The 72,089-nt window shown below is 39.7% G+C and overlaps 3 long non-coding RNA genes across 16 annotated transcripts; all 3 read right to left on the bottom strand.

The window, feature by feature from the left end:
- Positions 1-27,357: 27,357 nt before the first annotated feature.
- On the bottom strand, positions 27,358-62,396 carry LOC111946752. 13 transcript variants are annotated; one of them, XR_002872500.1, is made up of 10 exons: positions 62,182-62,396; positions 61,133-61,239; positions 60,921-61,038; positions 58,728-58,815; positions 58,116-58,612; positions 57,951-58,033; positions 57,752-57,836; positions 57,558-57,674; positions 57,359-57,476; positions 57,102-57,261 (listed from the first exon to the last, which is right to left on the bottom strand). It is a non-coding gene; the product is annotated as an uncharacterized LOC111946752 (long non-coding RNA). The 13 variants fall into 13 exon arrangements; XR_002872498.1 differs by lacking the exon at positions 62,182-62,396 and adding an exon at positions 61,761-61,929; XR_002872501.1 differs by lacking the exon at positions 62,182-62,396 and adding an exon at positions 58,893-59,068 and having other exon boundaries at positions 61,133-61,494.
- LOC111946753 lies at positions 51,624-55,309 on the bottom strand. 2 transcript variants are annotated; one of them, XR_002872510.1, is made up of 4 exons: positions 55,233-55,309; positions 53,851-53,988; positions 53,303-53,432; positions 51,624-51,664 (listed from the first exon to the last, which is right to left on the bottom strand). It is a non-coding gene; the product is annotated as an uncharacterized LOC111946753 (long non-coding RNA). The 2 variants fall into 2 exon arrangements; XR_002872509.1 differs by lacking the exon at positions 55,233-55,309 and adding an exon at positions 55,072-55,184.
- Positions 62,397-63,820: 1,424 nt separating the features above from the next.
- LOC105356735 lies at positions 63,821-64,951 on the bottom strand. Its single transcript, XR_002872565.1, has 2 exons — positions 64,714-64,951; positions 63,821-64,634 (listed from the first exon to the last, which is right to left on the bottom strand). It is a non-coding gene; the product is annotated as an uncharacterized LOC105356735 (long non-coding RNA).
- Between the last annotated feature and the right edge of the window lie 7,138 nt (positions 64,952-72,089).

Below are 72,089 nucleotides of genomic sequence, written 5' to 3'. Positions count from 1 at the left end.
TTATAGACTGGGCAGGAAAATTACACTTGATCCAAATGAAATAACATTACTTTTAAAGAATTTTTCAAGAAATGAGTCATCAAAGATTGACATGTAACTCTAGAACAATCTTATTTTCAATAATATAAATCTAACTAGGTTAAATAAGGATTGAGGCCCAAACTTTGATACACCAACGACAGTGTCAGGTTTAGCTTTTTGCTTAAATTTGGTATCTGTTTGTCCATTGGAGTAAACCTTTATTTACTGCTGTGAGATGATCACTTCATTTGTTTTGTTGTAAATGCTCTTCTGTACGTGCAATGATAAATTATTTTTGCCTTGACACCCCAGATGGGGGCACACTGGGCTTATTTCATTTTTTATTTTTATTTTTTACTTTTCCTGTCCAACAGCTAGGCAGGCAGATGAAAGCTGAGGGCCTCTTGTGTTGGACATATTTTACTTTAACAAGAGGGGTTATTAATCTTCAGACAAACCAAAGGTATGACTGAATAAACCCCTTTTGTAATTTAGGCCAAACTTTATTCATTTCAACCATGTTTGAAAATCTTTGGTGTTGGACCGGACGGAAAAGGAAAGAAGGGAAGAAGAGGGAGGGATGTCGGGGGGGGGGGGGGGGGGGGGTGTGATAGTGAGAGGGGGGTAAGACCATGAAGCAGCATAGAGCAGACAGGTTTACTGGTTGTTTATCATTACGGTACGGTTCAAATGTAGTACAAAAAGGGCGGGGCCTGTTCACACACTCAAATGTTATCAACACACCTGCTAGCTGCAAAAAATGTTCACATGTCAACATGTACACAAAACAGATAGTGTCCACGAACGCATACCTATGCCTTTAAACCAACTAGTGTGAAATCTTTCATTCATTCAATCATGCAAACTATTAGTGCAAAGGTGAGCTAACCCCTGTGCTCAGGTGAGTGTTTATGTTCTTCTAAAATGGATGGTGGAATGTGAAAAGAAGAAGGAGGAGCGCCCAGCCACCCCCACACCCAGACCCCGCCGCAGCAGCAGCGGCAGCCGGAATTCCCCCAACGCCACACGGGAACAGGCAGGGAACAACCGCCCCCCCGGCGACCAAGACCGCCACCCAGGCCAGGACGCAGGACCGCCGCGAGGCCCCCAGAGCCAGAGAGCAGGGAGGCGCGGAGGGAAAGAGAGCGCCGCCCCAGCCCAGCCAGGAAAGCAGCCCCCCCGCCGCGCCGGAAGAGCCCAACGCAGGGCCCCACCGGAGAAGGACGCCCACAGCCCCAGACGAGCACCCCACCACCACCCAGGATTTCCGGGCATCCCCCCGCCCCAACCCCAGGTACGAGCCAGGACCGCCCAAGGGAGACCCGCTCCGCACTCCAGGCAGCCACCCACCCGGCCCACGGTTGGTCCAGGGAGGAGCAAGGCAGGGGCCCGCCGCCCCCGCCCAGGAGGGGGAAACCCCGGGGAAAAAAGGGTGGCCCACAAGGGGTGTTATAAATATGGCCCGACCAGGCTCGGCCATGTTGGAAGTTTGGCGGGGCCCAGCGCTCAGGGGCAAGGACCAGGACCCATCCCCCAGGGACACGAACACCCCCGGCTCAGGTGTAATATGAACCCCCCCACCGTGCGGAGAGAGCACCGCCGGGCCCAGGAAGCCGGCACCCAAGGGGCCCGCACCCCCCACCAGGGAGGGGGTAGGGGACAGATGGACCCAGGTCCCACCTTCCTTGCAAAATGTGTGTGCGTGTATGTGTGTTTGAGAGGGTGTGTGTGTGAATGTGTGTTTGAGAGGGTGTGTGTGTGTGCATGTGTGTGTGTTTATGTTGGAATGTATATATTGAAGGGGGAGGGGTGTGTGTACTAAGGGGGGTGCAGTTAAAATTGGCGAGTAGGGCACTAAGGGGACATCTCCTGATTACTCACAGTGATGTCCCCTCACCCTCCCCACCAAGGGGCCCTAAATGTCTGAGGTGCGGTTAAAATTGGCGGGTAGGGTGCCAGGAGGACATCTGCTGCTTGCTTGCAGTGATGTCCAAGCACCCCCCCTACCAAGGACCCTACATGTCTAAGGTGCAAATAAAACCGAAAGAGGGGGGACCCACTCCATACGGCAACCATAGGAGGGGGGCCACTGCCAAGTAGCCCCCCCCCCCCCCAAGGCGCATCGCAGGCTAGACCCCCCACCCCCTCACCCTAATATGAGGTTATATGAGGAAGGGGGTAAGTTGGGGACAGCTGGTAAACTGTCCCCCCGTGGTCAAACAGCTGTCCCCCAGCCCCCCCCAGCAAAGGGGCCAGGGCCACCCAGCCCAGGGGCCCCACCCCCGATGGCGCCGACACCCTAGGCCCGGCACCACCCACCCCACACAGAGAGAGAGGAGCCAAAAAGCGAAGATCTTTTTGGGGGTGGGGGCCTGGAGCAAGCCCAGGCCCCCACCCCCAGACGCCGGCCCTAGAGGAGCTCTGGTCAGGCCTTGACGGGACCGAGGAGGCCAACCGGCCGAGGCAACCACTGATTGCCTCAGCGGAGACCCCGACCCGTTAGCGTTCAAATATTTGAACTTTGGTGAGGTCGCTGCATCGCGTCATCCAATCAAGGACTCAGCTTTGGGCATGTGACGTTTTTAGTAACTCAATAAGGTGGTAGAATACAGTTTGGTGGATCAGTCCGACAGTTCTTGCGGCCGACGCGAATTTGACTCGCGAATCGCTTTCAGGGGAACGCAGCACTAGTCATATGCACCCGTCAACATATTAGGGTGTTGCAGGTTTTTGGGTTGTCCAGGCCCGTGGGGGGACATAGACAGGAGTGGCTGCATCCTTAAAGGGATCTCTGCGTGAAAGAGGAATGTGCCATTATTGTGCGTGTGGTAAGTGTATCGTGAAGTCATTGTAAGTTTAAGTTACACCATTTATGACATACAGGCGCTGCTGTGGTACGGTGCCCACATGCGCTCTACTCATTTAAGGTGGAAGTACTGGTTCCTTATTGACTAATACGCAAATGCTGCACCCGTAGAATGTCCACAGATACTACGCTCCGATTGTGTCATTTCCTCGATTCTAACAATCAGGCTGCAAGCATGGAGCAAGCACGCACAAATACCAACATGAACAGCCCCTTGCATAGAATTTGAAGGGGGCTGAACTAAGGGGGCTACTTCACCCTTACCTATCCTTACTTGTTGGTTGGGTGTTTGCTTTGGCCTGTCCCCCACTGCATGCCTGTAGAAAAATAGTGTGCATGAACAATCTTGCTCTACGGCCTCACAATCCTAAAATGTTCGGGTCACCTGCGTGCCCTGTAAAGGTTTGTCCATTTTTTGCCTGCAGACACCCCGTGAGGGCAGAGTGACTAAAGCATTATTATGTAGTCGTAACATGCAAGGTGTTTGTGAGTCTGCAGAAACTTGTATAGTCAACTGTTTCATGTGTGCTGATTTGTTTTCACTTGGGTATGTGTGTGTGCTTTGCATAAATAGGAGCTCTTTGGCTATTATTGATGTATAATAGCATTAATAAAAAGAAATGTTTGCATGTTAAAGTGTTGTTTCCTTTACTATTCCCAATCCTTTTCTTGTGTTCATTTGTAATCACCCCCATTACAATCTGTTTAGCGGCTTGGAATTAAAGTATATGGATATTTTTTTACAATATTCAATATTTTAGATGTTCCAATTCTTGAAACAAGAGTCAAAAAGAAGTCTTCTTCAATTTGTACACACAGGACTTGTGTTCCATTGTGTTGCCTATGGTAATTAATCATGCAAAAGCCTGGGTTTTTAATGCAGGCTATTGATCTGTGATGAGAGGAATACTTTTCCCCGCTTCCCAGCAGGAACTGCAGCTCAGTTAAAGGTGAAACAGAAAATCAGGGTTAAACCCAAAGTTAGCCTCGCTACCCTCTAAACCCGCTTCTCTTGCAGGCCTCTGGAGGGGCTGCAAAGTAGAAGGCCACATGTGGAGAACTGCTGCAGAGGGGAAAAAAAAGAAGCAACAAGCGATAAATAAATAAAAAACAACAGACCCTCACGCTGGGAAAAAGATGGAATGAAATGCAAATTTGAGATGAGAATAGTATTTAAGTTTACAGATGCATAGGAGGGTTTTAGATGAAAACAGAGCGTTATTATAATATTATGCTATGCGGCTAGAGAACAATACTGAACCTCAGGATCAGCCTCTTACATCTAGTTCTATTGATCAAAATCTTAACTCATTAAAATGCTCTTTACAACGGTGCTTTAAAACCAAATGCAAGAAGCTTCGGTGGAAAATATATTATAACTCAATATGTTCCCGGGCCTGTCGAAATAAGGGATGAAAAAGATAACATGACACTGAGACTTCACACCCTGCTGAATGCCTCAGAGCAGCAGATCACATTTTCTGCCAAAAGATTTCAAATGGAAAAAAAAAATGTGAATGGAAAGAAGCAACTGCTCTGTTCCTGCCAAACATTACTGCAGCTAATGTTATATGTGAGACAGAGTTTAAATCACTGCTACCGAGGCATCCCTCTGGGTATTGATGAAAGGAGTTGATCTTCTAAATAGTTGCCAGAGGTGGTGTTGTTTTGATCTTAACTCAGTTTTGATAAGGCGTTAATTTTCCATGAGCAGAAGCTGCTTCCTTGCCTGATATCTGATCCCTTGAGCCTATCTGCTGTTTTATTAGCCAATTGCTTAAGTAGATGTATGAGATACATTTGCAAATCTGTACTGTAAGGTAAGACAGGTGTTAAGAAGGTTTTGATGTTATTTTTATTTTTTTTATTTTAAATCAAGATACTGTATTTTTCAGACCACAGGTCAATCTGAAGTAGAGGTCGCAGACGCCAAAAGAAAGCATAAGAAAAGAGAAAAGCTAATATTTAGGTTGAGCGGAGGTTAAAGGTCGCACTTTTGGAGGAAATGTATTAAACAAAATATGGTAAACAAGAATGATTCAAAAGGCAAACTATATTAATGGAATAGATAAAGAAAGACACACACTTCATTTCTGTAACAGTATTTAGTTTCATGAAACATAGGACTTGAATAAAGCTACTTACACGCCTGGCATGTGATGCATGTTCAAGAACCCGTGTTCAGCAAGTTCTTTAAGGATATGGTGTTCAAACTGGACTGTCACTACCTGCTTGTAGCGCATGTACAAAAGTTAGAAGAGGCTTCCATTCCGATTTATGAAAGACTTGGTGTCATCTAAATCCGGCACAAACTGTAATTATTAATTTTCTAACTATTAATTTTCTAATGCTTGGTACGTCCAAGTTTTGAAAAGGACCCTGCCCATAATTCACTACCAAATCCGAGTCCCTGATTGGTCAAACTTCAACTGGTTTAACTTTGCAATCGCTGCGCGTTTTGCACCTAGAGCCTGAAAATGGTCGTAGAACTTGCATAGCGATACGTGAATGTGAGAGTTTTCAACGCAGAAGCCCGATATGTGCAAATGCGTGTATTTACGTACTATTTATTGAAAACAGTTGCTTGAATGTAGGTTTTCAAGCCTGGTGTGAAAGTACCTTAAGTGTTTATATTAGCGCAACATGTGAACAATTATTCAGATGCATAGCATAAAGAACATCCTAACAAGTCGACTAAACTTTTTATATTGCTCTAAATCACTAAATATATTGAATTTTTATCGTCTGTGTTGCTTTTGATCAACGAGGCCGGCTCTTGTTCTTCTGCATTGCTGTATGTTGCAAACACTAACACACACACCTGCAGTGCCCTCTAGGGTTTGCTAGTGGGAAATTACAAACATACTTTTTTTTTTTGTTTTTTTTTTTTTTACACATAGCAATATAATTGGCCCTCTGGCCAAACTATGCAAAAAAACCCTATTTGTGCAAAAAATACAGTATGTGTTTTCAAGGTTAAACCTCTTATGATCATCTACAATTTACAGCTCTATCCATACTCTTGTCTATTGATGTTGAGTTCAACATGTCATAAATCTCTACCACATTTACACAAACCACTGTGTCAGACATATTTGGGTCAAATATCAAATTTATGCTTTTAAGTATTAAGTATTATATTTAAACTCCTACCATGCTCTCAGGCAATTCTTAACTATCTAGTCCATGGGTTTTAGGTGTCCTTATTTTATTTTGCTTCTCCTTCCTAATCGTTTACAAAAGCTCACATTAAAGTGGATTTACCCCAGAAAGTTTTCCTCGTATGACAAAAGATATCAGATCAGAAATACAGACAGGCCTCTTTCAGATGAGTTTTCATGCAAGTAAACTAGCAAGTTTAACTTTTTTGATCTTGTGAATTCAAATAAATGGACAAGTAAATGTTGTTGCTGTTTTTTTTTATAGTTAATGTATTACAAACCAGGTTTTTTTATGGAACAATTTCATTTGTTTAATGACTTAGTTTGAAAAGCTTGAATGTTTATGTAAAGTCCGGTCAGCCTAAAAACGCAGATTTTGCTTTTTTTTTACAAGGGAATCCTGATGCTGTCTGACAACAGTATGAATGCAGATGAACCACACCACAGGCTAAGGAATGAAGCCACACTAATGCTACGTTCACACCAAACATGTGACACATGTTCAAAATCAGGCTAAAAAGCATCTAGCATGTGGTGTTCACACTGGACTGTGGCTACTGGACGCCAGCGCATGCACCTACAGTTGGAAGAGGCTTGGTGTGAAAATCTGAAGCGGTCCAAATCTTGCTCCAGGCTTTTTGGTTTTACAGCTCTGTTCTAATCAATTAAATACTTGCTGTCATGAAATACCATCCGGGCAAAAACCGTAATTATTAATATCTCCTCAATGATCAATTTTCAAATGGTTGGCACTTCCGTATATTAAAAGGGATGTCATCCATACGTTACTACAAAATCCTCGTCCCTGATTGGTTAAAGTTGCCCAGATTCAATTTTTGAGCGTCGTTCAAAGGCCGTGCGTTTTGTACACACTGTCTCTAAACATGCATAGCGGTGTGTGAATGAATGTGTTTCAAACGAGGAAGCCTCAAATGTGCATGTACGCTCGTTTGCATTGACTAGTCAGTGAAAGTGGTTGCTTGAACGCTTGAAAGGAAGATACGCCAAAGGAATAGTGCGTTTTGGATAAAAAACGATATATGGTCCTGTCCTTCTGTGGCTCTCCTTTGGTAAATCTGCTATTGCTGGTTTCTGTTTTGTCTCCACAGGTGTGCAGGATTACTGGTGGGGACTCCTGACACACCTGCAACCCATCTGCACTCACCCTGGCAGTAAGACCCGTTTTTGGCAGCTTTTACCCACCAGTCTGTCAACTAACCTCTTGTGGTGTTAAAAGATTCGTTCTGGCTGTGACCATATTTTTTAGAATCTTCATCAATTAGTAACACAGACTACTTTTCACACCACTGCTGCATACCTCCACCACAAGTGTTTTTCTTTTTACCTGGCAGCTTCCTTCTCCTTTTATCATGACAGAAAATCTTAAAGAAATGCTGTTAACTGTAGTATCAGGTGAAGTGAAGGCACTGAAAGCAATAGAACTATAAATTACCACCCCTTTATCTATTATAACTTAATGATGTTTACAGGTGGTTAAGTCCACTCTCAACTATGCGGTATTGGAGCAAACCCAGAAAAGGTTTCAAATATTTCTGTTTCTTCTGTCTGCTCATTTAGGTAAATACCACAAAAAACACTGTTTATATCATTTACCATAGATTTACCCTTTGAGCATTTAAAAGAAAAGCACAGAATATAAGGCGACTGCATCGTCTGATAATCATCTAATGACTTTCTTTTTTAATGTATGTGTTTGCTAGTGGCAATTAAATATATAAATTAATTAAAAATAATAATATACAGACTCCTCAATTTGTCGCTTTCAACCCAAAAAGATGTTTATTAGACCACAATCAAAATGTAGTCAAAGAGGAGGAGAAAGACGTCTTGAATACAATGTTGCTGTTTTTTTTTGCAAATTAAATTCTAATGGCGTTACACGTACTGTAAATACATTTCCCTTTAAATACAAAAGAAAGGGCAACTGGGGTTAGAATGGCAATCTTTCATTTCTCAGCTGATGATGGAAACTGATTTACATTCTGTGCATAGAGTAAAAGATGGAAAGCCTGAGGAAATAAGAGACAACAGAAGATGAAAAACAGCAGCTATGGAAAGTTCTAATTAGATACTCTTGCAAACCGTGTTCTAAACGTAGAAGTATAGGGTATTAAATACCTTTTTAGCGCATGGAAAACCAGGGTTTCTTTCCCAGGGGGCACAATAAGCTTCATCCAGTGTGGGTCCCTGGGCAAGATCCTTCATGCTACTTACTGCCTAACTACGGCTACGTTCACACCGCAGGGCTTAATCCTCAATTCCGATTTTTTTTGCAAGACCGTTCACATTTCCAATTAAATTCGGACTTTTATGATCTCCTGTGTGATCTCCTGTGTGACGGTGAAATGACCCAGAAGTGACCCGCATGCGCAGAAGACTACTCAATGGTGAACTACGTCACTCGTTGTTTTGCGGAAGTAGCTAACGTTAACTATTGACGTCAACAACAGTCTTGTCAACAGCGGAGCTCTTTTTGCATTATTACATTTATTTTCACAAAGGAGCCAGCACAATTACAATCTTCTCATTTTAAGAAAAAAGAAGGAAAGCAAGGTTTTTGGCCATGGTGTTTTGTGGAGCAGTGTTAGGCAAGTCGGTACAGAGAAACGTGTGGGTGCGGAGTCACAGCCAGGAGTGGTGGGATACTGATGTGAGGGGCCAGGATTGTCTGTACCCATTTCGCTGGAAATTTTTTCAAAAACCGCCCGGTTGCGATAAGAGCCCTTGAGTTTGGCCTGAATAGAGCTGTCACCCCAAATATGAATCCAATCGGTGACCTCGCTTCCCTTCCACTGACTGGTCTCAGCAGCATCGTCCGCCATGGTTGATGTTTATGTCCTCATTCCTGCCTACTTCAATGCCGAATTATTAAGTTTGTCGCGTATCGATGACGTACAGGTCGGATTCATGTGGCCTGGCCGTTCAGACGGAGGTCGCATTTCAAAAGATCGGATAACGAACGGATTCAGGACCACATACCCAAGTGGCCTGGGTCACATTTGAAAAGATCGGATCTGTGTCGTTCAGACTGTCATGAAAAGATCAGATACATGTCGCATAGGGGCAAAAAAAAAAAAAAATCGGAAATGGGTCGTTTCAACCAGCAGTGTGAATGTAGCCTATGTAGCCACAAGGAAGACAAAGTCTGGGTCCCCCTGTGCCGGTCCCCAGCCCGGATAAAATACAAGGTTCTGTTGGGAGGCTAAATAATAATGATAAAAAGGATGTATTTTGATATTTTCTGGTAAAATAAATTAATAAATAAATCAACTTCAAATATACCACACTGAATAAATCAACGATGTTTTGAGCACTGCAGCCTCCCCGGTTATTATTATTGATAATCCCAAGAAAAGAATTTGGAACAGACAGTAGAACATTTGACCTCACTATATTAATGGGGCCATCATACACCATCAGTTACCGCCATCCAGTTTTTTTTCTTTCAGAAGAAAAATAGTTTATAAATGTACTTTCTGTATACCAGTCAAAACTCTAAAAAATTGATGTTCTAGTACTTGCAGACTTCATAAAAACTCAGTTGTTGTTTTACTTTGTTCCAGGCTTTGCTTTGAATTGTTTAAAGCAGGATTTATACATTTTTTTTCTTTATTTACTGTAATGTCCTTTGCTAGCATCTGTTGTGGTTTTTATTCAAAATTTAAATCCATTTTGGATTTCTGGTATTTTCTTTGCAGTGGTGGTATCTATCAAAGTATTTTCTAGCACAAATATGTCGAAGTCTAATTTGCAACATTTGCATAAGCAGAAGCTTTGAAGTGCCACCTTCCTCCTTAACTTTGATATTATAATATTTTTTTTAGCTTGAGAATCAAATCAGCATCCGAGAAACTTGACTCTTTAAAGTTCTACCGTGTATTTGAAGCATTGAAAAAACAAGCTCCACATGTAATTAAAACACTCTTTTCTTATTGTCAGAACCGTTTATTTAATGTACTTCACATTAAGGTATCTCTGATTTTTGGTTAGAAGTTTGTTTTGACCTTCACAAATATTTCACTAAACCATTTTAATATTCATATTGATAAAAGATGGTTATTTGAAGCTTCACTCAAATCTTTTTACTTAATTTAAATAGTAAATAAACCTTTTGGTGCCACACATAAAAACTTGTTTTAACATTAAACTTGTGATTCTAAAGATACTAAATAATTCATAAAAACTAATCTAGAAGGCTTTTGTCCTTTTTAAATAATAATTATATTTAGAATGATACTGTCAGATTAGTCCATAACGTTAAGTTATTGGTACACTTGTTTTCTTTAACAATAAGCCCTCCCAAAAAGGCAACACAGTGTAATCCTGGCATTCTGTACATATTATCCTGAATTACCCATGTGACTTTTTACATCTTTATTAAAATAAGAACATTTATGATTAAAATGCCAAACTTCGTAGCAGACAAATGTACATGTATACGTTTCTCGGATTAGCAGCAGAATAGCAAACTCGTATTTTGGCCCTCATAATATAGATGTCCCTATCTTGCATTTTGTAGATTAACAGAAAAAAAATCTCAGCTTTGTTATCATTAATTTCAGAGTTATTTCCAAACTTGAAATATTAAAAGAGGCGCACAAAAAATACTACCAGTTTTAATGCACAAGTCCAAGTGATTAAACGACACAAGAGTGATTCCTTAACATCTTCTACCTCCTCAGCCCTTCATGCCTTTCTGAAATGTCACAGCTCTCAATTGCAGCCTTGAAAACAGCATTTCTACCGCCTTACCTTTGCTGAAAAAGCTCCTGATAACCTCGCTGACCAGATCTTCGAATGAAAGGAGCTTTCTTCTGTACTTAAAAGAATCAAAATCTTTTTGAAGGAACACAATGTCACAGTTCTGACGAAAAGTAAGCAAGTATACTGTGTGTGAAGGCGAGACAAAGCTCAAAAAAGTCTTTGGAATGTGTTTTTAGCAGATGGACGTAGAGACAGGTGGGTAGTTCTTCGGCGGGAGGCACGGCCTGCAGTCAGGACGTGATTCTAAAGAGGTCTAAGATGTTCACGATGGTTAAACAGGTCTGTCTGAACTAAAGTAAAAAAATAAAACTGAAACCAAACGTATCTAAAATCACTTTACACATACAAGTTGTGAAGTCTAAAAAGCTCCGAAGAGCAAAAAGAAAAAGAAAAAAATCTTCTGCATCATCCGATTCAGTCACTTTCTGAACCCCCCTAATCCCTTTCAAGGTCATGGGGATGCTGGAGCTTCTCCAAGCTACTGGTGGTCAAAAGGTGGGGTGCAGCCTGGACAGGAGTCTGTCGCAGGACCACACAATTACACACCCTCACATTCACACCAAGGGACAATTTCAAACTAGCATTTAAAGTCCCATTCCTATCACCTTTCGATCTATTTTAAAAGTGTTCCCAGACAAGGGTCAAAGTCCCATTAGCCGTCACACACCTAGGTGTGTGTTCTCCGCATTCGACCCTTCCCCTGGGGGAGCTGCAGACACAGCTGTGCTTGGGAACCATTTGGTGGTTTAACCCCCCCAATCCAATCCCTTAATGATGAGGGTCAAGCAGGGAGGCATTGGGTCCCGTTTTTATAGTCCATCCTATGACTCTGGCGTAGATTTGAACTCACGACCTTCCTTAAATACGCAAAAAGCTAGCTGGGTGCAAAAACATGACCTACCAAGAACCCCTTGTTCAAGAAAAGAATTGAAGTCACTAAAACATGTTTTCTTAACCCTTGTGCTATCCTAGGCACTTTAACAATGGGAGTTTGGTCATCTAGACCCACTAGACAGTGCTCTGTACCTTTTTTCTTCAATGATTTGTGATCTTCACTGGTGTCCATGGATTACATGAAATCTTTCCACCTTTATCCACCTTTGTCATGGTAGGGAGACCACGTCAAAGTAAGAGTGGGGTCATCTAAGATAGCACAAGGGTTACACTAAGATATTTTGCTTTCTTGATAAGATTATGTTTCTTGCAAGACAGAAAATAAGACATTATCTTTTGAAATTAGAGTCTTTTTTTACTTTCTTTCAGTGTAATTAAATCCAGCACAAAGCTGCAAAATATAAATACAAAACAATATTCTTTTTAGGTTTTCCGGCACACATATTTGTCATTTTCCCTTCTTTTTAAAATACAAAAAAACCAAACTTATGAATCCAGTTTTGCTTGCGTAAACAAATGAGCAACCTCAAATCAATGAAATAGATTGGGTCAAGGTTGCTGTCATAATTAAACTCTTTCTGCACCAAGAAGGTGTGTTCTACGCAACATTTGCATCGCCCGTGTCAATGAACATTTCAAACACAATTACTGCCCTTGTCCACCCACCATTGTGACAGTTTGAAGTTAAGCCTTGATAAGTTGTCTGGCGATGCAGACAGTTTTCCTCTGCAGAGTGACATTTATTGAACTTCTGGAAAAGAAATGGGAGTGGAGGGGGCCTAGATGGGAAAAAACTAATTGCCTGACCTTTATCAACTCCTTCAGAGGAGGAACAGGCCGATGTGCACCAACCCACGTTACATCCGCATAATTAACGGCAATCGATCGGACTCCCCTTTTCCTCTCCCCTGATGCAGACTTATGTGGCAAATAGGAGAGTGACAGCTGTCCTGCAAAGTGACACAAGGCAGATTCATTACCCAATGAATCAATGGTCCAGCTGAAAGGGGGGGGGGGGGGGGGGCAAGACAAGGGAAATCTATTGAAACTTGCAGTAAGACCTGACATCTTAACCTAAAGCATTATTAACTATCTTGATTTAGAGATCAATAACTTTTCCCAACGATTGATTTAGTTTGTATCCTTTGTAATTCAAATGCTACATCATCTTATTCTGCAGATTAAGAATATATATAAATGAAAACATAAGAGTTTGTTTTACTTTTATAAATGCATATGTATAACAGAGTTTTGGGGCCACCAGAAAAATAATAACTTAAAAAGAATAAAGTCGTTAAGTTATAAGAAAGTAGTAATAATTTCACGAGATTAAAGTTGCAGAATTATGAAGAAAAAAGTTATAATTTTTAATAGAGCCACCATAAAAATCAATTTACAAGAATAAAGTCATTAAATTATAAGAAAAAAGGCAGAATTGTACAAGAATTAAATTGTAAAATTTTTGAGAATGAAGTCTTAGATTAATGGGAAAAAGTTGGTAATTTACCAGAATAAAGTTGTAGCATTACAAGGGAAAAAGTCGTAATTTTACAAAAATAAAGTTGTAAATTGATAAGAAAATAGTCATAAAAATACGAGAAAAGAGTTGTAATTTTTTTAGAAAAAAAAAATATTTTAAAAGAATATATTTATAAAATTATGAGAATCAAGTCATAAATCTAATAAAAGTACAAGAATAGTGTTGTAAATTTGTTGAAAATCAAAAATTTGTGAGAGGTGTACAAAAGGAACACTTGTTGGTTTGTTAGGTGCTGACTAATCCATCAATGCAGCTATTTATGGTGATGCCATAAGGCTTTAGTTTATCATAGGCATCCGTGCCCCATAATGCATTTGGACCTATGCAGCCAAACTGCCAGCGTCATAAATGGCGTTTTCCACTCCTCGTGGGTCTTGAGTCTCCGTCTGAAGAGGCCCAGTTTTCAATGTCCTGAAACTTACACAATGTTGAATCACTAAAAGACTTTTTCCTTATTTGTGATCCAAATGCAGAAGAAGTAACTGCTTACTATGCGAGCTACGCCTCTCCTACTAAAACACAATATATATTTATATATATAATTGTTTAGTAAACTTTTGACTCATAAGTGTATGACTTTAATTTCATAAATTTTCAATTTATAATGTATGAATTTCTAACTTTCTAAGAATAAAATCCTTCTTTTTTAATTATAATGATACAAGTTTGTGTAAAATTGTAACCTTTTTCCACATAATATTACGACGTTATTCTTTAAAAAATGTTTATTTTATTAATTCTTAAAGCTTTTTTTATGGTGGCCGTAGTACTCCATCATACATATGAGTTAATAAATGGAAATAAAATATAAAAAAAAGGTTTCTGTTGCACTCCATACAAGTTTGACCATTTTAAAGCAGCGATCAGTCAACTGTTCCCTTCTCAAATGAATCATTTGGTTAAAAAAATAGGAGAAAAGTTTCTTCGTTTAAAGCTACTTGAAGTGCAGCATTAAACATTTAATCATAATAGGGATAAAATAAAGTGCAACATGTGCCTGGAGCACTTATGCCGCTGCAGCATTAAAATTGGTTATCTTGTTTAAAAGCCCAAGCCAAAGTTAATCCTGCATTTCACCACCTGAAGGGTAGAACAGCTTTATTTCCTCCCATGAGCCCCTCTCCTTCTTCACTGCCAACTGGCGCTTCATTTGCATACGCAGTCAAGAGGTCACAGACTCAGCAGCACAGTCTGACATTTTAATTCTGCAAAGACAGCCAGAGTGTGCCCCGGTCTGTCCCTAACTCTGACTTAGGGGAAGTGTTGAAACATTTGATGTGGTTTCATTTGGGTGTAAAACTAAGCGGAAAAAAGGAAGAACAATTACTGCATGTAGTGACAAACATGATGAAAGAAGAGCAATTTAACATCCTGATTCGTTTATGATTCCGGTCATTTACTAATCAAATCAATGTCAGATGTTGGTTTAATATTCTTAATGACTAATAGCTAGTGGAAGGCATTCAAATCATGTTTTTTTAAGTCTTGACTGCTCAAAACGCTTTTCAAGTGACATTTTTCCATTCATTGGTCCGTGTACCGGTTTTCCCCGTTGAAAACTCTTTTGTTTGTCTGTTTTGCAGCTTTTACATTAACTATGGACTGCAGTGTTTTGCCAAACAGGACTATAACCTGTGGGTTGTTTTTCGGCAAGGAATCCCACCAACATCCTTCTTAAACGTCCTTTATTTTTGACTTCACTATTGAGTATGAAGAAGTATGCAGACAGTTTTTAACTCGGAGGTTCTTTTACAAAAAAACGAGAATAGCTACAGATAAACGTCTACACAAAACCTAAAGACAGGGACATACAATAAAACCTTTGTCAACTCAATACTTATTGTCTAACAATTTCAAATCAACAGTTATGATTTAAAAAAATCATTAATCATTTTAATTTGAGAGATTTCAAACTGAAGCTGACTCATATTCCGCGACTGTAGATGTGGAACTTGACTCAAAGGGTTAATTTGTTTTGTTTTTTGCAGCTCTCGCTGGTGGAAAAAGCCAACATTTTTCTTATTAGCCTGTTTGTGGTAATTACCATCTAATACTTTTCTAAACAGTACTGAAAGAAAAATAATTGTGCTTTCAGTGAATGAAATGAAAAGTAAGTTGAGTTGAGTGTTCACAAACCAGTGAGGAGGTTTGGTGATGAGAGCATCTGTCAAACAAGGCCAACCAGAGGTCCGCTTGTCTTCACCCAAAGTACGGCATTCCTGCTGAAGGTACCGCTTTTCAAGGAAATGTTTGAACTTTATGTGAGTTTGTGAATTTTGTGTGTAAAACAACACGGCTGAAGTGCATTGCTTATAAGCCTTTGATAATGTAAAGTTAAAATTTTCTGGCCATAATACCTTCTTCCTTATTTTATTGTATAGTGTTACGAAACACCCACCTATGTAGCATTTCACTATCGTCTCTGCAAACTTCCAAAGTTTTTACATTTAACTGTAGATGGGACCACACATTGAATCAGGACATTTTATTCCTTTTTTAAATGACACATTTTTTAACCTTCATATAAAACATATTGAAATTCACACTAAAGCTTTCGGAACAAAAAGCCAACAGTTTCTGTCTGGGATCTACTGATGCCTTCTGAGTGCTTATTAGATTTTTTTTCCATTCATGAGCACACAGAGGTACCACTGTTGCATAATATGAAAGAAAACAAGAGCACAAAATGATGGAATTAGCCTAAATGAATGCTAATGAAAAACACTTCTTCATTTTTGGAACCACACTCCAAGGATGTTTTACTGCTCAGCAGGTTTAAATATTTTTTGCTGACTTGAATATTTTATCACAGAATTACCTAGTGCTAACTGACTTTCCCCAATAAATGAAAAAAATGTATTTCTTCTTGTGTTCTTTAAGTGTGTGTAGAACAAGCACATAGATTATTATGTTGTGGTTTCAATTTTTTGAGTTCCAATTTGTCTTAATTATGCCTGAAAACAACATCAACTTCACCTTAATCCTGTTTCTTAAATGTCGTTATTACTTCTTCTTAAGTTTGAAATAAAATAATCCAGATGTTATTAGAAAAGTGTTTCAGTTAGAAAGATGACTTGGACCAAACTCTGGGATGTTTGGCTGTTAAGAAACACAAACCTTGAAGGAGAACTAAACTGTTGACCTCTGATTTTATCAGGAAGATTTAAAAACTGTTGGATGTGTGTTTGTTGTGGTTTAAGACATTTAACAGGGAATGCTCAGACGCTGTCACTTTAACCCAATGCATCATGGGAGATGTAGTGCAAACAGCTGCCGACCGCAGACAGACTCGCGTCTCTGAGCTTCATTGTTTTGTTCACTTGTTCCACGGTCTGACACCGGATGCTGTGGAAAGCTACACCGCTAAAGACGAGCTTTAGCTGGTATTTTTGTTGGAACTGAGAGACTTTATGAGCAGAATCGGAACAAGGAAGTGAAGACTTTAACCACTTCTGATTGGTCAGACTGATGACGTATGATTAAGCCTCCAAGAATGATTGGCAGAAGCAGTTGAAGGGGCGGGACTTTTCCGAAAACAGGGCTGAAGTTGCGGCCAAACCGTGGTACCGTCATTCTTATCAAAATGTCTTTCATAGAATCAAATAAACACAAAGAAAAAAGTATTTTATGATCTTTCATATTCCTAACTATTCAGTGTTTTATCAGAGCCTGTTTGGATGAACAAAGAGCTGTTATCCTGGAGATGGGAAATGTTTTTAGATCAGTGAAAATGGGTAGTTTCCTGCGGCACTAACACTGGTTGAAAAGCACTGCTTTAAGAAATGAAGGTCAGTCAGCCCAAAAAATTGGGAAAACTTTGAAAGTGTCCCAAGTGCAGTCACAAAAACCATCAAGCGCTACATAGAAATTGGCTCACATGCGGACCGCCCCAGGAAAGGAAGACCAAGAGTCACCTCTGCTGCAGAGGATAAATTCATCCGAGTCAGCAGCCTCAGAAAGTGCAGGTTAACAGCAGCTCAGATTAGAGAGCAGCTCAATGGCACACAGAGTTCTAGCAGCAGACACATCTCTACAACAACTGTTCAAAGGAGACTGCGTGAATCAGGCCTTCATGGTGGAATATCTGCTAGGAAACCACTGCTAAAGAAAGGCAACAAGCAGAAGAGACTTGTTTGGGCTAAAGAACACAAGGAATGGACATTAGACCAGTGGAAATCTCTGCTTTGGTCTGATGAGTCCAAATGTGAGATTTTTGGTTCCAACCACCGTGTCTTTGTGCGACGCAGAAAAGGTGAACGGATGGACTCTACATGCCTAGTTCCCACCGTGAAGCATGGAGGAGGAGGTGTGATGGTGTGGGGGTGCTTTGCCGGTGACACTGCTGGGGATTTATTCCAGATTGATGGCATACTGAACCAGCGTGGCTACCACAGCATCTTGGCATGCTATTCCATCCGGTTTGCTTTTAGTTGGACCATCATTTCTTTTTCAACAGGACAATGACCCCGAACACACCTCCAGGCTGTGTAAGGGCTATTTGACCAAGAAGGAGAGTGAGGGGGGCTGCGCCAGATGATCTGGCCTCCACAGTCACCGGACCTGAACCCAATGGAGATGGTTTAGGGTGAGCTGGACCGCAGAGTGAAGTGCTGAGCATCTCTGGGAACTCCTTCAAGACTGTTGGAAGACCATTTCAGGTGACTACCTCTTGAAGCTCATCAAGAGAAGCCAAGAGTGTGCAGAGCAGTAATCAAAGCAAAAGGTGGCTACTTTGAAGAACCAACAATATGACATATTTTCTGCTGTTTCACACTTTTTTGTTATGTATATAATTCTACATGTGTTACTTTACAGTTTTGATGCCTTCAGTGTGAATCTACAATCTTCATAGTCATGAAAATAAAGAAAACTCTTTGAATGAAAAGGTGTGTCCACACTTTTGGTTTGTACTGTGTATTTATTTTTTTATTTCACCCCATAGTTGGCTGGATGTAGGACTGGCACATGGGAAACCAGAGTTTGTTTTCCAGGGGATGTGATGAGTTTCCAGTGTTGGTCCTTGGGTAGGACCCTCCACACTATTGCCTAACTATACAAGGGGCCCAAGTCTGGGTTCCCCCTGTGCCAGTCCCCAGCCCGGATAAAAAACAGATATGTGTCAAAAAGGGCATCTGGTGTAAAACTCTTTGCCAAAACCAATGCCGAAAGCTGACTAACAACAAGTTATCATGAAAAGAAAACAAAGCAAAATCATTAAAAATGTTTGTGACACCAGGCTGTAAATTACTATCTATCTATCTATCTATCTATCTATCTATCTATCTATCTATCTATCTATCTCTCTATCTCTCTCTCTCTCTCTCTCTCTCTCTCTCTCTCTCTCTCTCTCTCTCTCTCTCTCTCTCTCTCTCTCTCTCTCTCTCTCTCTCTCTCTCTCTCTCTCTCTCTCTCTCTATGCAATTTTAAAACCTGCATCATTTTAGGAACTGCACAATTTGGTTCATTTAGTCAAATCTTATTACTTCCTTTTTTAAAGGAGGGGAAAAGGACAAGTTACTCAATAACATTTAGAGATGCCAAGCTGGTCTCAGGCATATTTCACAATCACAGGGAAAGGCCTGCCAAGCCTGCGGGAGCCAACTCAAGAGTCACTAAAATGTCCCGCAAGTCAGGCTCAAAGATAAACCCTTTCTTCTGTGTAATATAAAGACGTATAATCGTTTTAAACAAGACGCATAATGTAAAGTAATCAACAAAATGTCATCTTATCTCATAGAGTAAAAGAGAAAAAACAAAGAGTGAAAATTAATAATAGACCCCTTGACTACTGTCTACATTCTTCTGGCACAGTGATGGTAAAGTGAAGTTTAACTCAACCCTTGTTGGCATACTGGTTAGTTTGGTCAGTAGGATTCAGATATGTTTTTTTCTGTGAACTTGTTCTTTTTGCAATGATTCATCTATTGAAACAGTGTTAGAATATTTCTGTGTTGAAATCAAGCATGTTGCTGACAAAGTGAGCAGAGGAAAGGATAAGTTTGGTCACTTGTTCCCAACACTGCGGCTGACCTGTCACTCATGTTGGTTCTGCTGTACTTTTGGCTCATGTTTACAGGCTAAAGATCCAAAAGAACCTCCTGAGACTCTAAAGCACAAATCGGTGCTGACTCAGCCTCAAACATCAAACACTCCAAGTGCAGAAGAACAAAACCAATCTGCAGTGTCTGCAGGCAGCACTTACAAACTACAAAACAGACTACTTTTGCAAAAGAAACTAACTTGAAACTGCAAGTTTTTTTAAACATAAAATACAATATTTCTTTTTAAATATATATGAATATTTCTTTGAACACAAATAACAAACTGAATTTGTTGCTTTTAAATGTTTTTATTTGCTTTTACATCAAATTTAATTTATTTTTATAAAAAAATATATATATATAAAAGTTCAGTTGATGTTTGACCTCGGGGAAAAAAAATGACCTTTACCAAATACAAACTATCACTCTTAGGAAATTCAATCTATTTAATGACTTTTAACAACGATTTTTATACTATTTAATGTTGTCTTATATTTTTAGGGAGAAAAAATATTGCTAACTCCTGATTTTGTAAATCACTTGAGTCAATCTAGAGACTTGGCTGTGGGAGCAGTTGGGCCCCAAATCAAATTTTCTTTAGGACCCATAAAACCTTGAACCTGCTCAGTTGGAGTGTCTTTGAAGACCTGTTTGATGCAGAGCCTGCAGGCCCTAATAGAAATCTGCTGAAGAAGGCACAGAGGGGACACTTTTTCACAGCGTCCTAAGGTGACTTTTCCTGTGCATGATAAATAAGATTCTAACCTATAGTGTGGTTTTCTAGCTGCACCACAATAGGAGACTCCTCATGCCCACACATCAGCTGCTCCTCTCTTGTTTCAGGGCAGCCACTAAGGCATCCACACAAGAAAAACACAACTGGGAAAGGACATTTTAAATCTAGTGTTGTGAAGATACTTTAGATTTAACTTTGAAATTATCCTCTGACCTGAAGCGCCTGTAAAGTTAACTGTCTCTGGATCTCGGGGGGTAAAGGAATCAAAGGGTCTTAAAGCACAAAACTTTAAAAACAGACAAATCTTTCATTAAGACTGGCTAATTTCATCTGAAGCGACTGAGCCATAACACAATTCAATTCAATTTGCCATTAGATCCTAATTATTGTCAGAGAAATGGTGAGTATAGGACTCTGTTAATTGGATTGTTAAACTCGTTCTGAGCAGAAAAAACACACATTAAGAAGCAAAATCCTGGCGGGTTAATCATCGTAAACAAAGCAGCTTCGGCTCACTATCTTCAAGCCTAATAATGTCTAGAGTCATATTTAAGGTCTGGAGGGGGTGTTCATGTGTTCTGCTTACTAAGCTTTTAGTATGAACCACAGTCATTGCCATTAGTTAAAAAATGATACCTTCTTAATTGTTTTGTTCTCGTAATAGTTGATGTTTTTGGGGGGAAAAAACGTAGGTATCTCTTCAGTTACACAATCGCCCATGAATAGGTATTTTACTTTTGTCTCTACGAAAGTTTGGGTCTTAGCTCTGATCTGATTCTGCTGCAGTCAGCTGCGACTCCTTAACTGAAATAATACAGCAGATCAACAAAGGAACTTTTAGGATCACACAGCCCCTTCCAGGGTAAAGGTTGGGATGGTGTCCTTTTGTCTCAAGCCTCAAGCTATGTTCACATCACCCTCAGCAATGCATGTTCAAGTGGCCACTTCCAATGAAAAGCCTATCTATATATATAGTACATATATGTGCGCTTCTGGCTTCCATGTTTAAAAACTCTTATGTTCTTGCATCGCTATGCAGGTTTTTTTAGACCGTTTTCTGGCTCTACGAACAAAACACGAAGCCGTGCAACTCATGTTGCAAGTTAAACCAGGTTGAGTTTTGGCCAATCAGGAACTTGGCTTTGGTAATGATGTATGGATGACGTTCATTTTAACTTATGCCAACTGTTTGAAAATTGATCGTTGAAGATAAATGAATACATGCGGTTTGTGCCCGGCTGGAATGATAGGATACCAAGTCTGTCATATATCGGAATAGAGCCGTGAAAGGAAAAACCTGGAGAAAGATTTGCACCATTTTGCACCATGCCTCTTCTATCTATAGGTGGCGCACATCCGCTGGTAAACAGTAGAAAATGAAGAAGGAGCCCCTCCCTGCTTGTCCAGTGTGAACCTCATGGGCTGACGCGCATTCTTAAATATGCTCAGTGTAACGTAGAATCAGTCACAAGCATCCGAATGGATGCTGTGGGTTTTTGGGTTTGTCCAGGCCAGTGGAGGGTCATAAACAGAACCGGCTGCATCTTAAGAGACGTGCAGGTTTGTCTTGAAGTTCCCTTGAGGCTCATGCCTCCACCTCCTAAAGGTGTCGTGAAAACGGAACGTACCATTGTGGTGCATGTGGTAAGTTGCATGTACTCATAAGTACGGGTGATACTGTTATTCGGTGTCCTTACCCCACATTCTGAGAATGCACATGCACAGGGTGTGCATGTAATACATAAAATTTTCACACAAACTGCGCTCTGTTTGTCTAACATTCAGTCTGCACGGATCCTATAAGGAGCGTTCACTTATCATGTGAACAACACTAACGTTTAAAAAAAAAAGTGTGCATGACGTCCCTGTCACCTATGTCACTCTTATTTACCCTTGCATGTTGTTGAAGTGTTGTCTTCCACCTCTCTTTTACAGAATGCTCGTAAAAAACGTGGACAAACATTTTTGCTTTAAGGACTTGCCTTGCTTCTACATTTTCACCTGCAAACGGTCCGTAGCACCCCTAAGGTTTAAAATGTTTGACCTCTGCGTTTGCTAATTTTCCAAACATCTGCTAAGAGTTAACGTACATGAGTTTTATTAGTAAAACCATGCAGGTTCAAACAGTTTGGTTTCCAGAATGTCATGTGCAGTAACTCAAACTCAAACTTTATTTATTTATATAACGCCTTTCATTTTGGTTAAAAACACAAAGCGCTTAACATAAAAACAGATAAAACAGTCATAAAAAGTAAAAGTTGTTCAAAACAGAAAACAAAGGACAATCACACAAAGAAGGTAGCCCTCCCTCCCCCCCCCCCCCCCCCCCGCCCCCACCCCCACCCACCCAGTTACCCCAGTAGAACCGTGAACATGGCCGGGCCCAGGAAGCCGGGGTGCCGGCTTCCTGGGCCCGGCGGTGCTCTCTCCGCGCGGTGGGGGGGTTCACATTACATCTGAGCCGGGGGTGTTCGTGTCCCTGGGGGGTGGGTTCTGGTCCTTGCTCCTGAGTGCTGGGCCCCGCCAAATTTCCAACTGTGGCCGAGCCTGGTCGGGCCATATTTACAACACCCCTTGTGGGCCCTCTTTTTTCCCCGGGGTTCCCCCCTTCTGGGCGGGGGCGGCGGGCCCCTGCCTCGCTCCTCCCTGGACCAACCGTGGGCCGGGCGGATGGCTGCCTGGAGTGCGGAGTGGGTCTCCCTTGGGGGGTCCTGGCTCGTACCTGGGGTTGGGGCGGGGGGATGCCCGGAACTCCTGGGTGGTGGTGGGGTGCTCGTCTGGGGCTGTGGGCGTCCTTCTCCGGTGGGGCCCTGCGTTGGGTTCTCCCGGCGCGGCGGGGGGGCTGCTCTCCTGGTTGGGCTGGGGCGGCGCTCTCTCTCCCTCCGTGCCTCCCTGCTCTCTGGCTCTGGGGGCCTTGCGGCGGTCCTGCTGGCCCTGGCCTGGGTGGCGGGCTTGGTCGCCCGGGCGGCGGTTGTTCCCTGCCGGTTCCCGTGTGGCGTTGGGGGGATTCCGGCTGCCGCTGCTGCTGCGGTGGGGGTCTTGGGGTGGGGATGGCTGGGCACTCTCCCTCCTTCTTTCCACGTTCCACCATCCATTTTAGAAGAACATAAACACTCACCTGAGCACAGGTGTTAGCTCAACAGACTGAATGACTGAAATATTTCACACTAGTTGGTTTTAAGGCATAAGTATGCGTGTGAACACTATCTGTTTTGTGTACATGTCGACAGGTGGACATTTTTGCAACTAACAGGTGTGTTTATAACATTTGAGTGTGTGTGTGGACAGGCTCCGCCCTTTTTTTTGTTTTTTTTTACATTTGAACCTTACCATAATGATTAACAACCAGTAAACTTGCTGCTTTATGCTGCTTCATGGTCTTATCCCCCTTCCCCTCCTATTATCACCCCCTACCCCCCCTCTCTCTAACGTCCCTCTCTCTTCTTCCCCTCTTTCCTTTTCCGTCCGGTCCAACACCAAAGATTTTCAGACATGTTTGAAATTAATAAAGTTTGGCCTCAATTACAAAAGGGGTTTATTCAGACATACCTTTGGTTTGTCTGAAGATTAATAACCCCTCTTGTTAAAGTAAAATATGTCCAACCCAAGAGGCCCTCAGCTCTCATCTGTCTGCCTAGCTGTTGGACAGGACAAGTTAAAGAAAAAAAAAAAAAAAAAAAAAAAAAAAGAACCGTGAACAGAAAAAGAACTGCAGTTGAAGAAGGTCTGGCTTGGTACTGCTGCGAGGAAACGATATCATGGGGATCCATTCATTCCAAGGCCCAGCCGGACCACAGGGGTCATTACCGCAGCGCCCGCCCAACACAGGGCAGCCCAGGGCCCCATCCATGGCTATTAGACCACAGAGTGGGACCCCAGCCCGCCCAACCAGAACGGGCACCACAGCAACGGCACGCCCTACAGGTCAAGCTGGTGGTGCCCAAGAACGATGGATCCCCAAGAGGAAACACTGGAGTAAAAAACATCAGAATAAAAAATAAAAATGATCATAAAATAACAACAATAAAAATAGAAAAATATAAAATAAAATAAAATAAGATATAAGAATGTTAGTAATTAAAAAATAAAAAAAATAAAAAACGTCAGTGATTAAAACATAACCTAAGAATCATTGGTAAAATAACAATAAAAAGAGGTCTTAGTAGAGGTATTGCCCACTACTGGAACAGTGGATCTCCACGCCGAAACATACAGTTAAACGTGTGTGTGTTGCATGTTTTGTGCATAAAAACAAGGGGGTCAATTTTCATTGACTTTGCCTATATTCACCAAAATTGGTACGTGTGGTCAATTCATTTTTAAGGAACAACATACATTGAGTTTAACGCATGGACATGTAGGTCATTTGTTTTCTGAAATATGTATTCGACAAACTGCATATTTGAATGATTTTGTTGCACTGTTTTAAAAGTGTTCATACCTTTTGCTGAAAGCATGGATGAAGCAGGAGGGTTCCTTTATGGAAGCCTGTGTTTGTTGTTCCTAATTATCATTAAAAACAAGCCCGGCTCCTTTACAAGGACATGTGGAAGGAGAGCAGAAAGATGCGTTCACGGTCCACAGCAGGGCTCCAACATGCCAACAGGAAAAAAAATAGAAGAAGAATCCCAGCAGGAGTCCAAATCGGCATCATCCACAGTGTCTGGCTGCATCGTTAGTGGTTATTAAATCATTATTTAAGCCCAGCCTCTGCACTTTGTTAAGGAATTTCTTCACTGCCCTCAACTCAACGCCGTACTTGAACCTGTGTTTGCTTTGCTGTATTAAGACCGTGAAAGTCATGTCTTAAGAACTCTTTTGCTTCTAGTAACTTTATTTGAGACGTCAGCTCAAGGTAACCTCTCTGTTCATTTGCATTTTATTCTGAAAACGATGATCACGCTATAGGCGTATTTGAGGTCTAAATAATGTAAGAAGAAATCATAATTTCGGATAAGAAACTGATGAATAAACAATTTCAAGTATTTTATTTAAGTTGATTTGTGAACGAAGCTCATTATTTTTGTTTTCCATCGAAAAAAAGCTAGGATGGATTTTATATTTTAAGATTTTAGAGGACATAAAACATTTTTTGCAAAGAAAAACTTTTGAGAGGTTGTCTGAAAGAAAACTTCATTTCCAGGAAATGGCTTTTTCATTTTTCTGACCTCAATCTGGTTTAAATTTTCCCGTGCCCTAGAGAAAGCCGTTCAGCTTTAAAGGGCAGTTTTCTTTTTTCCCAGAGGAGTGAGAGAAAATCCGAGATGATGTGCGACAAACCCATAAATACCTCAGTGAGACGTGCAACAAAACGGCTGCAAGAAAAAGATCCAAAAGCTAATTCAGTTTCATTCCAGAACTAAAAAACAAGAAAAACATAAAAAAACAAGAAATTGGGTGACTTGAATGAATCCTTTTTTTCATGTTTTGGGTGAAAGACGAATCTTTTGATGTTTTTGTGGCATTTGTCACATTATGGATGTCATAAATGAAGAAAATGAGGCTTAAAATTACGTTTCTGAGTAATTCTTTGTTCAAATCGTTGTGAATCAGAAGGAGACGAAAAATTGCTGTAGGAAAAAGTTGCCATGGTGCTCCTACGGCAAGCGACAAGCTCCCTGCTCCGTAATGTTGGGGTGGGGTTGTGAGGCGCTGTGAGACAGCAGGAGCGTTTTTAAATAAAGGCATTATGGGAAAAAAGAGAAGGATTACTCTGCCAACAGTCCCCCACACAAGTCAGAGGGGAATTTTTGATCAATTCCTGCCGCTCTGCAGAAACTATGTCCTAGAAAACAACTCGGAGTTTTTGATTTTTGCTGAAAGCGGCATAATCAAAAGACAATTGGGAACGGTTTGTGAGACTTTAATGTAGTGGGGTCTGCTGTACGCTATGCACTGGAAACACAAAAAAGCACAAGGAAAGCCTCAACCTCACAGTATCAGTGGGCTACAATCAACTTTATGATTTCTACATTTAGTTTTCAAACCAAGAAAACTGATATAAAAGGTACATTTTTGCAGTCTTATTTTACATTTAATTGTTACATGCATTTGCCTTTTTGTTTTTTCTTTAAGTACCCTTTTTTATGGCAGCTCTCAAATTTTAAGGCCTCAAATATGAAGACAAAATTTCACATTGCAATAAGAGATAATGCAGACAAGCCAGACCACATGAACACGGTCACTTCATTGATTTTCTGCTTTTTGTTAACAAAAATTGAAGTTGATTGCAAGGGGCAAAAGTGACTGGGTTCCATCATAAAGCAATTTAACTTAGTTTTGGTCTCAAGCTCCCACATCATTTAATTTTAGGGTGTGTGTGATGAGCCCTGACAGTCTGTGGTCAGCTCTGTGAGGCTGCTATTGTTGCGAGCACAGATGTATGAGGGGGGCCGAGCTTATAAAAAGAAAAAACCCTTCAACATGTGCATTGAGACATGCACTGAAGCATCTTACTCAGGCACGCAAGCCGGGTCTACAGAGGGGAAAGAGGTTGCATCGCTCTCCTGGGCCCCCCACCCATCCAGCCCCTTAGGAAGAAGATATATGGACCCCAGGAATCTTGGAATGGTCTAAACCCCCTCCCAAGTATCAAGGTGTTCACCATGCAGTCATTTATCAAAGTCTTTCTGTGTTCCTATAGAGACGAAAAAACCAAAAGTGACATGGGTGGGGAAATCACAGACACAAAGAGTGCACAAATGAAAGAAGGCAAGAGGGAGATGGACTTTGGTGATCATGGGACATGAAGAAATTGAAACAATACCACAGGATGAGTCAAGAAAAAGCTGAAATGAAGTGCAGTGGGGGCGGACAAGTGTCAACCAGGATAAAAGCTCACTTGATGATGAGAAAATGAGTTTGTGCTTGAACAAGTTTAGCTGCAGAAGTCGCTGGAGCTTTTCCTTCATGAAAGTTATTGACTGAGTGTTTTGTTTTGTTTTTAAAATGTCATATGTTTTGTTTTTACGTGGTTATTCCTTGTTTCTTATTGAAAATATTTGAACAGTCCAACATTCCATGTAATGATTGGGAGCGTACCTCATGCTGTGAGCCTGTAAAACACCTCACTACATGCTTTATACAATTTTCACACTTTTCTCTTGTAAAATAAAAAATTAAGTCCGGTATTTTAGAATGAAAGCAAAGATCTGATTGCGATCAAAGATTTATGCAAATTTGTCAACCTGAAATAAAAATAAAAACCTAAACATTCTTTATCCCTTGTGCTATCCTAGGCACTTTAACATTTGGAGTTGGGTCATCTAGACCCACTAGACAGTGCTCTGAACCTTTTTTCTTCAATGATTTGTGATCTTCACTGGTGTCCATGGATTACATGAAATCTTTCCACCTTTATCCACCTTTGTCAGGGTAGGGAGAACACGTCAATGTAAGGGTGGGGTCATCTGGACCCCATAAGATGGCACAAGGGATACAGGAGACACGGCACAGACAAGACCGATTGCAAGGTCAACAGCCAATCAGGAAACAATACACAAGGCACTGTAAAAAAAAAAAAAAATAGCATGCCAAATTGCACTGACAGCAATAAGGGGGGGGGGGGGGACTGTCTCTGGTTGATGCAGTCAAGACTAAGAAGCATCCATAGAGACTTCTCAGTGGTATCCAGGATTATATGATCTAAACTGAGAAAACAAAACATTAAAATAAAGTAATATGTTTGACGTTTCACTACTGGCTAGCAGCTGACTGCAAAGTGAAATTGACCTTTGACTTCAGACAATGCATGTAGCTGCTTTCACCATAGTCACTTCTGAGGATAGCTCATTCCATTTAAAACAATGCAGCCCTAGCATTTCAGCAGAAATGCCCACAGTTCTAAGAATTTTTCAAATAATTTAACTATCAGGAGAAATGATTTGCACTTTGGTTTTTTATATACAAACTGTATTCAATACAGCCCCAGATAATAGAAATCCGACGAGCAGAAAACTCCTCTGCAGCTGGACAGATATCCAGCAAATGGTACCAGTGTTGCCACCACCTCAGTAAGTAAAGTAGCTATTGGCTTACCGAGTTGCTAAATTATGTCACACTGTTTTTTCAACATATTTGCATAAAAAAACTTTCAGGGAGAAATGAATAACACCGTGGAAAAGACAAAGAAGTGAGTAAATACATCCTTACTATGTTTAAAACTAATTCTGTGTTTTCAGAGATGAAAAAAAAGCCTTTTTTCCCTGTCACTCTTCAAGCATCACTGCAACTCTGCAAAATGTACTGTAACTAGCTCTACTGTGGCGATAAGAAAGAACTTGCTAAAGGAGTCCAAGGATTTCCAGAGAAAATCTTGCCTGCTCTCATGATCCCTGTCCTTCCCCTGTTTGCCTGTCCCTCTGCAAGAGCTGGGGGGACATTCTGACTCCTCTGCTTGTCCCACCTCCAACTCACCTGCAGCCGCTTTATTAAATCACATTGAGCTGCCGTCGCAGTTATATTCGGATGATTTGGGGAGCAGGAAGCGTCTTTACGCATGCTTCATAAAAAAACGTTGTTCTTCCTTTTATTTATTTATTTTCTTGCAGTTTTTTGAACAGTAAAAATATAAAGTACAAATCACAAAAAAATCCTTTTTAAGAGCATGAACACGTCCTAACTATGACAATAACACGTTCTAAACACGGTCTTTGATTAATGTGCTGCTGTGCTTCCCAAGTTCAAAATCCAAAAAGGCAAATGCCAATAAAAGACACGGCAGCTCCCAAAATGCACCTAACCAATAGGAAGCCAGAACAGCTGCATGGCCAAGGAATGACAGGCGCATGCATGCATGAAATCTAATAAACAACCTAAGTTCAGCCAAATGGCTCCAACACACAGTTCCAACAGCGCTAAAACTTTAGCTGGTTCTTCATGCCTGCCTGCTTAACCCTGCCAGCTCTCTCCAAGCTGGGCCATACGCTTTTCTCAATCAATTCTGACACACAGTCTGCTATTTTGATCATACAGCATATACTATTAGTAATGTATTCAAACGTATGCCCCCAGCTTCGTCAAATAACTAGACCTCACCGAAGTAAGCTAGCATTTTTTGAAAAAATACAGCCTACTTTAGAAATGAATCATTTTTCCATTCTGTCATGTGCAAAATAACCCTAAACCAATTGTTTAGTGCTTTCCGCTTTCTTTCTCCTGCAGGATGGGTCAAAGGCAGAAAACAACATCCTCATACTGTGATGACTGCCAGCCTTGTAACTTTCACTTGGTGTTAACTGAAATACGGAGCAGCTTCTGTAACAAAATGAAAGACGTCAGGACTTAACGCAGTGCCAGATGTCAGAATATCTCTCTGGGTTGTCTTATGAGCTCTTTGTGGGCATGAAAACAGCAAGATAAGTGAACACTTTGAAAGTTTGAAAGTTTGAAGAACAACTTTGGTGACAGCCTTTACATCTTGAATCACCCTTACATATCCAGATCAAACGGATCCTTGGAAGACGAATGACAGTTTAGATTTTCTCTGGGATTTGTCTTCAGCTGTCGCTGTCACTTACGAGCAGGTGGCATGTGAACAGAAAGCAGAAAAATAATAATAATGCCCCATGGGGGAAACTGGAAAAGTATGATTAATGGAAGAAGAGCCAGAGAAGTGAAACATGTGCAGAGTAACGTAAACAGGAAGAAGAAGAAAGAGAGGGTTTCTCTTTCTATCAAACTTGTGTTTTTAGTGAGTGACATGACTGGATATGGGCGAGGGGGGGGGACAATGCGCCCCCAAATGGGATGGCATGTAAAAATCTTGCTAAATAAATTAAATTTACTACAATAACAAAAAAAACCAAAATAAAAAAACTCAAAAACAAACAGCCAGAAAAAAAACACATACACAAAAAATAATTTAAAAGAACTTTGGGATGCATAGACAGAAAAAGGAAAAGTCACTTCTTATCTTTTGTCTGTACTTTACTGTAAACACTGAACAATTGTTCCCCTTTTATACTTTCAAAGCTCTTCAGGTGTTAAAGAACCCTGAAAAAATATCACGCTAGCGTAATAACCATCAGAGTGAGTTCCTGGGATGCAGGATGTCTCTAATGTTTTTTTTCTTTAACACTTGGAAGGCTTGTAATGGGCATAACTAGATACCACTGCTTTCTAACCTGTTAATTAGGGCCTAATCATGGGCAGCAGATCACAGGTAGTCATCATTAAAATCCTAACAGCCTAGTTCGGTATCACTGGTGATTTTGTTTTGTGCTTTCTGCTGAAAAGTTAGAGAGTTAGTTCAATCTGTATTTATCCAGGTAGGTCGATTGAGAACAATTTCTCACTTATAAATGTCGGTCGGATTTTGTGGACACAATACAACAGATTGAACAATGTAATATAAGTTACATACAAAAAAAAAAAAAACAGGACATATTCACACATTAATGCATACAATAAAAAGTCCACTGGAGGCACTAAGTTATCGCTAATAATAAAAAGACAGAAGAAGACCCATGAACACATTGAAAACATCTGCACTTGTCACAAACCACATCTATTAAAGATGTCTTGAAGGCAGCTAAGGGGACCAAGAGAGAAAGTCCAGAGAGTTTGGCACTGATGTTTAAATCATTATTCCTCTTGTTTTGTTTTTTGGAAGTGAAATGGTTCCATGTAACATTTTTAACTCCAACCCTCTAAAAGTGTATAAAATGTTCTAATTTTTTGGGACTTAGTTTCTAGACTGACTCTAAGGAAGCGGGTCAAGAAGGCCAGACTGACATTTAAAGCAGGTGTGCTAACTCCGGTCATCTTTCATCTGATGTGAAAGCGTTCCCAGTGGTCTTTTAATTACAAATATGCCCTTTTTTAGCCATAATTTTTAAAAAATGGAGTTGTTTTTGAGGACATAGGTTGTGTAAAGCTGGACAGGACTCTTGGCACAGAGGAAGCCTAACACTACCGCCCGGTATCCAACTGTTTACACACTCTGTTAGCTTACAGCCCCTCACAACCCCAACCTAACTTTAGCAGTACAAAAAAAATTGCCAGCAACATTGGAGCTATCCAGCTGTTCAGTTTTGAGCCATGCCAGCTGAGAAGAGAAAAGCAAAGATGATCATGGAAGAGTCTTAACAAAATTCCTCTTTCACAGCTGGAAACCCAGATGATAAAAAACAAATTAAGAAAAGGCATAACTTCGGACCTCTACAACTTATTGATATCTAATACATCAGAGAATTCAAATGGTAAATTAAAATCATGGAATGATGACTTATAACTCAATATTAATGAAAATGATTGGACAAGGGCATGTTGTAAGATTCATTCTATGTCTATTAACAGTTGACTGAGAATACTGCAATTTAAATGGTTAATGCGTTTATATACGACACCGGTGCAACTAAATAAATATAATAAGAATATACCAGATTTTTGTGCAAAATGTGGATTTAAAGGCACATTGAAGCATTGCATGTGGGAGTGCCACCAAATACAAATCTTTTTGGAAGAAGTTAAAATTACAATAGAAAAAATAATCTCTAAACAACTCACATTGGGCCCTACCCTGTTTCTTCTGACTATATATCCAGTGAAACATAATTTTAGTAATACAGAGAGTACATTTATTGATATCAGTTTCTTAACGGCTAAAAGGTGTATTGCACAGGCTTGGAAAAACATGAGCAGACCTAGCATAAATCAGTGGCTAAAACAAATGTTGTATTGCCTTCCTTTGGAAAGAATAATGTATATCCATAAAAGCAAACAACACCTATTTGAGGAAATTTAGGGACCCTTTATTAATTATATTCAAAAATTAGACCTCACAGATGATTCAACAGATTTTTGATCTCAACTGCATGGAATATTGCAATCTCAGCTTAAAGACTTTTGATAAGAAGGAGCTGTGATGGTATCATGTAAGAGAAGCAATGTTCATTGTTAAGTTTTGTTTTATGTAGTTATTATTATTATTTGTTTGAGTGCAGATACTTGTTTTGAGTGAAATGTCAAACAATACAGTTTAGTTTTTAATTATTTTATTTCCTTTTTGTCTTTTTATAAGGAAAATGTAACTGGTATTATTGAAGTTGCTGTGTTGTCATGACTAATTCTTTAAATAAAAAGTTGAGAGGGAGAAAAAAAAAAGATGCTCATGGATCTATTTGTCTGCAAGTGGATGCATCAGAATGGAGCGGAGCAGGGAGCTCGAGAACGATTGATGGAAAACAACGATTTAAATAAAGACATACTCAGAAATGCAATTGTAGGCTCACCTTTCTTTACACATATGTCCTCCATTATCCGAAAAATGCCCGAGTACATGTTAAAAACAGCAAAACCACGATTTTTTATCAGAGTGGGTCTTTAAGTGTCGAATTGAAAGAAGTTAAAGGAGCAGAAATGGATTCTGAAGGTATTCTGTCAGCAAAGCTTTGACTTGATGGACTGAAACGTGCTGCCTCTTCTGTTGTTCTCTCAAAATTTCTCTGGCACAACAACAAACCTTTTGTATTCCAGAGCATATTGTGTGCAGGTCTTCAGGTCTTCACAAAATCACAAATGGAACTTGTTAGAGCCAGGGTCACATTTACACCATCACATCCAACAAAACACCTTATTAAAGATTTAGGGTAGGATGACGAGAAAACAATGGTTGTGTGATTGACTGACTTCAAAAAAAGGTTTATTTAAAACCAAATTTCAGACTTTTCAGTCCTGCTTTGACACTAAATCTTGACCTTTTTGGAGATGGGGCACATTCACATTTATTCAGCCTCAGTGAAGGTGTTTATTCTGTCAATCAACGGTTAACAGCCAAAAATGTATTTGAGCAAACTCACCCTTTAATCCTTAAAACAAAAAGTATGACCAAACGGAAAGTGACTTTCTGCTTTCAAAAAGGTAATGATCTTGTACATTCATTACTCTCCTACATCCAGGACCATAGGATGGGCTAATTGCTGCCCAACTAGAGAGCAGCACGGCAGGTGTTGTGAGACGTTCCCGGTCTCTGTGTAAAGTGCTCTAAGAAAGGATAGCATGTCAAGCGAAGACAAGGTCATGACGACCCAAGGTTCCAGGATACTTGTCGGGAGCAAAGGCGGGCTTCCTGACAGAAGAGCCACTGAAGCGCAAATTGAAAATCATGCTGGCTATGATATAGGGACGACAGCGCGTGACAGCTAGCTGTGCAGCTGCAGACCGGTCACAGTCCTCAGGCTGACAATTCTCCCCCAATGAAAGCACCTACAGTGACCGAGTGAGGGGCAAAATTGCATCATGTAGCAGTGGGAAAAAGGGCTGCTTGTGTGATAAATCATGAAAATTTCAAGACCGTGACTGCAAAAGTCAGGCTTTCCACCTACAGTTAGTGACGAGTTTCAATGCATCTTGCAGGATATTGTTTGAGAAACAAGAGGGCACGTTTTTTCTTTTTTTAATTAAAAGTCAGTTTTCCATAAGCTTTGACTTCCAAGGTTCCACAACAATAACCCAAACTAACCCTCTTTTATCTCATCCCATCTCCAATACATGAATTGTCAAAGTAATGCTCACACATTTTGAGATAACCATCTATGCTTAACCTCAACCTGTCACGAACAGCACTTAATGGGAGATTGGGAGATTAACCTCAGATGTAGAAAATCAATGGAAAAGATGTAGAATAGACAAGATCTGGCAAATTTCCATTTATCAAACAGTGAAAATTATTACTGATCCACTCCGATTAAGACTTTTTTGGTGTTATAACATGCTTTTGTGGCATTTTTCTGGTGATGGAGGACATATATATAAAGAAAAGTAAGCAAAAACGGCATAATCATAATGGAAATATAATTTGGAACGCATTCAAAATAGTTCAAAAGATGATCAGAGTTGGACTTCATGAAATCACAAGAACAGATAATTACATTATATTTTTTATTTTTAAGATTTGTTCGTGATTTTATGCAAATAAATGGTATCCAACTTTCCTTTGCGTTCACATTTTAATGAATTGCATTTGGCAGACTTGTGGGCTACATTCTGACGGCTTAACATGACAATTAGCTCTCCTCGTGGATAAAAAAAGCAGAAAAACTCCAAGATTTTCAAACAATAGCTGTGCTCTGCAGTGGCCATCTGTTCACCGAGGTAAAAACTGCTTTACTTTTGTCCGGAGGGGAGGGTGGGGGTTTTTGTGCCATTTTGTATCAGTTTTGATCAAAGAGTGGCAGGTTCTGATTCCTAAGAGGACCGTGTGCTTCTAACTGCATGAAACCTCAGGTTAATGGGCTCAGGGCTGAGTCAACAAGCATGGGTGGAGGAACACATTTGAATTTATCCTCCCATTCAAACAGACTAAAGTGCCTCTTCCAGTCGCTACCATGCAAAACAGTCACACAAACCTCTGTGGCAAACAAACCAAAGCTGTATTGCACATGTCTGTTCCGTGTCACTGCCTTCCTCCCCAACAATTAATTTGGGGCTGTGAAATCAAATCCAAGTTTGACTATAGGTTATGCCCTAATTGCCCTGTCCCCCACTATTAGTTTCAAGTGCCGCAGGCCAAATAGAAGACATATAGAGTTAGCAGCTGTGTGTTTGGCCGGCCAGTGAGCAGGCTGACAGAGAAGGTGACACACATGGAGAGGTAACGTCCCTCACCTGCTCCACACAGACACGACAACCTACCAGATTCAGGCATACCCCTGATGGGCTTCACCCATGGGGACGTAAGCACACATGTCTGGAGGGAATTTGTCACACATATTATACATTTTTACAAATTAGTTGTTGTTTTTTTTATTTTATTTAGATGGTAGTGTTTGGAATCAGTTGTAACAGCATATAAAACTGTTGTGCATTTCTAAATCTGCGTTCAAACTGAACACAATTTGCACGTCAGGGGAAGATGCATTAAGAAGTCGTGAACAGGCACAATCTGAGGTGTTTTGCTCATTGGACTGCAATAGTCATTAGTTTGGGACGTTGCAGCACAGCATGTTCAGAGATCAAATATCTGAACTTTTGACAAAGAACTCATGGAGTCAGCGTGACGTGCGATTTTGGAATGCAGCATATTAAAGTAGTGAACATGTTGATCAGATGCTGTCCGTCTAACACATAGAGACAAGTTTTCAGATTTTCCTTGAAATCCGATAAAAGTCAAAAACAACCGTGGGTGATTTACAAAAAAAAGCCCGTGGTTGAAATCTTGGATGAGAGTTTTTTGTGTGTTGAGATGCATGTTGAGTTGGCTAGCGTGTCCAGAAACAGGTTTTATAGTTTGGCTGGTGGTTCTTAATTGTGTCTTAAGCTACTTCCACACCGCACTCAGAATTCTACTTTTAATAAAACATTTACGTGAACATGCGTAAATGCAAGTTCCGGGCGTCCGCATTCACGCACAGCTCAGCAGATTTTTTTCGGGCACACTGAAAGTTAAATCGGTTGAATTATGACTGGTCAGGGGCGTAGATTTGGTTAGTGACGGATGGATGATATTCCCTTTAATTCCAATAGTGCCAACGGTTTGAAAATTGATCATGGAGGAAAAATGTCCATAATAAATGCGGTTTTTGCTCCGCTGGAATTGAACATCTTTTCCTTTCCTTTTCCGTTGGGATCAGTCCCAGCAACCCCTGTGACCCGGCACAGGACAAAACCGGAAGAAATGGATGGATATATAAAAATGTAAAATAAAAAATGATATATAGCCATGGACAAACAATACTATTGTTTCTTTTTTTTAACTTTATTTTTGCAAATGCAAAATCTCATGTCATGAGTGCTGAACATGTTACTACACAAGTTTTTAAGGCGGTATTAATTTCATTAACATACTAAAAGCATCTGCTCCAGTAGGATGTCAGTCAATCACAGAAATAGGAAAACAAAAATAAGAGATAGAAAGCTTTTAGAAAAAAAGAAGTAAATGCTCAAATATTATTTTTTGTCTGTCTTCTCTCTAGTCCTAAATAATAATTTTGCATGCAGTCATAATGGATTAATATTTTTATTTATTTTTCATGCCAGAAAAGAAAAACATCAGTTTTCCCAGCTGAATTGACAAGCCAGACATGCACAAACTGTAACCCACACCCACCCCACTCACACAGCAAATTACACATTTAACTCCACACTTGCTAAGAGGACTCCCCATATATTTGTGCCCAAGAAGCAGATGTCTAATCCAGAGCAGCTTTCTGTTCTGGTGACAGGCATTTGCAGCTTGCTGGAAGTTACAGAAACAGGAGGGGCCAGACGAAAAGAACAGTTTTAATCAAAATTCTGCCAAACTCATTTTGAGTTTGACAGAAAACAAAGACATTCTCCGTGTTTATGATATGAAACTTTGTCAGCGGGCCTTCTGTTTTGTGCCGACACCATCCAAGTTCTCCTTCAAAATCTGTACTTGAAAAGTAGCTGCGGATAGAGGGACAAGTGTGCTTTACAAGCTGCTTCTTTGGAAGCCAAATGAGAGTAAATTGATGATTGGAACAAGAAGGAAAAATTAGACAAAAATTTAATATTTAGTATTTTTGGGTAAATGTGAAATTTTGTTAGTTTCTAACTCCTCATTTTGGGTTTTTTCCTCACATATTTTATCAACCATTAGCATCATGAGTGGTGAGACACGAGAAAAACTTTTGGACTTAAAATGTGACCATGACATTCTTAGTCACTTAATCGTGTTGTTCTTGTCGACCAAAATGTTTAGAAATAGGATATTGTTCACTTTATTCAATAATCTAATTACTTTCTCATATTTTAAGAATTACCCTTTTCTCTTTTTGCCATAATCTTACACACAAATCTAAATACACAACTCCCAATAATTTAGGGAAATTGATACATCAGTGCTTCTTTTATTTGGTCTCAATAATAATGACAAATGTAAAAAATTACACAGTAACTATATCCCCAAATAGCAAAAACTGAGCATGTCTATAGTGGGTATTTGCACCTTTTGCTGCAATGACAGCGATGTCTCATTCTCCTCGCTAGACTCATGTTGACTCATGCACTTCTGCCAGGTCACTTGGGGGTGTACGATCATCCAGTCTCTGCTTCAGCTGGTCCCACGCGTGCTCTATGGGGTTCAGGCTGGCAAACATTGCTGGCCAGACCATATAAGTGCGTCTGAAGTTGAGTTGTGATAAGTCTGGCATAATGTGGCGGATGGAGCATTATCAGCCATGAACAGATCGTTGGGAGTGTGCTGGCGGAGTAGGGTGACAATGATGGTTATGGTTCTATGATGTCTTTGAGGTGAGAACGTGCAGTGACTGCTATCTACAATAACCAAATGGGTTTTGTGTTGACTGTTGATGCCTGTGTAGCAACTGTGTGACAGAAAGAACTAAATGGGCCAGTGACCAGAAGACTAAAATTCGACTCAAGGAGGGAGTGGCAGGAAACTGAAGTTGCTTTTAGTTTGATGCAATTTATTTACAGTGACAGACAATATTGAAGAATAAGACAAAATAAATGTCCATTCATACATATATATATACAGAAGTTCTTCAAAGGTTACAGATTTCATAATCACATAATGCATAACCGATGTAACATGGCATACAGTCCAGCAACTTTAGTTGCACCACAGGAAAAAAAAAAAACTGATTCACCCACAGTTCAGAGGAAGGTAAGTGCGCTGGGATGCGTGAATTCAATGTGTATGGTAGTCCATTGAGCCGACGGTGTGGGCATAAGTTGGGTGAGAGGTCTTTTGAACTGGGCTACTAAGAGCCCCCTACCAGCCTGGTGGGAGGATGCGTCTCTTCTGAAGGTTCAGGTTGCATGGTCTAGCTCACCATCTTGGACCTGGCCAAATTCGGCCAAAATCACTTAAGTAGTCTGTGTTTGGACCGGATAAAGGGCCCCTGTGCTTTGTCTCTCATCTAGCTTCCCCAACGCTTCATTCTAACACTACTGATTCCCAGGACCCTAATAAGTGTACGTGATTGGCCGCGCCGTATCACGTGATGCTGTGACGTCACGAAATAAAGGCCCGGAAAATTGGCCAACCGCCCCATGTGACTAAATGACGTCAACGCCGCGGGAAACAAAAAGTGACCAGGAAGGAGAAAAATACACAAAGGGGCAAGGCAGGCAAAACAAGGCCAGCAAGCACCACTTGGGTTACACCTTGCCCAGACCTCCTCAAATAAACCCTGACGCCCAATGTTGACCTCATCGTATCGTTCACCTCGCCTTCTCCAGCAACGCTCACCACCATCATTTCTGTGCACGGTGACCCGACACTCATAGGTGAACAGGACGGCAGACCATTGCTGCTTTGTCCTGATCACGTGGTCTTGTGCCCACTGCAAACGTTCACTGGATTTTTTGGGTGTCAGTGGAGTCACCTGCAAAGGTCGTCTGGCATTCAGGTCAAAGGGCTGGAGTTGATGCAAAGTCTGCTGATGACACTTTGAGGCAAGTTTATCTGCAACATCTGACTGCCTGCTACCATCCTGACGGCACCACAGCCAGGTGGTGCCGCTCATCTGTTAATCAATGTTGTGTGTTCATGGCTGTTTGAAGGATGAACTTCAAAATTTGCTTCTCATAACCATAGAATGATGACACTGATGTCACATTTAAGAGGTTTAGCTTTTAAAATTTTGGGGTTTTGGCCCCAATGCGTAAAGCACACGCTACACAGTGACACCATGATATGTGTAAAACACAAAAAGAGATGCCTCTGTCACTCCATTGCAATTGACTCCCTATCCCAAAAATCTGTAAAGTAAAACAAACACTGTGAATGTGACATCCAGTGAATTTTTCACAACATCCATCCATCTTTCTCCATTTATCCAGGACTGGGTCATGGGGGCAGCAGTCCAAGCAAAGATGCCCAGACTTCCCGCACCCCGGCCACTTCCCCCAGCTCCTCTGGGGGGGCCCCGAGGCGTTCCCAGCCGAGAGACGTAGTCTCTCTAGCATGTCCTGGGTCACGCCAAACAACCCCTGACTAACTTCACCTATACTTTCTATAATTTAGATTAAAAAAAAAACACACTGGAAGGAATAGAAAAAAAAATAAATTATTTTTCACAGCATCCCTAAATAATTGTAGGTGTAATCTAGCAATTGTACTAATATCTAATTTCTTAAGATTTATGGAAACAATCTACATGACATTGAGATTTCTATTTTTTGCTTTAAAAATCACTGTCGTGAAAAGTTAATTAATTTCGTTAATTATTTCTCATCGATCAAAAGGACAAGAAAGCAAAAAAATATTGAAAACTTCCCTTTAAAATGAAAACAAATGTGTAAACATGACCTTATATCCACTCAAATTAATTAAATTACTCTTTTGACAAATGTGTTTTTTAATGTAATAATACAAAACAAAAACACACATTTGCTGCCATTACCATTGTCAATAGCTCCTGTAGGTCGTATGACATATTAAATAACCCATTCTTTTCTCTTCATGGGTCAAAGTCATCCCACTTTCATACAGCATCAATGCACTTTTTTTTCTTTAAGAATCAAGCTCAGTATACAACTACATAAAAACGTGAGCAGAAATTTGAATAGAATTTCAAAGGATGCTAACAGCTCAGCCTTCACATATTCAAGAAAAAAGATTCACTTCAAACACGGAATCCTTTTTTAATAAATGTAATTTTTACAAACAATGCATTCTTAAAATGGCCTTCAACTTCATACCCACAACTCTTAAACCTTAAAGTTCAACTTTAAACACAAATAAAACTCTAATAAAAGTAAAAAGAGGGAATAATAAGATGAAACTCCTCCTAACAAAGTATGTAAAAGAAAGAAAGAAAGGCAAACGTGAAAAAGAAAAGGTGAAAATGATTTAAGATAAAAACAAGTCTATTGTACAAAAACTTAAATAGGCCTTTTGAAGAAGAGAAAACTGAACAGGGGTCAAGAATTTAGGGCACATGTGTCATGATTCTGATGCGAGACAGACCCAGATGCGGGAACCTGGAAGGAACACACAGGTACGTGGAGAGGCGAGTAATGGTTTTATTTTCTGGTGTGGGGGTCTGGCAAGAGGTAGGTCTTGACGTGGGCAGACTCGTGGCGTGGCGTGGCTGGAGGTAGTAGCGCGGTAGTACTCAGGATTTCTTCGGGAATGCTGAAGCTGCTCGTGGTGACATCCGACTCAGGTGACACTCGTAGAATGAAGTCCTGGGACAGGGAAACAGGATTAGTGTGACACAAAGGATCAAGAGAGCAAACAAAAGCTTGACACGACCAGGTATAGTCACCATAAGGGGCAACGAACTGGCGTTGAATGCTGGAGCTGGGTCTCCTTAAGTAGGTCTGAGGCTTGATGAAGTGAGTGGTAACACCTGGTGGAGTTAGGAGTGGAGCAGAGAGGGAGGGGGAGGAGAACTGACAGAGGCACCATGACAACATGTGTCAAACTCAAGGCCCGCGGGCCAAATGTTGCCCACCATGTCATTTTATGTGGCCCGCGAGAGCATAAAAGTTTTTAATTTCTTAGAATAAAAATTGGTGTGTATTTATTCATATCTAGGGGGAATCAGACTTGAAATATCTGATTGGGCAACTGTAAATTAAGACTTAAACACTGTCCACTAACCTAACCTGACAGAATCAAACGTAAAAGAATTTATGCTAGAGTAAAAAGCAAACATATGTTTTTTATGCAACTGTAATTGTCACTCTAAAAAGTTATAATAAATAAATAAATGAGTTATTTAACACTAAGGAGTAGTTACATTTATTTTTCATTACATTTAGTTACATGTATAAGTTATATCTGGCCCTTGGAGGACAGCCACTATGCTGATGTGGCCCTCAGTGAAAATGAGTTTGACACCCCTGACTTAGGGTAACGTATTGGTTTTAATGAGGTAACATTTCTAGAAGGAAGTGGCTATTTGCACGTAATTAGGGCGGGGTTAGGGCTACAGTTACGGTTGGGGTTAAAATATGTGCAGACAATGCAGCAATGTGCACTTTGACTGCAGTATTACATGCGGCTAACATGAATTTCAATCAGATTTTGTGCTTTGTCAAACATAAACACATTCAGCCTTTCTAGAAAACAATTAAAATAGCAACAAATTTTCTTTGATATTGCACCTAAGTATGTAACCTTGGGACTGTGACAGGTTTTTCTGTTTGTTTGTTTTTTGTACATTTATGTCCCCTATACCACTGGTCCCCAACCCCCGGGCAGCACAACCCAAAATCTAAAGTAAAAATCAAGTTTAAAGCGGTTGGAATACATGTTACTGAGGATGAAGATAAACTTTACCCTCAAACGTTAAGGGAAAATGGAAGCTAAAAATAAATCGGACTCCCCCTCCAGCCTCATAGAGGCCTGTCTGTGAAAAGGTTGGGGACTACTGCCCTAAAAGCCACCATTTCTACAACATGCAGTTTTATATAAAAATCATTCAATACATTTTTAACAATCAGAAAGCAAAAAAACAAAGAAAAACATTTTGATGTACTGAAAAGTTGAAGCGAATCTAAAGGTTTGTGAACTTTAGATTACTTTTTTGTGGAGATTTTTCCTGGTTTCAGTCATGTTTTTTTTTTTTTTTTTTTTTGAGGATTCACAGTCAAACAAGTTTTTACTTAACTGTTTTCATTTCCGTTAATTGTCCTCAGTGTATTTAAGTGTCTGATTTTTTAGTTCTTCTTTGTCTGGTCATCTGTTTGTTTGTTTTTCTTTTGTTGTACCCTTAGTTCAAGTTTAGGTTTGTGCCACCAAGCCTGGTCTCCTGCATCACCAGATCCTGACACTTTTCCCTCAAATGAACACGTTAGCAACCAGTGATGGGTAGATGAGGCCTTGTGAAGCGTTTCGGCACTTGGTGTCGATACCGTGGCTCTATAATGATAATGCCCCAGCATTGAGGAGATGCTTTTAGGTTTGACAGTCCTGCTGAAAAAACGCCACATTACCTTTAAAACATAAAATGATTCACTTCAAATAAGTCAGTTTGTAATTTAACTGCATTCTGCTATATCAAGCGGAAACCTAGAGGAACCGGGGACGAAAAAGCCAAAAACACTATTAAAATGATTATATAATTCCACAAACCTCATTAAAACACCACATTCCACACCTTTGGGAAAGACTCTGTAAAATAAAACGTCAAACACCGGTGGGCGGGGAAAACGGGGGCGCGAGCGTGAGAATTGTGGCATCAACAGTCCCTTTATGACACACCAACACAGTGGCTGTATGGGTCACATGACTTTTCCCGTAGCGATACGCGCATCGACACGGGTTGTTGCCGGACCCATCACTAATAACAACTTCTCATTCACTCTAGCTCATCAGAGCTCTTTGAATCTGAATTTGCTCGTTTGATTTTATCAGAGCTTTCATTTTGCATAATAGGGTAGTAGGGTTTGGAGAAGTCTGTGGATCTCTTGGAGATAACATGTTTATGCTCCATCCAACCATCACTTTATGATCTGTGGGCTGGAATAAACTCTGGTCAATGTGCTTGTCTCACAGCAGATGTGTTTTTTTTTATTTTATTTTATTTTTTTATAGTTTAGAACCATCCATCCAATGTTTTAGTGTTCGCGAGATCAAAGCCTCTCATAAATCATGACTTCTGTTTTTACATTTCAGAATTTAAATGTAAAAATGTAATAATAACAATATCAAAGGCCGAATAACCACTTAAACACACATTTTGTCACTTCTGCAGTTTGTTTTTCCGCCAGCTAATAGCTATCACAATTGACCCCAAAATGCAATGCAGAAGCGCTCTCTATCTTGGAAAATTAATCAATTGTAATCACGATCCCTTCTCTGTGATGAAGCCCATTGTTTCTCCTGATTAAAGCTCTTAAACTCCGATTATTTTTGACACAGTTTTCCTTGTAGTCACATCCTGTGTTGAATATCATCAACGTGTTACTGTCTGATTGTTGGATCCCAGACTATTAAAACAACAATTCTGCGGTTTTATTCAAATCCATGCTCCATGTCTGCCTGTTATTTTGAGTTTTGTCACTTCTTAAAGTTACATATTCTTGAGTTACATATTTGCCCAAAACACTGTGAGGAAGCAGCCGCTCCTTTTCTGCCGTAGTGCCCATTGTGTTTGAAAAAAGATGGAAATAATCCCTTTTTGTTCGATTTGTTTTCTCTGATTCAATTCAATTTTATTTGTATAGCCCAAAATCACAACAACAGTCGTCTCGATGGGCTTCGAAGTAAAACATGAACTCAAAAGGATCATGAATACAAAGAGTTCAATAAGAAAATACTAAAATGAACTAACAAACTGACTAAGCTATACTGGCATCCCTGCCCTTAGACCCCCCTTCGCGGTAAGGAAAAACTCCCAAAAAAACGGATTCCGGAAAAATGAAGAAACCTCAGGGGTGCCCACATGAAGGAGGGATCCTCCCCCAGGACGGACAGGCGATTTACCAGAACTCAAAGAGAAGAATTTACTTATCTAAATCTACAACTACACATTTAAAGTCCAGCAGATGAGCTTCATCCAGCCGTGGTTGGGGGGACAGTCAAAGGCGGGAGTCGAGCAGGAGACAGGAACCACAGCCAGGTGTAGGAGCAGGAGCAGAGGCGAGGTACTCGGTCAGGTACAGAGCAGAGACGAGCCAGAGATGAGTCAGAGGCAGGATCCACAGCCAGGTGTAGGAGCAGGAGCAAAGGCGAGGTAAACGGTCAGGAACAGGAGCACGGATGAGCCAACTGGAGTCTGGAAGCACTCCCACTCCCCAGGAGGGGAGAGGAAAAGAGGGACAATACATGAATCGCACTGCACCAAACAGAGGCATGGAGAACTAAATGATGAATAATGATCAAGAATAGAGGAGAGGAAGGGTAGAAGTGGAAGAGAAAAGAGGACAGAACCCCAGTGCACCATAGTTACCCCAGCTTCAACTTCTAGCAGCCTTTTAAAACAAATAGTTGTTGTTATTAAGTTTAATTTAAACACATTAACATTAAGTTAAATAATCTCTGAATATCAACTAGTCTGATAATAAGCCTGTCCAAAGAGGAATGTTTTAAGTCTAACTTTGAATGTAGAAACTGTGTCGGCCTCTCTTACATGAGCTGGGAGTTTATTCCATAAGACAGGGGCTTGGTGACTAAACGCTCTACCTCCAACCGTACTTTTACTAATTCTAGGAACCACAAGCAGTCCTGCATTTTGCGAACGAAGTGTTCTTATTGGATGGTAAGGGACTATGAGGTCCTTAATATAGGACGGGGCCATTCCATGTAAGGCCTTATAGGTTAACAGGAGGATCTTGAACTTGATTCTAGAATCAACTGGGAGCCAATGGAGCGAAACTAACACAGGAGTGATGTGATCTCTTCTGCTAGTTCCAGCTAACAATCTAGCTGCTGCGTTCTGAACAAGCTGGAGACTTCTAAAGGAACTCTTAGGACACGCTGCTAACAAGGAGTTACAGTAATCCAGCCTCGACGTAACAAATGCATGGATGAGTTTTTCAGCATCACTCTTAGAAAGTATATTTCTGATCTTAGCAATATTCCGCAGGTGAAAAAAGGCAGTTCTGCACGCCTGAGATATGTGAGCCTTAAATGATAAATCCTGGTCAAGTAAAACCCCAAGGTTTCTAACTGTGGAATTGGGGGCTATACTTATGCCATCCAGGGGGACTATCTGAGCAGACAGAGTATCTCTGAGGTTTTTAGGACCAAGTATAATGACCTCAGTTTTTTCTGGGTTCAAGAGGAGGTAATTAATTGTCATCCAGGTCTTGATGTCTCTGATGCAGGCATTCAGTTTCTCTATATTGTCATTCTGGTCAGGCTTCATGGATAAATACAACTGCGTATCGTCGGCATAACAATGAAAATTAATGCTGTGTTTTCTGATTATGTTTCCTAGGGGTAGCATATAAAGCGTAAACAGGATCGGTCCCAAGACTGAGCCCTGTGGGACTCCATAGTTGACTCGAGTGCACTGAGAGGAGTGTCCATTTACATTAACGAACTGATACCTATCGGACAGATAGGATTTAAACCACTGGAGAGCAGATCCTCTGATCCCTATGTCCTGCTCTAATCTATGGAGTAAAATACTGTGGTCGATAGTGTCAAAGGCAGCACTGAGGTCCAACAGGACCAGAATAGAAAGTAGTCCCTTTTCTGAGGCCAATAACAAGTCATTAGAGACTCTAACTAGTGCAGTTTCTGTACTGTGGTGGGGTCTAAACCCCGACTGAAAGTCTTCAAAGTGGCTGTTGTCCTGTAGGTGGCAGTAAAGCTGCTTAACTACAACTCTTTCTAGGATTTTAGAAATAAAGGGCAGGTTTGATATCGGTCTATAGTTGGCCAAGATGCTAGGAACCAAACTGGGCTTTTTCAGAAGAGGTTTAACAACTGCATATTTAAAAGACTGTGGCACGTAACCCGTTTCCAGAGAGGCATTTATCATTGTTAATATGGGATCATTAATTAGGGGAAAAGTTTCTTTAAAAAGTCTAGTGGGAATTGGGTCTAACAGACACGTTGAGGATTTGGAGGACGTAATAATTGATGTTATTTCCGCTTGATCCACAGCAGTGAAGCAGTCTAATGTTACAGAGGTTTCTATGGATGCCTCCATTTCTACCGCTTCAGCCTGTTCTGGGCTGATAGTAGGAATAACTTGATTTAACTTATGTCTAATATTTGAGATTTTACTATGGAAAAATGTAAGAAAATCATCAGAGCTGAGAGAAACAGGAACATGTGGTTCTACTGAGCTCTGACTGCGAGTTAATTTAGCAACCCAGTCTCATCCTAAAATGTGTAGTAGCTACATTTGTCCACATGGAAATGCGTGAGAGTTTTACAAAAACGCCCCCTAAACTGTGAGGGGGATACGTTTCATTTTTCTATTCATTTTCTACGAGCCTTCTCAGGATCACGTGACTTTGGAGGTTTGGCCTGCCGTGAGCAAAAAACATGGGGGATGCACGTTCATTTTTCGGTGGAATATCCCATAAAACAAGATATTTTGAGGACTAATTTTTATTTTGACAACATTTCTAGTGAGAAATATACCATTTTCTTTTAAAATATGCTTTCATTTTGGACATACAGTTTGTAGTTTGCTTGTTTCGTTCAACTTTCTCTCCCAAAGGCTCTGTTACGTTGGAGAAACACGTTAACTTTCATTCATATCTGCAGACGTGCGCGTGGGTCACGTGACTAATATGTTTCTCTTTTTTTCCGCAGAAAATGCAATAAAATAGGAGTGATTGTGGACTAATTTATTTTTGAAAACATTTCTAGCAGTATATATCCCCTTTATTTTCATAATATCCATTCATTGCAGACATGCAGTTCGTAGTTTGTTTGTTACGTTCAACTTTTCCTCAAAGGATCTGAAGGCGTTTGATCTTTTCCATAAATATATGCGGGCTGACGTGGGTCACGTGACGTGACCTGAGTTTCTCTTTTTTCATATAGAAGATCTCGTGAAAAGGTACGTTGCTATTTATTAATTATTTTTATTTACATTTCTACGGACCCGTATAGGTTTCATGCTGTGTAGTTGCGACTTTGAATGACATGTGACAACAAACCGGAAGAATGTTGTTCAGGAACGGACTGGAGAGTTCTCTAAATTTACTTAGTGATTTATTTTATTCAATATTCTTTTACATGTTAAAGTATTCACACTACAAGTCTAAATACTGTGTACAATGTCTGATCTTTCCCATCATATCTGTGGGCTGACGTGGGGTCATGTGACGCGAGTTTCTTTTTTTTCCCGTGGAAAAAAAATCTCGTAAAATAAGATCGTCTGAGGTTTAATATTTACGTTTAATAACATTTCTAGGGACCGATGTACTCTGTCGTAACGTCCATGCAAGCGTATTTTTCAACATCAACTAGTTGAGTTAAGAAATACACTGTAAATAATAAAAAAAGACGTTTGGCTCTAAACTGGTTTTGTGATTGCTCCCACGTTTATCGGGAAGATTAAATTTTAAAAATAAGCCCAGCGACAAACAGGTGTTTATTTTTATTTTTTACAGAAATTAATGTTTCCATTACTAATGCAAACTTTTTGTTTTGCAGGTACTTAAAGAAACAAAACATCAAATGTTTTTCAGAGCGAAGGTACCTTGTCGCATGACAGATTGCAGTTGTTTTTTATTCAAACTTTATTGACTGTAACAATTCAAAACAACAATTCCAAAAAGCAACAAGAAAGAAACAAACCAGGGGATTATTATGAAATTTTTCACAAAAACATTGAAACTGACGCACAGATTGAATGTTTTAAATGCTTTCTTATTGTCAGAGTTTCTTATTGTGTTCATGTTTTGTTTGAACTCATTGATAAAGTTAGAAAAATGGGGGGTATGATTTATAACTTTGTATTTATGAATGTGCCATATGAATAAAAATAAAAAAAAGGTTAATGATGTAGAATTGTTCTTTTTTATGGGATGGGCAGTGGGTGAGGCACAACAGATTACAGTAAAACTAAACAGTAAAACAGTCAGACTGCTACCACAATAGACCTTTTTCGCAAAAACCGGAAGTACGTCATCAACGTGTAAACCTAGTTCCGGTTTGTGCTTCGCTTGCGGAGGAATGGCAGAGCCTAGAGTGTTTTCGAAGAGCCCGAGTTGTGTTCCGAAGTTCACCAGCACCGATGTGATGAATAGTGTGAAGATGCATTCGTCCACTAAAGGAAACAAATTGGACAAGGGATATAAATTCGTCCACGAAGAGTTTATCCACCATTACCAAGGTAAGCTTCAGCTAGCTTTAGCCATAGCCGCATCACCGCTAACTCTTTGTTTACGTCAACTGTAAATCCTGGTGTTATTAATTTGTAATATAAGGCATAACACATCGCAGTGAATATGTTGTGTGTATGTTTAAGTGAAAAGGCATGAGATTAACATAACACCCAAAAATTTGGTGAAGCTGTAAATAAGAAATGTTAAGTTGCCCAAATGCGTCTTCATTCTTTTTGCTGCGGTTGCGGCACTTTCTTCACTTACTAGTATTATTTTTCTGAAAGTATGGTGAGCAGAAGTCCTCTTTTCCTGGACATGTCCTCTCTTTTGATACTTATATAATAAAATAACATTGAACATAGATGAAATGTAATTATATTTGCTTCATTTATGCAGCTCTGAACACCAATTACTCTCGATGAAATATCTCACAAACTCACTTCACTCCTCTTTTTTACAAACTCAAATCTGGTCACCCTACTGAAAGTTATAGTTTCATTTTACATTGATGTAGCAACATAAGTATGTCTTAATTTCAACCTATTTAATTTATTGTGTCTAGATATCGCTGGATGCAGAATGTGCCAACCTGAAAGCTTTCTTCTGCAGTTGTGTGGCTGCTAAAGGATTTTGCAATCACATAGTTGCCATCCTGTTCCAGAGCGCACATTATTCACAGCTGGGTCTGCAGGCTGCTCCACCCCCCCGGCCTGCACGAGTGGCTTGCAAAGATGGCACAGACCAAGAGCACAGGTGGGTTTGTGATCATATTGTCATTATTTTTTAAGAACGGATGTGTATCCAGAACAACTCTAAATTATTATAAAAACACCCCAAGTAGTGACTACAGACTGTAATTGCTTTTTGCCTTTTACTTATAAGGGAATCCATCCTGAACCGGTTAGTGAGCTGGTGGTGCAAAAGCCCAAAACAGTTGGCAGGGACGGTCAGAGGTCCACACTGTACAAGGCATATACAGGTAATTAACCTCACACCCAAAAGCTGTAAAATTAGACCCCAGCCGCCCCAGCAAGGGCAACAACTGCAGCAACAACCGCTGACCAAGCCGGCAATCCCTGGAGGAAAAGATCCCCTCAAGAAACACTGGGGCTAAAATCATAAGATGCTAAAATTAAAAACATAAAAAAGAAGAAAAAAAAATACATAAAATTGAGAATAAGATGCATAAAATTAAAATAAATACATAAAATAGCATATATTAAAACTAATAGAATAAATTAGCAGTTAAAATCAACTAAAAGCTAAATTAAAAAGGTGAGTCTTGAGCCTCTTCTTACAAACCTCTACTGTCTCTGCGGCCCTGAGGTTCTCCGGCAGGCCGTTCCACAGGCCAGGACCATAATGGCAGAACGAAGCCTCACCATAAGTTTTGGTCCTCACCTTGGGAACAACTAAGAGGCCAGCACCGGAGGACCTCAGGGTCCGCGAGGGCTCATATTTTAAAAGAATATCATTTAAATAAGAAGGCCCAAGACCATAAAAACATTTATAAACCATTAAAAGAACTTTAAAATCAATCCTGAAACGCACAGGGAGCCAATGCAGCGATTTTAAAACCGGTGTAATGTGTTCCCGCCCTCTGGTCCTCGTCAGAACTCGTGCGGCTGAGTTCTGCAGAAGTTGTAAGTTTGAAAGAGACTTTTTGGGTAAACCAGAGAGCAGGGCATTACAATAATCTAAACGACTGAAAATAAAAGCATGCATTAGTACCTCTGTGCTGGCAAGAGAGAGGAACGGGCGACTCTGGCAATGTTTTTGAGATGATAAAATCCTGTCTTAACGACATTTTTAATGTGTGGGATAAAATTTAGCTCAGAGTCAAAAAGTACGCCCAGGTTTCTCACACATGGAGAAGGTTTAAAATTATGAAGATGTGGTAAAATCATCTCTCTCTTGTCTTCAGAACCGATGATTAAAACTTCAGTTTTGTCCTGGTTGACAGTTTATGTCTAACTTTTGTGTGTTGTGTTTCTCTTGTGTAGGACCACAGCCAGATCCATATCTGATGGCATCTGGAAGCAGATTATGCCAGGTGCAGCCCCAACCTCTCATGGCTGTGTTGGATGGGTTTCTGAGATGGAATGAAAGAGAACTTGGATATATATTGTGGCAAATGCATGAATGCATACCTTAAATTACACTTATCTTGTCTTTAACAATCAGTTCAGCCTTCTGTCTTACTGTTGATCTGTAATGTTATTTTTTATTGTAAATGTTTGATGTTATTTGCATACCAAAAAATGAAATGAGGCACAATTTTGACCAAAATTGTTTTATTTGTTCATCTAATTTTTTGTGTAGTCAGTCACATTTCAACAGAAAAATATTACGAATATAACATTTATATTTAATTAGATTTTAAGAATATGTGGAAACACTAAATTTTTCCATACTATTTGAACATTATACATTATTTACATACCAAACATTAATTCACTCTTCAAAACAAAAAAGTCCTTGATAATTTGCCAAAACACGGCGGTTAAGCCAGATCTGATTCACACCGCCCATCAGTGTGAGCGGCACAGAGAGTTCCTGATGTGGAAGGACTTTATCCTACCGATCACTCTTTCCACCATAATTCTGAGGCGGGTGATGGCTTGGATTTGTTCATTTTCCTCCTTGCTGAATTGAGCTGAAAGCTTAAAAGGTGGAATGATGATCTTAGATCCAATGTCAGTTAGGAGGTCTTGAACGAGGAACTTTTGTCCGCCATGACATCGTCTCCTGGGTCCAGCAAAGGAACTTGGCTTCTAAGTCATGGATGTAATCCAAAGCCTCATCCAGAGCACATGTGAAGATAAAGAAATTAAAAATCAGTCTTAATATATTTATGCTACCTTTCAACACAACACAGTAATCATGTTTTGAAAAGTATGTTAAGTATTTAATTACAAATACATTTCATTTATTTTTGTTAAGGAAATTACAAAATGACAAAATGCTCAAAAGTGATTAAATACATGTAATTAAAATAGGTGAGAGCATGAACATCTTTTATTATAAATATTAATTTTTTCAGGTAGAAATGCATTTATCCAATAACGGTACACATAGTTGACTAACGTTAACCAAACACATTATGAACAACCTTACCTGTGTCACGTAGTCCTGATCCATCTTTACTGCCTTAGCTTAGCCACCGTATGCTAGTATCTTCACAGCATAGCTGCATAGACTGACGTTTGAGGTTCTGTCATATACTGACTCCCTTCTCAAAGGAGCAGTAAAGTTTTTCCAAGGGAAAATACTCCGGACGACACCACTCTTCAGGCGACGAACGACGCAGCCGCACCACAATCCGGAGCGAAGTTAGTAAGTGCCGGCAGCAGAGGGTGCTACCTGTGTTTACATTAAAACTATGCCCTTCATCTCTTCGCATCGCCTATATCCATTTGGGTTTCAGGTTTGGATCCACAGGAAAATAATGAAATGAAAGGTAAGGCTGTTTTTGGTAGGAAGACGAACAGCCTGGAACGCAACAGAGACTGCAACTCTTCGACTCTGCCATTCTTCATATCTGCTGCTACGCTAACAGGAAGTTGTTTTACACGTCATTGACGTATTTCCGGTCGAAAAATGCGGAAGTGTGAAAAAGGTCTATAGTGTTGAACTTCTGTTGGGAATAATTCATTCATAAATCTGTCTACATATTAGAATGTCAGCATCTGGATCATTTACGTCTATTTTAACATAAAAGGGGCTAAAAAGAACTAACATCAACAAACAACAACTACTAATAAATATTATAGGAAATAAGGAAACTAAGTATAAAAAAGTAAAACAAAATAAATGTACATAGTATATTATTTATTATTGTAAATAAAAAAAATAAACATGTCTGACTAAGAGTGGGGGTTGAGGGCGGGGTTTTTTTGTCTCTTTTTTGGAATCCAGCGTAGAGGCCATGACCCCCCCCTGCAAGAAAAGTAGAGAAGGTTCAATCAAACAGTGATAGACAATGGGCTACAGTTTGTTCACTCAGTGCTTACAGGACGACTGTTTTTAATTTGATTAGTGTCAATTATCCTTTGTAGGAAATATTAGTACTATTCAAATATTCATGAATAATTACAATATTACATTGATTTTTAACGCATAGCACAAAAGCATCAAATAATCAATATCTAACAACTTGTAGAACATGAATAATAAAACTTGGACATGCATCCATCATCTACCCCTTTTGTCCTTTTATTGACAAAGAAAATTAGAAAAGATTTATATAATTTTAAATAAACAAAAAAACAAATTAGGCTGATTATTATTTGGACTTATTTATTTGCGACCAAGCAAAAAAACTGATGGAAATTCATGTTGAAGAGGCATGTTGCTGGATTGTCCGTACGTATTTTAACCATAACCCCGCCTTCTTTACTTGCAAATAGGCACTTCAAAATAAATAAATCAATTCATTAATAATATATACAACATAAAACATGACGAGCACTCCATTAACTCCATCTGGGTTTCATAAATAAAATAAAAACGTTTACCACTCAAAACAATCATCAGAACTCTAACACAGTAAATATGCCAAACAAATGAATAAAAAAGCATTTATATACATTATAGTTCTACTTTAAAATAGTAATAATGTAAAATAAAAACTGCTCCTTTTTTCTTTAAATGTCCTCATTGCATATTAATCTTTTCCTCCGATCACACGGCTGCATTCTGAAAGATGAAAAGTGTAAACTTGTTTAAGAGATGTTTAAGAGGACTACTGTAAACTAAGATAAATGTGTTAGTTAAAATAAAGTAATAATGCATAGTTATTTTATAATAAAAGACTAAAAAAGGCAAATTAATAATACAAAATCCAAATCTTTACAAATTCTGCAAGTATTTTGTCGTATTACTTTTTACTGGTGGAAATGCAAAGAAAAGCGACGAATTAGAAGAACTGGTTTGAACATGAATTATTGCACAAAGACGGAAAGGTGGGCGTGTCTCCAGGAAAGAGATCCTCATGACAACCAACATGATTTTTGATACGGAGAATGATGCTTCAAGGAGAAAAGAAACGTCAACAGCCAGTGCTGATCAGAACACAATCCAATATTCTCATCATTTGAATAAATCCTGAAATGTTCATCTGCTGGTGTTTGTCTGCATTTCTTGATGAAATTTTGCTGCAAAATAAACCCATTAACCATCACTGTTCTGTCTGTGATGGAATAAACGCCAGGGCTACTATGGGAAGATATACGGTAGTCAACATTTTCTTGGAAAGGAATCCTTTTTTATTTAAATAATATTTTATAGAATCTTTTAATAGTGTGTAAAATGTTTTTAACTACAAAGCATTTTAATTGCATGTTATATGTTTTATATCAACTGTAATGCCCATTAAAAAGAGAAGCACAAGTAAACTTGAACTGAATTATTTTTTTCTTATTAAAGATTTGAGGAAAAGTGAAAAAATAACCACCAGATGAATAATTCTGTAGTTTCACATTTCTTTGGAGAAACATTTGTTGATGATAAAAAAACACAGGAATTTCTTAAAAAACATATAATTTTTGCTAACTGTGCAGAAAAATAAGATTTTACCAGGATAGTAAAATGTCAGGAGTTGGGACACTGGTGGACGGCTGTGGGGCTGAAGTGGTGGGAGGATGGATGTCTGAAACGGTTGATGGTTGGACGGCTGAAGCACTGGAGGGCTGCTGGTTTTTCCAACCTTAATGGATGAAAATGATGAAATGATTAGTGTGGTTGTTTTGGTGAGACATGACCAGATCTGCTGACGGTTCACAAATGAAAGTTTCTAATCAAACTAGAGTTCAAGCAGATTGAAGATGTCGTGTCATCAAGCTTCCATGAATAATGAGTTAAAACAACAGACTGAGGTGAATGTAAAATTATTATTACCATTATACCTGATACAAGGCCTTCATCCAGGCAAAGCACGTTTCTGCTTGATCAGGTAACTTAGGGCACCTTAGGGGCACAACATGTGTGTGGTAAGAGGCGGGACTTTTTGGCAGGTTTGGCAGCAATTTTTGTATCGTCATCGTCAAAATTTAAATTATCATATAACACTGTGAACAGATCAACAATTGGTTAATGACTCTGAGTCACAGATGGTAAATACATACCAATACAGACACTTCATCACATGTGAGGCTTTCTCTTTTGGCCTGAAATCTTTGTAGCCCGCCTCACATTTGGATGTTTTGGCGGCCACAGCGATCACAGTTGATGCAAGAAGTTGTCGAGCCTCGTGGCAGATTCAGCTGAAAATAGGAAAAGCAGAATTTGTATGTCTCCAGTTCCCCATTCTGATAAGATTTGGGGAAAATATTGCCATATTAATGACAATTAATGGTTGTTAGTTTTACAATTAAATTAAGGTAGCAATTGAAGTCTAACAGTTTTGTAAGAATGTGCAGGTTATTATTTCTGAATTTTAAAAAGAAAAGTTATAAAAAAAGGTCATGAAGACTTGGTTTTGAGCTGAAGTTGTCTTTCCTCTTGTCCAAAATGATTTCTGGAATAAAACTGGTAAAAAAGCAGTTTGACTGGATCAGAGAAAAGGTCTGAGCGAGTGTGACGTCACCCATTTCCTTCCAGATCCATCATAACAAATTCAATTCTGTCGTCGTTTCTCTGTGATACAGACGTCACCACGTTGGAGCCAGTTGACAGTGATTGATCTGAGTCAACATTTCTATGGCAAGTACTGTCGCCAATCAGGAGTAAGCTTGTTGAAAGTCCACACTGCTTCCACTGAAAGTGAGCTTGGTGGAATTTGTCAAACAAACATTCAAGGTGGCACATGCTATTACTGAGGCATCTGTTGGTCAGTCTATAATTTGAATAACTTGTGATAAAGAAACAGTTTTGTAAAACAAATAACTGGAATTAGCAAAAACATGTTGAAAAGGGTATCACAACAAGAATGGTTAATCTGACCCATAGAATGACTAACTAACAGCTGTTTGTTTCTCTTTAGAAGTCTAAAGGATTTTGGCTCCTTGTACTTCCTGTTTGGAACGTGAGGGGGAGGAGTCAGTCAGTCCAGGTCTCTGAGACAAAGACTGTTTTAAAATATTTACAAAACCAAGTCCAGATGATCGTTGTTACAACGTGTGTGTAAATTTGGAGAAAACCCCTAAATAGGTCAATCATAACACTTTAATATATCAGTAAATTACTGTTCCTTTTTTTGCCGGGAAACCGGCGGTGGCGCGAGCGCTGCCATAATTATTAGCTAATGTAACCCCGATTCTCACAAACCTCCCTTCCTCTGCTCCACCACAATAACTATACAGTCGAAACAAATAATTAATACATTTTTCTATGACGATCATAGTAACCTGCAGTCGTGTTACGTTCAGTCTCTCGATGGAGGCCGTATTTTTCAGCACCGCTCTTCCGTCACAGTGATAACAACAGCTGCATTCATTTGTCAGATGAAAATACATTCAGATGACCATAAAGTATTTTCATTACTGCCTCGTGTGTTCACATTTCTTACCTTTGAGACTTCTTTAGCTCGTGCAGAGATGCAGAACGCGCGACAACCAGATTACCTTTATTGACGCCCACACCCCCCGACCGGCGCGCGGATACGTGGGGGTGGGGTGGCTTAATGTGCACGGCGCGCACGCATGCGTATTTGCACTAAAATTTTCACATGGCCTCTTTGACATATAAACCTAACATTTCTATCATTTGTGTCTAAATTACGAGCATTAAATAACACAACTTGATGTGTGTCTGTCATAAAATATTCCATGTTGGGTCTAAATCAGATAAGCATTGTTCATCACATCAAATATTTACATATTTACTGTATTATACTGTTTTCATATATTTATTACTTTTATCATCTAAATTGTCCTAAGATTTATGAAAAAATGAAAATCACACACTGAAAAATAGGGTTTGCTTTATCATTTTATTCTGCATAATGGAATGTTTGGCTCAAAACTGAGCTCTTTGGCATCAATTCAACCATTGGGTTTGGAGGAAAAGAATTGCTACCTATGACCCCAAGAACAGCTTCCCCACTGTCAAACATGGAGGTGGAAGCATTATGCTTTGTGGCTATTTTTCTGCACAGAGCTACGTCACCACGTTGATGGAGCCATTAATGGAAAATCCTGAGTGAGAACTTCCTACCCTCCTTAAGCCAGGACCCTTCAAATCAGTCATGAATGGTTCTTCCAACAGGTTAGTGACCTAGAACCTACAGCCAAGGCAACCAAGGAATGGCTGAAGAACAATCATATCAAGGTCATTGAGAGGCCCAGCCCATGTCAATCCTATGGAGAGATCTCACAGTCGCCAAGCAACAGCCACCAAATATTCATGATGTAGAAGGGTCAAAAGAAGGGCAAATACATTTATATAAATTCTTTCAACTTGATTTCTTTCTAGGTTTGCAATTCTGCACAACAAAGGACAAAAACTTTTTTTCCTCCAAATAAAGGGAAAAACCTTGAAACTTCATGTGAGTTCTTGGCAACTGCCATTTCCCAAATCCTGCTCATACTGGACCCACATCTCCATGTCTTGGATATAAGTAATTAACTTGCCAATAACAAAGACTTATTAAAGGTCACTGAGGTGAACTTTGTAGACAAGTGCGGAAACTGTATAGTGTAAGGCTGATCGGCAAATAAAAGACCATGAAAGTCATCTTGGACTATAGTAGGCACAGAGGAGGGTTCACAGCTTCCCTTTCCTGGGCATCCCCATCTCAGCTGATCTAACTTGGTTTCCTAACATCCAGGACGTAATCAACAAGGCACATCAGCACGTCTGAAGCTGCTGGCAACCTACCGCTCAGCCAGTCCAACTGCATCATGGTCTGGCTCTCAGATCAAACTGAAGAAGAGCAGCAGAAGCTTCAGTGCTGAAGATACTGGAGCAGATCATCGGCTACCCCCTTCCCTACCTGTCATCCTGTCTGAGTAAAGGGACGTGTCAAGGACAGCACCCTTCCTGCAGCTAACATACTGATACACGTATCACTCCACACTTCTAATATTCTTAATTTCTCATGTCATTTACCCCTAATTTAAGATAACTCATTGTCATTTTGTTACATTTTACTTCAGTCTTGCTACAATTAAAATGTAGTCTGTACCCTGACAAAGGATTTGGAGATGCATAGCACATTATATGAGTTTAATAGGTCAGTGTTTCATTCTAAGGTGTTGGACATACAAATCAAAGGCCAAACGTTTGAGTTAAAATGAGAAGTGTCTTCAGCACAGGTGTGAGCACTGAAATGTTTAGCTAGTGTTGTAGAAACTTGAACGGAGGTAAAAAACAATGTAATTTTTGAAATTTAGGTTGAAAAACCCTTCATTGGTGCAGTTCAGAAAAAAATCTCTCATTTCAATTAAAAGTCATTTATTGGTACAAAGTTGAAATGAGGTTTTCCTTCATATAAGCCTTTTTTTAGGGGTGGAGCTGGGGCTTGAACTGCAGAAAGTCTCCTCCTCAGCAGACAATTAGTCCCTCATGTTCTCTCTCCATCAATGACTCTGTGCTGCCTAAAAATGAAATGAAGAAGAAAACACATAAATGCCACAAGCCCTGGACATCCATGCAGATCACAAAGAGAAACCTCCTGGCTTTGCGGGGCAGAACCTTCCAAAAGCTGGGAGGAGAGCTCTTCAACCACACTTCAAGGACCCGCAGTGCTGCTGGACTTCACCAACCACAGTCTGGTCAGCAGCATGACATCATATTACCATGGCACCATAACCTGCAATCCATCACATCATGCTTGATCAGTTATGCAACAACTTTAGAAAGTGTAACCCTTGTTCTATCCTAGGCACTTTACCATTGGGAGTTGGGTCATCTAGACCCACTAGACAGTGCTCTGAACCTTTTTTCTTCAATGATTTGTGATCTTCATTGGTGTCCATGGATTACATGAAATCTTTCCACCTTTATCCACCTTTGTCATGGTAGGGAGAACACGTCAATGTGAGGGTGGGGTCACAAGATAGCACAAAGGTTACAAAAGATTTTTACCATATGTTGATGACAGCTGATTCTTGTTTTCCTGATGCTCAGACAAAGCCCTTCAGTGTTTTTCTCTGGGTCATTTTGATTGGTCCTTGTGGGAAGAGATTAATGTATTAATAATACTGAAGAAATCAAGAGATATTCCACATCAACAGCATGAGAGTAACAAGCCAACATTTATCTACAACATTACCACAGTCTTTACCTGGAGGTATCATTCTGGTAACGTCTGCTCCAGCTTTTCTGACTTCCGCTTGTTCCAGCCACCGGCCTGAACGGCGAGGATGTCTGTGCAGAATGAAAGGATCAAAATGTATTAAACTGAGAAAACAAATTACACAAAAAGGATGCATCTTCAATGAGTATTTACCAATATTTGACACATATGTACTCGGAACATGTGTCTGCTGAAGAGAGGAAGCTGTTCAGATGGTTCAGTCCCTTTCCCTGATGTTGTCCCTTCTTGATTTCATCCTCGGATCCTCATCATTTCAACCAAAATGTATGTTTGCAAACTTTTGAAACATAAGGGGTTAGAAAAAAACTCCAACAGGAATAAGGGCAGAGGCCCTAAGGGAGACCCAGGACACGCTGGGGAGACTACGTCTCTCAGCTGGCCCCGGGGTCCCCCAAGAGGAGCTGGAGGAGAGGGAAGTGTGGGCATCTTTGCTTAGACTGCTGCCCTCACAACCTGGTTCCTGATGAATGGAAGAAGATGGATGCATGGATGGAACGTGTTCAGGCCTTTCAGCAAAACTCCACGATGGCAGACTGCGATCCTTCCTCATTTACTTTGCCAGAAGACTTTTTGGAGGACTCTGGTGCTGCCACAAACTTACCTGCTCCACATCTCCCATCTCCAGGATTCTATCAAAACAAATAAATGTCGTATATTAACATGATGATATGACACAAAATACAATAAAACATATATGCAGGCATGTTCATTTTCTTAAGGAAGAGGCCATGAAAATAACCTTACATATTCTATTTCCCCATGAATGCAGTTCACAAAGGAGGTCACCACAGTGTTTTTGGTCAAAAACGCATCTTCCAAATAACCACTGAGCCTAAAAGAACAGAAAAGTTTACATAAGAAAAACATTTATACCATCAAAAATGTAGGTGCAAAAGAATTTTACACAACCCAGTTGGCTCTCAAAACAGTACATTTAGCAAGTTCCATCCACTGCTACAGCCAACATGGAGGGAGAGCATGCAGGACCCTGAAACAGATGAACCTGACAGCTTCTCCACCTCAAAGTTAGCAGAAGATCAGTCCAGGAACTATTTGTGCATGTTGTCTCAACATAACTGACCAGTCTGAGAGAGGAAAGGGAAAAAAACATGAGGTTCTTTTATGTATATACATACATACAAGAATCAGGAATCAGACATTCTGTTGGAGTGGGACTTTAAGTCCCACTCCAACAGAATTTTTAGCTATTATAAAATCGTTCCCAGTGTTTTTTTTAATTACGATCATTTTGTTTTTTTAAGACATTTTTCTGCAGCACAGCAGCTCATAAGAATTTCACCTCAGAGCTGTGGTGCAGATGTTTGCCTCTGCTAATTTCCCATAAACCGTTTGTTGATTCTCTCTCCCGCTAGCTTATAGCACCTCACAAGCCCTAGCCGACATTAGCATAGCAAAAAAAAAAAAATCAATGAGCAACATTGGAGCTATCCATGTGTACACTTTTGAGCCAGATACCAGCTCAGACAAGGGAACTCAGGACATTAATGGATCTACCGGTATTTGTCTGCAAGTGGATGCATCAGAATTGGAGCGGAGTAGAGACTTTGGCCCATTCATGGCAGTTAGAGCGTCACAACTATAAGCTTTTTGAGACAATGAGTTTCATCTTCTCCTGATCCATTGAGATTTGAATAAATACTCAGAAACAGTTTTAATCTTATATTATTGTGTATGTGTTTATATTTTTGTTAATGTTCTCAATAAAGAGAAAAATGTTTGATCTTAAAAACATGACTTCCATTGGAGCGGCTCTTTAACTTTGTTGACAATGCTAGGATAAATACATGTGGTCAGCCAAATCAGCCATAATTGTTTAGACCAGGGGTCTGCAGCCTGAGGCTCCACAGCCACAAGTGGCTCCTTGACCCCTCCTCTGTGGTTCTCCGACAAAAAATAAAAATGTTTTTAATTCAAACAAATATCCTATTTTTCAGACGACACAGCGCATCACGCAAAACAAAACAGTCAGATAAGTCAAACTTTACTCAACTTGGTGATCTACTCAACAGTTGAAGCAAAGTATTACTGTGCCAGGCTCCTGACTACAGTACCCATAATGCTTCAATAATCTATCAAGCGGTGATGCACAATATTTTAAGAAATTCCAGCATTTATGACGAATTTTTTTAAACCTGACAACGTACCACAAAAAATCAATTTGAGGTCAATACGCACAATTTAGAGGGCCTATCCCATGCTAGCCATTTAGAATAAACTATTTCCTTGATCTCTGAGGCTCCGCCTTTCGTTTCTTGTGGGTGTCGCCTATTTCATGACATCAACCTAGAGTCGGCGTCGGCAGCGTTTCTGCGTTTCTTCCACCCAAACTTTTGCAAAGATGGATGTGCATATTGTGCAATGAAAGCATTTTGCTGATCACCACTAGCTCCATTGAGAAAGTGGGCGTGTCTGTTAGCCTGGAGGCGGTTTTAGCTGCACAGGCTCTTCCTAGAAGAGGCTGCTCCTCACTTATGATGACGTCACAATGTGAGGACCCTCTTATTGTGAATTGGGAGGGGCTGGTGCTCAGAGGGTTTCAGAGGAATGCTGAGAGATGCGTGAATGGATCAAAATACCGCTGTGGATTAGTTTTTGTGAGGAATTAACATTATAATACACTTTAAAATTTTAAAACGTTGATGTTGCATGATATAGGCCCTTAAAGAAATACTGGCTGAGATGTACTAACAACATAAAATCTACAATGTGTAAAAAAGAAAAAGCCTTTGTAAACCCCAGTAGTTATCCAGTTTCCAAAATAACATAAATGCAAATGAGTGTTTGATTTTCTAAAGGCTGAAGAGAAACCTTGTGTGTCCTACTGAGTTCTGGACAGTGAGACATTTGAAAGGCTCTTAGCTGTTTAAAGGGCTGCAGACCCCCGTTTCTGGCTAAATGACCCAAAAGGAAACTTACCTCTGCGGAGACCACGTGACGTTTCCGCCCCCGTCCTCTATACAGAAGAAGCCTTCACCGTGATCCTGCGGCCTTTTAAATTTAAGATGGAAAAACGCCTCGTCATTCAACGTTTATCCTAAACAGCCAACACGTTTTTACTAAAAACCATCTCTGGTTTCCCAAATCTAAACATTACATTTCTACAGAGAAAAGTTCAAAGCATCGCCCACCTTCCAGCTGTCCAAGAAGTTCTTCAGCCGCGCGCCTTCCTGCGGGTTCATCCGGGGGTTTCCGGGGGAGTGGGGTGGGGGTGCCCGTATGACGCTGCGTTCACTGGCTTTTCGAAATGCGCACTTCATGTCAATTGGGGCAAATTGAAGGCTTAAAAGCCTGTTTACTTTAGATAATATATCCTATTTAATCTATCCTATTTAAAACATTATTGAGAATTACTACAGGAAACAGTGATGAAACCTTTTTTAACAGATAAATTAGAGCACTTCATTGTAATACTATAATATATGAGATACGTCAAAAAATTGACAGTTAAAGAAAAAAGAATATAATAGATCCTAATATTTTATAAACTCCATCAAAATAATTGTTTCATCTCATTTATCATAATATTTATAGTTTTTTTTTTTTATCACACACCATTAGACTCGTAGTGTAAATAAATTAAAATGCAGAAAAATCAATTTAAAGAACTCTTTGGTCCGTCCCTGAACTCAACATTTTTCCGGTTTGTTGTCACATGTCAATCAAAGCCTGATCGCCGCAACAGCAACACGGAACGAGAAAACCTATACACGGGTTCCTAGAAATGTAAATAAAACAAATTAGTAAATCGCAACGTACCTTTTTACGAGATTTTCCACAGGAAAAAAAGAGAAAGGCACGTCACGTGACCCACGTCAGCCCGCATATATGAATGGAACAGATCAGACGCTTTCAGATCCTTTGAGGAAAAGTTGAACGTAACAAACAAACAACTTCATGTCTGCAATATTACGAAAATAAAGGGGATATATACTGCTAGAAATGTTTTCAAAAATAAATTAGTCCGCAATCACTCTTATTTTATGGCATTTTCTGCGGAAAAAAAGAGAAACATATTAGTCACGTGACCCACGCGCACGTCTGCAGATATGAATGAAAGTTAACGTGTTTCTCCAACGTAACAGAGCCTTTGGGAGAGAAAGTTGAACGAAACAAGCAAACTACAAACTGTATGTCCAAAATGAAAGCATATTTTAAAAGAAAATGGTATATTTCTCACTAGAAATGTTGTCAAAATAAAAATTAGTCCTCAAAATATCTTGTTTTATGGGATATTCCACCGAAAAATGAACGTGCATCCCCCATGTTTTTTGCTTACGGCAGGCCAAACCTCCAAAGTCACGTGATCCTGAGAAGGCTCGTAGAAAATGAATAGAAAAATGAAACGTATCCCCCTCACAGTTTAGGGGGCGTTTTTGTAAAACTCTCACGCATTTCCATGTGGACAAATGTAGCTACTACACATTTTAGGATGAGACCGGGTTGTAATTTAGCTATAGTGCTAAAAAGAAATCTTGGATTATTTCCATTCTCTGATATTAAGGTTGAATAGTACTGGCTTCTAGCTCTACGCAGAGCTTTTTTATAATTTAATAGGTATGTTTCTAGGTATTCAGAGACTGCTCTGAACCGGAGCGGCACCATTCTCTTTCCAACTTACGGGTTTCTTGTTTAAGAGAACGAGTTTCAGCGTAAAACCATGGTGCTACTCGGTTTTGTCTGACGAACTTAGGTTTCAAGGGGGCAACAACATCGAGTGTACTCCTGAGGGATTGTAAGGCATCATTAACAAAGTGGTCATTTATACTAAGACTGATGCTTTGGGAGCTGGGGTCTGTCAGGTTGTTAAAGTTGCTACATCAATGTGGAAAAAGCCGTCACCCCTTCTGATCCAGTGCTGTGGCAGCCGTCTTTAGCATGATCATCCAGTTTTTTGCAAGTCACAGAAGTAAGCGGGTGTTTATGTCAAAGGACAGGATTTAATGCTAATTTATTGTAAAATTCTTTTTTTGTTGTTTTTTTTCCTCTCAGGGCAATTAAGCTTAAATAAAAAACAGCTTTTTTTTGGAAATTTAACATTTTGTCATGAAATGGCAAACTTTCTTTCCTGTTTTTCAGCAGGTGTGGGAAGGTGTGGCTGTGAATTACAATAGGCGGCAGACGTGAAATCCATTCATCCATTCTCTAAGCCTGCTGGGCCTACCTAGCAAGTGAAGGTCGAAGGCGGGGTACAATTGGCCAGTTGGCCAGTCCATCATAGAGACATGATTAATTTTCTATAGCTCCCCTTCCTCCGGTTTTCAAAAGTGGTCTGTCTATACCTGGACACAACAAACACACATTTTGCCATTCCATGTTTGTCTTCAGGTTGAACTTTTCATGGTTGCCATCTCTGTCTACATTGTGATACAAGTATACACCGTAACCCTTGTGCTATCCCAGGCACTTTAACGTTGGGAGTTGGGTCATCTAGACCCACTAGACCAGGGGTGTCAAACATACGGCCCACGGGCCGTATAGGGCCCGCCAGGTGGTTAAGTCCGGCCCACACATGAAAAGTAAAAATCATAAGGATGGTTTAAAAAGAAAGCAAGTTTCTAGTCTATTCCTGAGGCGAGTTATGATTTTTTAAAGAAATAACCGAAATGCGCAATTCCACCACTAGGGGGAGCAAAGGAAAGGCAAAACAGGTGAAACAGCAAATCTCTGCACGTGCCAAAAGCGAAACATAACAGCTCTGTGTAGCACCTTTGTCACCGGAAGCTACCAATTAATATGAATATGCAGCTTAATAGCTAATGGGCTAGAGATCAGAGGTCTAGTTATCGTCTCAAGGAGGGAGGGGCAGGAGACTGGAATTGTTCATGGATTAGTAGCACCTTTAATGACTTGTACAGATGATTTACAGTGATAAATAGTGAAACATAGAATGGCCATTCAAACATATATATACAAAAGCACTTCAAGAAGTAAACACATCAGCATTACTATACTCTTGTTAAGATAGCCTTTGTCAGAGGGGAAGAGTCCAGTTTCTCTTTAACTGCACCACACAGGGAGAAAATGTTCAAAGAAGACTCGCCCACCGTTCAGAGGATATCCATAGCGGCTCAAGGAAGCCGTTGCGGTGGGGAGAGTCAAATGAAGGTCTGTCGAACCGTTCAGGGAAACAGCAGAAAACTGTGCTTTGACTTATGAGGGAAAGACAAGAAGAAACAAAAACCCTCTACCGGCCCGGAGGGAGGACGCGGCTCTTCTTAGTGTTCAGATTCCAAGGTCTAGCTCGCCACCTGGACCCGGCCTGGATAACAGGACCAAAGCCACAGGAAATCGCGTGTTAACACGTCAAAAACAATATAAAACATCATAACATATAGTGTGCACACAAAAATCATAAACACAGCACTAGCTGTGCTACATTCATGTAAAGACAAAGACAAAACATTAAACATATTAACATAACATATACCCATACTGAATGTACAATATTCGGGTCATACTATGAGTCATTATGCTTGGATATGATAGGTAACATTTAACGTTAACCACATCTGATACACAGTAGCAGCTAAAGCTACGTTAGCAAACAAATAGACAACTCACCAGATTCCGCCAACCACATATTACCAACGCTTTTATGTATGGTGGAACTGTGGACCGGATAGAGGGCTCCTATGACAACATGTTACCACATTAATCACTTAGCGGAAAATGGTGGTTAACGAGATGTAAATTCCGACCGATACCGTACCGCTCATGTAGCTTCCCCGCCGCGTCTTAAACCATTGATTCCCTGCACCCTAATAAGCGTACGCGACTGGTCGCGCCGTATCACGTGATGTCCTGATGACACGAGAAGCTTGGCCGTGATTGGCCAACTAGCCCACGTGAGGGAGTGACGTCGAAGGGGAAACAGAAGGTGACGAGAAATGCGCAGAAAGGAAACTAACAGACGGTTAAGGCAAAACAAAGTAGGTAAAACCACCTGGGCTACATCTGCGTCTAAGTAAAAAGCAGTTTGGTTACCTGAAGCCTCACCGCTGTTATATTGCTATAAAGATGATCATTAGAAACACACTAATGACCAAAATGTTGTCAAAAAGGGAAGTGGAGTGAAGAGATTTCCAGGAAAAATGGACAGTTTTTTTCTTTCTTTCACAAAGCTGAATGCAAAACCCCCATGCTTGTCATGTCATCAACAGGTTGCAGTGTTCAAAGAATATAACATTCAGCACCACTAAGAGACTTACCATAAAGAAAAGTTTCTGGATTGCTTCAGTGTCAGATGTAAAATATTCAGTCTGTATTGATTTGAATAGACCAACTTTTTTTTAATTGAAATTAATTTTATTCGAGATCCATTGGCCCCAAGTGATTAGGCTACTATGTTGGTTGAGGCATTTTTTCAAATTGAGTAACAAAAACTAAAACAAAGCTGTTATTTTGCTTTTAATGTTACCGGTCCGGCCCACTTGAGATCAGACGGGCTAAATGTGGCCCCTGAAGCAAAATGAGTTTGACACCCCTGAACTAGACAGTCCGCTGAACCTGTTTTCTTTAATGATTTGTGATCTTCACTGGTGTCCATGGATTACATGAAATCCTCTTCACCTTTGTCATGGTAGGGAGAACACGTCGATGCTAGGATCGGGTCATCTAGACCCCATAAGATAGCACAAGGGATAAATACAAATATTAAAAAAAACAGCCTTAAAGGTGCATGAACTTTTTTACATTTCAAACTTCTTTTTAACAACACAAATAGAAACAAAAAGAAAGTTTTATTTTTTTAATTTTTTTAGGGTAAACAGAATTGAACAACATGAACCAAAATCAACTTTTTCTTCATCTTGTGTCCCACAAGTCTTTGTTGAAAAGAAAAAAAAAACTTGATGTTTTTTTTATTTTATAAATCTTTTCATTTTATCAATGGAGAAAAAGGTAACGTTCCCAAATTTTTTCTGGCAAATAAAATAAGAATAAATAGCAGCAACATTGGAAAAGTATTCAGCAGTGCCACATCAGTGCTTATGTCTTCTTTAAAATCATGTTATTCCAAAGCTATTTGTGTGTGGGTTCCAAACACCAGGGTCAAGACCAAATCTGTACTCATTGACTATTCCTATTTCTGTTTCACAACAGAAACAAAAAAAATGGCAATTACAGAAGTATTTTATTATTATTTTCTATTAAAATATATATATATTTTTTTAAATTACCAAATATTAAAAAATCAATATAGTTTTGTTGTCTGCACACAAAAAACTCCATAGTCAAACAATCCAAGTTGGATTAGTTTTACCCAATTTCTTTTCTGGGTTATATTAACTCTGAATGAATGAATAAATTAGAAAAAAACAAATGTAAAAAGCATAAATTGGGTTGAACGAAACCACTACAACCCAAAAAAATTGCTCCAACAGGGACCGAAAAATATATTCCAGCATGAATAACCTGATAATTGGAGGAAAATGGTTGGATGGTTAATTTTAACAACAATTGCTTCATATCATCATCTGTGGTTTTATGATATGCTTCATATTTGATGATAGGTTCATTATATATGATTCAATCCGATTCACTGTCCTAAAATTGATCTTTAACTAAAACTTCAACCAGTGTGACTCAGACAGAAACACCTGGTACCGAACAGCACAGGGAAAGTTTTCCAGATTCTTGGATTTCTTCCAGATCATCAAGTGGAAATGAAATCTGTGTCCAAACCAACAAGTAAACTAGAATGAAAGTCAAATCCATTCACATGTTAGTGTCCTGAAGTTCAGCCCACTGTTGTTTGTCCACATCCAAAGAAGCCAAAGGGAACATTCTTAGAACATTCTAGACACTGGATGGTCACATGACTTTAGGCAAAGTCTGTCCACACATTGGACTGGAATGATGTCTTGATCATGTGTTGCTATCATCACGTGTGTGCTGTCAGCTCTGACGCACTTAATTGTTTTCACGTTACAGTAAAACAAACCTAACGTGCCTCAATCTAAATGGTATTTTCCAAAATCAATAGAATATAACTTGCCACAGACAGATTAATCTGGTTGGATCTTTGAAATATATAAATGGATTCATTGATTCAGTTGATTAATCCCATCCCTAATTGATGGATTTCATACAATCTTTTTTTTCTGTCAAACAAAACAAAACTGGTAAAATGACTTTTCCAATCTCTTAGGTTGTTATTTTAAAAATAAAATAAAAAACTAATCTTTTTTAATTTTTTAAAAAGTAAACGAATCCTCAAGGACTAAACATCATGTCACTTTGATTTCCAGTTAATAGGCATCCTTCCTTGGACTGCTTCCCCCGCGACCTGGTCTGGGATGAGTGGAAGTAACTAATGGATAGTTGATATAAAAGAAGGCAGTTTTTCTTCTAAGATGCCCTCTCTTTTCTTTCTTTTGAACTTTTTCCTACTTGAGCTCCTACTTTCTACGGGAAATGGAAAGAAAGCCCCTAGAACGTCTCTCAGTGGGTACAGTTACCTAAAAAGAAGTGTCTCTCTCAACCATCATTGAATTAATTTAGTTGTATCTCAAGACTGAAAGACCATTTAACAAAGCCTCTTTTGATTCTAAGTATTCTCTTAATGTTACTGCTTGTTGCAGCCGTTTTCAATTAATCCTCCTGCATTATGCATGATTGCATTAAACAATTCAATAAATTGATATGGAGTCTCTGGCAAAGTAAGGAACTCTGTTAATGGATTTAAAATGGACTCCGGGAAGAATTCATTATTTCACTTATTGTTCTAAAAGGGTAACACACAAGACCTGGGTGGCACTCTTTTTCTTTTTGACAATATATCTTTACTTTTATGTTTTTGCATTCATTCATAGCCCCTGCATTATTGTATCATTGTGCACCGTGGGGCTCGTATGCAACTCAAGCTGCTGTCCTTATGAAATGTTTGTTTTCTTTGGAAGCATGCAGTATAACACAAATGCCAAATCATGCAACGATATGCTGTCTAATCAAAGTTGTCACAAATGCCGCCAGAAATCTAGTTTATGAAAACTGGCGAGATGAAGATTCTAAACTCGACGGATTACTTTCTACTAAAGGTACATTTGTTCTACAAAAGGCTGCAATTTTGGATGAGTGGAACAGTGTTTGGAAGGAGGTTGTTCCAGGTGAAGGAAGGTTTCAGGTGTGGTTTGTGATAAGAGTGTGAGACCTAATGACAGTAAGACTCACTGTAAACCCTAACAGTTGTATTGGCTCATAACTATTAAGGTTACACAACTTAAATGTCATTTTGTAGTTGATTCAACTATAAAGTATTAAGTTCTATCAACATTTTTTCACATTTAACTTAACAGTGCTCAATATTTTAAAGCTTATTTGTATCTAGCACTCAAAAATTTTAAGATCCCTGAAGTAGCGTCATGACGTCATCACGTACTGGTGGGAGGGTCTTTCGTTTTCTCAATGTTAGCTCAGGAGGCCATGTTGGATTTGCCGGATGCGAGTATGCGACGTTTGAAATTGAAAGTCGAGCATTTCATTTTTCTGCAATGCATTGTGATTTCGCCCTGCTTCAAGACGCCCCAACCTCGTTTTTTTTTCCATCCGCCTCATCGCTGATGTTTACCTCGTGGCGGCGTCTTGTCTTCAGCCCTGATTTAATTTGGTAAGTATCGTTCACGGTTTATTATGAATGAAATGCTTTAAAAATGCTCTTATACTACCGTAAATGTGCTTTACTGTTTAAACATAGGTGTGTTACGATCGTTATAGAGCTTAATGTGACAAATGTTAGTTCGTGACGTCGTAGCAGACGTATGGCGAGCCAAACCCAAAATGCGTTTCTGCCCGTAAGTTACGACAGTGATGAGTTTTTTCAGAGGTAGAAATGATCTGTTATGCTGCAATCACACTAAACGTGATCTGCGTGTGAGATTCGCGTTGGAGACTTCTGTTTGTGGCTAAAGTTTGCTGCTGGACATTTGTCCAAAAGTGTCACTCAAAGCCTCTAACGGTTGTGTGGGAGGAGCTACCGCCAAAAGTTTTAAGTCTGGTGGCTACATGGAAGCATTGGGTTTTGAATGCAGCTTTAAGCTTTTAAATCACTGATCTCCGTTATAAAAAACGTTTTTGTAAAAATAAATTAATCAACGTGTTCCTGTTGTGTTCAGGTACCGAACTACAGAGTGTTCAGTGTTTCACCTCCAGTTAGACGCCAAGGCCAGCGAGGTAACTTGTCTCCTGATCAGTTATTTGTCTAGAGCTATTTAAAAAAACAAAAAATGCAATAGGTTGTGTAGTGCAATAAATGTTTTGATCAGAATATAATTGAAACATTTTTTTTACCATTGAAAAATCTCTTTTGGTCTTTTTTCAGATACTGAACTTCAGAGAGTTCACCAGAAAGTCACCATTTCACCAGGAAAGAGCTGTCAATAGGTGACTTTTATACTTAGGGTATTTAATATATTCATCCTGAACTATTACCATTATTAGATTTATACGGCAGCATGGAAACATTTATGCACATTTTAACTAGCCAAAGGTCTAAATAGAGTTGAAATTATTTACAATTTAACTAAACATATTTAGATTGCAGGCTGAAGGTGGCACAATGGAATGGAGGTGCAAGTTGTGTTCTGCTACTTGAGCAATATGCAGTACTACATATACCGTAATTTCCGGACTACAAGCCGCTACTTTTTTCCTGCTCTTACAGCCTTGCGGCTTATTCAGTGACGCGGCTAATTTATGGATTTAATTGGCAGCCGCCATGTACGTACTTTCGAACTCAGTGAATAGTTTGAATTCTCTTTCTAACACCAAGCACAAGGCATTTTTATTCAACACACCTCTTAGCAGCCAAACAGCATGGACTTGACTTCAGGTCTTAGACACTTCAGTCATGGTTCAACAAAAAGAAACACGCATGCCCGGCCGCATCCCAGAATCCTTTGGGGCCATTAGACCCAACGTGCACGTGATCGCCGCTACATTATGATGCAGCTTTCAAGTTAAAAGCAATCGTTAAAAGCAGCGTAAAAAAGTCCACCGTCACCAACGGGTTTGGAAAAGCCGGTTTGCTGCGTGACGGAGAGAACAGCGCATGGAGTGAATTTACACTCCATTTACGGTTTCTAAGGAAACCGTAAAAGCGGAATTTTGCTTTGAAAAACTCACAGCCTCCGTGTGAGCTGGAGACATCTTCTCCTGCTGATTGAGCTGCGGGGCCGATGGCAGTCTGAAGGCTCCCACACGTAACAACGCACCCGCCCCTCATACACAAAACGTACAGTATTAAATCCGATTGCTTTGCACAGAAACGATTTGCTCCATCCACCGGCGCAACGGGGACGAAGGGCTCCTCCTTGAAGCTGCCCTGGCCGTGCACACGACTCCCTGTCAATGCTTTTCTCTAACCCTTTAATATTGATTGAGATTTTATCGAGTGACATAATAAATAGGCAATTGTTTGTAGTTTGTAAACTGAGTGATATTTTTAAATGGTTTTAAGAATGAGACGGAAGATGAAAGGCGAACATCAGGGACTCCTGATTGGATGGCGCGGGAACCTTTTCGTTTACCTTTTCTGCTCCTGATCCATCATTATATGATTAAAGAAAAATGAAGCTTTAGTCTTAAATTATTTTATAAATGTCCTCCATTTTCAGAAAAAATGCTAAAGAACTTTTTAAAAACAATTTAATTGGAGTTGGTCCTTAAAATATCACAGCCAGTTGATTAAAAGCTAACAGAATGTTAGCATGAAAAGATTCCTATTGACAGATGGCAGGAATGTCAGTTTTGGACATTAGTGTGATGAATATCTTTGAGGGTCTGAACTCATCTGTGTTTTTTGTTTTGTATTTTCCAGAATACCAGACCTCACAGACACCGCTGTGGTTCTCCTCTCAGTTGTCGTGGTGACGCTCCTGATGCTGCCGTCAGTGGTCCCACAGATCTGGCTGACTAATCTCTTCTAACTCTTCGGGGACATCTATGCTCTGGACCTACAGCACCCCAAAAAACTTGAACTTGCCTTCATATTTATTCAGAACGCTGTCATGAGCCTTGAGGACAGCAAACCACTGAAAGGACATTTATTGACGCTGAAGAATGTTTCGTTGAGTGAGTCTCCCAGAATGGACTATTTGTTGGTTTAAGTGTTATGCTACTAATGTGTTTTGTTGTGATCATTTGATTTTCTGCTGTACAATACAAAACACACTTTTTGTCAATATGTTGTGTTGCACTCTTACAATGCAGTTTTATTTCACTGATTGTTTCATCCTCTTGATATTTGTGCTTTTTTTTTTTTTTAAAAGAGCAATTAAAAAAAGTCTATTAAGCAATCACTATTGTGTGGCTTTCATGTTTGTTGGTTTTTATCAATGTTAGCTTTTAAAATGTTGTTGTGGGGCAGGATCAATACCTCTGTTTAGAATACATTTCAAGTCCAAACATTTTAAGCTGAAGAATTTTAAATATTTTCAATGCTACACATTTAATGAGTTAGATAATTTATAAAACATTTGAGTGAATTTTACATATTTTATGAGTTGAGTAATATTATAAAAATATAGTTAGTTAAAGTGTTTTTTTTAGTTGGAAAAAATTAAAAACTTTGAGTAAATAATCGCTCTTTTATAAGTTGAGGAATCTTAATATTTTTAATATGAAATGATACAAATTTAAGCCAACTGACAATATAAATTTTAATAAATGTTAACTTAAAAGTTTTAATAATATAACTTAAAAACTATTGTGTAATCTGTTACAAAATAATTTTTAAGTTCTGTCAACTCGTTAGGGTTTACAGTGCTGTGGTGAGAGCAGCCATGTTGGTTTTGACACAGAAGGCAGAGGTGGATGTGGATGTGGCAGCGCTGAAGATTTTGAGGTTCTCTTAGGGAATGATGAGGATAGTCAGGAGTACATCCATCAGAGGAACAAATCATGATCGATGTTTTGGAAATGAATGCAAAATAACAGATTGAAATGATTTATGATGAATTATGATGGTAGAAAGATGGCGGGGTTGAAGCTACTTGGATGACCAAAGAGGAGCTTCATGGATGCAGTGCAGGAGGACATGGTTGGTGTGAGTGAGGAGGATTTAGGTGGAGGCGGATGATTTTTAGGGAT

This window comes from Oryzias latipes, chromosome 21 (genome assembly GCF_002234675.1).
Source record: "Oryzias latipes chromosome 21, ASM223467v1".
In the NCBI taxonomy this organism is placed as follows: domain Eukaryota; kingdom Metazoa; phylum Chordata; class Actinopteri; order Beloniformes; family Adrianichthyidae; genus Oryzias; species Oryzias latipes.
The sequence above is the reverse complement of the archived record's forward strand: the minus strand, read 5'-3'. Positions and strand labels throughout refer to the sequence as shown.